General features: G+C 37.1%; 6 protein-coding genes across 6 annotated transcripts; all 6 read right to left on the bottom strand.

Annotated features, from left to right (window-relative positions):
* Positions 1 to 1,341: 1,341 nt before the first annotated feature.
* Positions 1,342 to 2,289, bottom strand: LOC133764269 (olfactory receptor 8H1-like). The gene has a single exon (XM_062197941.1). The coding sequence runs from the start codon at positions 2,287 to 2,289 to the stop codon at positions 1,342 to 1,344; it is 948 nt and encodes a 315-aa protein (XP_062053925.1).
* An 8,340-nt stretch (positions 2,290 to 10,629) lies between these two features.
* LOC133763646 (olfactory receptor 8H1-like) lies at positions 10,630 to 11,568 on the bottom strand. The gene has a single exon (XM_062197442.1). It carries the CDS (start codon positions 11,566 to 11,568, stop codon positions 10,630 to 10,632), a length of 939 nt encoding a protein of 312 aa, XP_062053426.1.
* A 20,789-nt stretch (positions 11,569 to 32,357) lies between these two features.
* Positions 32,358 to 33,305, bottom strand: LOC133764271 (olfactory receptor 8H1-like). Its single transcript, XM_062197942.1, has one exon. The coding sequence runs from the start codon at positions 33,303 to 33,305 to the stop codon at positions 32,358 to 32,360; it is 948 nt and encodes a 315-aa protein (XP_062053926.1).
* Positions 33,306 to 39,964: 6,659 nt separating this feature from the next.
* On the bottom strand, positions 39,965 to 41,690 carry LOC133763647 (olfactory receptor 8I2). The gene is made up of 2 exons (XM_062197443.1): positions 40,763 to 41,690; positions 39,965 to 40,005 (listed from the first exon to the last, which is right to left on the bottom strand). The coding sequence occupies exons 1-2, from the start codon at positions 41,688 to 41,690 to the stop codon at positions 39,965 to 39,967; spliced, it is 969 nt and encodes a 322-aa protein (XP_062053427.1).
* An 8,950-nt stretch (positions 41,691 to 50,640) lies between these two features.
* LOC133763648 (olfactory receptor 5J3-like) lies at positions 50,641 to 51,585 on the bottom strand. Its single transcript, XM_062197444.1, has one exon. It carries the CDS (start codon positions 51,583 to 51,585, stop codon positions 50,641 to 50,643), a length of 945 nt encoding a protein of 314 aa, XP_062053428.1.
* A 14,748-nt stretch (positions 51,586 to 66,333) lies between these two features.
* LOC133764272 (olfactory receptor 8H1-like) lies at positions 66,334 to 67,281 on the bottom strand. Its single transcript, XM_062197943.1, has one exon. The coding sequence runs from the start codon at positions 67,279 to 67,281 to the stop codon at positions 66,334 to 66,336; it is 948 nt and encodes a 315-aa protein (XP_062053927.1).
* Between the last annotated feature and the right edge of the window lie 4,808 nt (positions 67,282 to 72,089).

Raw genomic sequence — 72,089 nt, forward strand, 5'->3', positions numbered from 1 at the left:
TAAGGTTGCAACTTTAGAATACATAGAGGAGAAATTTTTAAAAGAACATATTTTAACATGCTATGTGACTAAAGCTTATGAAATGCCACAAAATCAGAATTTATTTTCGGTTATTTGCTAAACAAAATTTCTTAGTAATTAAAAACTATAAAACAAATACTTCAAATATTTTATTTCATAATACGCTTTTATAGATCATTACAAATTTACAGAAAAAGAGGAAAGCAATCATTTTTAAATTACAGAAAATTTCAACAGATATATAATTTATCGAAGTTATCAGAGAAAGGTAAGATTTTCAAATGTTTGGCTGCTGTACACAGAAGAGACATCATTGCAGGCAGATATTTAAGTTGCTAAATTTAGGTTTTAGGTTCAAAGTTCTACAAAAGAGAAGGCTGTGATTTTGCCTGTGTGAGCAGAACAATTTCATCTCAGAACTTTCAGTTAGAAAGAGCTTGACAAATTTTAAACATATGCCTATATACAGAAGGAAAAACATAAATTTTATTTTTATGACATAAATATAAACAATAGTTGACTTAAAGGAATGTGTCCACAGGTGTCAACATTTTTAGTTTTATATTTTATTTAACATTTTCAGTGGTTTCCAATTTTTTCCAACATTTTATTTTATAACTTCATCATATTATATGATTTTACTTTGTCCCAAATACACAATTGTTAAGTTGATATTTTCCCCTTTAGTTATTTGTCAATTAAGTTAACCAAAAATATTTTGGAAAACACAATGTTCTTCAGAAAGTCACCATTAATTAAAATTATTGCAGGAATATGCAAATTCTAAGACAATTGCTAACACTCATTGTTACTGACTAAATACTTTTCATCCACCTGCTAACCATAAGGACCAGGAACTAAAACTTATGTACTGGAGGAAATTGAGGGTTGATTTTTCAGAAACTTATCAAGGGTTATGTAGCTGACACTGCAGAAGAGCTAGAAGCTCAATCCTGGAACGTTTAATTACAAAACAAGTGCACCTAACACCTGTGATTTATCTCCTCCCCATATATTATCTGGGTGACTTCTGAAACTGTTTTACCATTGTGCCACAAATGTAGCTGTGTCTATCGAAATACTCTGAAATTCATCATGTGTTTTTATTTGCACATACACTACACATATTTAAGACATAGCTACCAATTTCTAAGTTATAATACAGATTTCTATGAAACTTATTCCTGGAAATATTCAAGAGCATGATTGATCAAGTAAAGGGCACTTCTAAAGAAATAGAAAATCAATGGTTTGGCTGTTTTTCAGAAAAATATTCAAAGAAAAGGAAGTAAAGGTGAAATTGAATGTTTAGCATCATTGCTATTTCAATGCCCTGGAGGTATCTCTCTTGTGCATGATCCTAAGAAGAGCATTCTTCACTTCTTTGTTCCTGAGACTATAAATGAGTGGATTGAGCATGGGGATCACAATAGTGTAAAAAACAGAAGCCATTTGATCTTTTCCCAAGGAGTAGGACTTACTTGGTTTTAAGTAAGTGAAAATCATGGTGCCATAAAATATGGTGACTCCAAGGAGATGGGAGGCACAAGTAGAAAAGGCTTTTTGCTTTCCTGAAGTGGAATTTATTTTCAGGATAGTAGAGAGAATGGACACATAGGACATAGCTATTGTAATAAGGGACAGCATTAAGGTAGAGCCAGCAAAAATGAATACTGTGACTTCAGTGTCAAATGTGTCAGTGCAGGACAGGGCTAGGATTGGGAATGTATCACAGAAAAAGTGGTGGATTACATTGGAGTCACAATAGTGCAATCTGCTTATGCAAAGCACAGAGAAAGAGGAATCTATGAAGCCAATCATATAGGACCCAGTGACGAGGGCACAGCAGAGTCTTGTGGACATAATAAGTGGATACTGTAGAGGATTGCAGATAGCTACATAGCGGTCATAGGCCATCGAGGACAGAAGAAAACACTCAGTAGCAGCCAAGAGGATAAAAAAGTACATTTGGGCAAAGCAGCCCATGAATGAAATATATGTGTTAGACGTCAGTAAATTCTCTAAGGTTTTAGGTGTGATAACATTTGAGTAACTGAGGTCCAGAAAGGACAGGTGAGTGAGGAAAAAATACATGGGGGTGTGGAGCTGGAGATCCAGGCGGATTATCAATATCATCCCCACATTCCCCAGCACAGTAACCAGGTAAATCAGCAGAAACAGCACAAAGAGGAGCAGCTGGATCTCTGCAGCGTCTGTCAGTCCCATCAGGATGAAGTCAGGCACATTCGTGTGATTCCTTCTACTCATTGTGTCCAACTGCTCTAAGATGTTAAGAAATCAACATTCACACTTGGGAGGAATGACTTCAAAAAGCATTTTGTTTATAAGAATGATTTTGTTTTGTATACTTATTTTGATTTTTCTGGAAGTTGATAATAAGCAGTGTTTTATATTCTGTACTGAAAAAAAGCTTAGTTTTATTGTGAAGCATAGAAAATAGGACCAAGTTGATATACCAAAAGGCACATATTGCATGATTAGAATCAACTGTTGCATTTATATTATTTACTATCCACAATAAAATATTATGTCATAGTAGCTATGTTTTCCTCATCTACATTTTTATATGAGAAGGACATAGAAAGCCTAAGCATCTCAAAGTAAGAGGAAGTGTTAACTGTGCAGTTCTACCAAGATAGTTGATTCAAGCATGTCTGTTAATAATACTAGATTTATATTAATGATTAACTTCAGCAAATCTGATAAAATGATGCATATATAATAAAAATAACAGAAAATTCTTTTGATCCATAATATCCATTTTGTTTCCAATAATATTTACACTTATGAAAATTAATTTCATAAGTAGGGGACTTAAGTCAGATGAATTAAAATTATAAACACGTGTTTAAACATATATCTGCCTAACATCTCATTTAAATCAAGTATCTTCCAAAAATAGCCATTGCTTTTAGGTTTTGATTCCATCATCTCTAATTTTTTCATCCCACAAATCTCGACATTATTTACACTAAGGATTAAATAATGTGTGTGTGCATATAGATCATTCTAATAAAGTCCTCATATTATTAAAGACCTAAAACAGATTTAAAACAATACTTACTGTGAGCCAATGTTGATGAAGAAAAAAAAAATCGTTAAATCTCCTTTGCAAAGAAATTTGTCAATTTCAATTTTTTTACAAAAATAAAACGTGAAAATCATTTAAGGCACTGTGGTTTTATGCTATATATTTTTGAGCTAAATAATTCTAACATTTTTGTGCATTTATTTTATTTCTTTGTGAGATAAATAAATCAAGCTGGAAATTTTGTATGTATCTCAATCTAATGGGAGATTTTCAGGAAGTTCAGTCTCAGAAAAATACCAGGGAGCTGTGAAAATATACAGAACAGAGGCTGCCTTGCCTCTCCCCTGGATAATTTCAGGAACCACGTGGACTGGAGATTCGTGATCAAACCACACTTGGCCATCCTCAGAGGCCAAACTGCAAGGAACATTGCTTGGGTTTTTTCCAAGTAGAAAAGTCAAGGATGAAATTAAGTCATGTTGAGTTTCAAACAAAAGTTTTGCCTTTTCCTGCCTATGCCACCAAACGAAGGACAACAGCGACTCTATCTTCTTTCATAATGCTGTTTGTTTTTTTAATGGACACATTAAATCAGTTTATGGGGATTCATGTGGTGTTAATGTACACTTATAGATGGTCTAATGGTCAAATTAGGAAATTTTCAACTGAAGTGGTAGTTGGGTACTCTGTAACTGACACCATCAAGAATTAAATGATAATATTTCATAATGAAACATTTTTAGACGTAAAATGTTGTACTATCCTAGGGATAACACTTGTTCATGTGGAAAAAAAGGAATACAACAAAATTTAACAGAGGAAATGAAACTAATTCCTAATACTGTTAACATTTTTTTAACCAAATTGAGATTCCTCCCAATTATTTCATTATGTGCACAGGATGCCTATTTACATATGTAATAATAGATTAGCATATTCAGTATCTCATCATCAGTTTGTGTCTAAAATTTTATAACTTGCCACAATGTATGTTATATAAACTTTTGTTATATTGACTTGTTACAAATACTACAATTTCATCTCTTAAATATTAGGTAGGTTCCTATAACTAACTAAAGGATCGCCAGCTGATACAGATTTTGAGGCACCAAAAGAAGTAATGCAGTTGCTGACACTGTAACATAGCAGGAAATGCAGTGTCGGCATGGCACCGTTTCAGGTCCTGGCTACTCCACTTCTGATCCAGCTCTCTGCTATGGCCTGGGAAAGCAGTGCAAGATGACACAAGTGCTTGGGACCCGGCACCCATGTGGGAGACCCGGAAGAAAATCCTGGCTCATGGCTTCTGACTGGCCCAGTTCTGTTTGTTGTGGCCATTTGGGGAGTGAAGCAGCGGATGGAAGATTCTCTTCTCTCTCTCTCTCTCTCTCTCTCTCTCTCTCTCTCTCTCTCTTTCTCAGCCTCTGCCTCTCTGTAACTCCGCTTTGCAAATAAACAAATAAATATTATTAAAAAAAGAAGTAATGCAGATTTTCTATTCAAGAATGGCAACATCACTTAGTTTATTGTTGTCATTTTTCTCATTTTAAATAGAAAGCTGAGTGCAGAGAAATAAAATCATCTCTCAGACTAGTAATCATTTTGCCAACAATTCAATGGTCATAAGCTCTCACCTCCTCTATACATCCTATTAAATATTTTCGTAGGTATGATTGAGAAGAAATTTACTAACAAAGCACATTAAAATATTTTGTTGAAAATTGTTTCTCTAGAATGAAGAAGAAAGAGAATAAAGGAGCAACTTGACTAGTATACAAATGGAATCAGGGTAAAAGATACTTTTCAATATTGAGTTAAGTCACAACATTGAAATGAATGTTCATTTTGATTTAAAAGTGACTTTTTCAGAAAGTATGCACATAATGCTGACTTCCAGGGGATAATTTCTTGGCATGAACAGAAGAGATACCCCTGTGTTGATTATGTATTTGATGAACTTTTGGAAGGGCAATTATACTCAGCTAAATTTCAGTGCTACTGAAAAACGCTAGCTTGGAGATTAAAAAGCAAGTATCAATTATTTCACAATAGGTTTAACCTTTGATTGTCGGACAAGGGAGAAGTGAAGAGTGACCTTTTGTGTTAATGTCACCACTATATGCATGGCAACTGCAAAATCTTCATCACCAAGTTTTTCCACACAGTATTTCCCTATTTCAAAACCCAGTTTTTCCAGGTTTAGAGAGGTTCGTGAAGATAAGAAAATTCTTAAGCATCTACTGGGACATAACATAAATCAAAATCTGATGAGAGATTTAAATTTTGTTTCATTCTTGTGATGATACTGCATAATTACATAGCTCATTGTATCCCCTCCTAGTGCTCTCTTCCTACGTTCTTTCCCTTTCTTATCTCTCTCGCACACCTGATTTATTCTTCCTATTTATTCATCCTTAAAAACTTTTTTAACAAATTCTATTCAATTTACATGAATAATTCATTTGCCCTGATTTACTAGGTTTCTTCTTTTGCAAGCACCTGTATTAAATGTTTATGTTATTCTCTATATATTTTAATTAACAATAGAATTTAATATACACATTATTCATTTGAATGTCATTTTATTTTATTCACATTCAATGTTTTGTATTATTTTTCTAGTATATTATATAGACAGTCTGAAACAGATTTTTATTTCTTATTTGACTTCTAATAATTTAAGATTGTTTTAATTTTTAAAATTTTGGGTTAAGAGTTATTTTGTTTATTGAACACATTTAGTCTATCATTAAAGATACAAGTTTAGATGTCTGCAATCAAATTGAAACAGCTGAGTTCAATCTCCAGTGCTTGCTTCTAATGCCAGGTCTCTCCTAATGCTGATCCCAGGAAGCTATGGCAGTGACTCAAATAATAAGGTTCTTGCACCAACTTGGGGGACCTGAATTGGGCTCTGAACTCCCAACTTGAGCTTAAACCTACCTTTGCCATTGTGGGCATTCAGAAAGAGAGCCAGTGAAAGGGATCTCAATATTGTTGTGTGTACCCCTCTGTGTGTGTGTGTGTATGTGTTTCTCAAATAAAAGTTTTAAACTTCTATACTTAAATATTAATTTTAAATTGTATTGATTATTGTTAGAAAATCCAATTCTTTAAGATTTATATATTTATCAGAGTTTATGAATTTTTTATAAATGACTCAGATTCTGAGGAGGAAAATGTTAATATACAAGTGTAGTCTTATTAATTATAGTATTCACATGCTATAAGTTCTCATCAGGGAGAAAGATAAAAATACAAATATTAGTGATACATCATGTTAGAGGGTAAAATAAATGTATTATTAAAATGTAAGAGTTAACAGAGCATAGTAGATGTGGAAGGGGTGGTTCAGGAGTAGGGACATAAAGAACCAATGAGAAATTGGAAAATCAAACTAGACTTCAATGCAAAGTTGACAGTTTTTCAAAAACTTGAGGAGGGAAGAGTTAGCCCTACAAATGCATGGGAAGAAAGTGTTGCATACAGGGACAACGTCTGTGAAAAGATATTGTGCAGAGGATAGGTTGTGCAGTTTGAGAAGTAACAAAGAGGATTATATATATGTCATTCTTTGGAGATAGTAGAGGGAGTTGATTGAAGAAAGAAAAAAAAGTTAAGAATCTGCATTGGGCCAATGCTGTTGGGTAATGAGCTAAGCCTCTGCCTGCAGTGCTAAAATCCATGTCGGCACTGATTCATGTCCTGGGTGCACCTACTTCAATTCACCTCTCTGCAATGGCCTGGGAAAGCAGCGGAAGATAGCTCAAGAGCTTAGGCCCCTGCACCCACTGCCTGAGACATAGTCCCTAAGATATGGAATAATTCACCTATTATTGGGGAGATGAAGAGTGCTGGGAGATGATTCTACATTTCACAGAGAAGAGCAAAAGAGAGAATGATGGAAGACATACCAGAGAAAAATATGAGGAGTGCAAGGGAAAAGGCATAATTGGACACTTAAGCATGATTTATGACAATTAAGTATATATCTACTACTTCTTAAGATGAATGAGGAAAGTTCATTTTATTTTGCTTCTAGAGACAAACTAACAAGAAAATATTGATATATATTTCATATAACTAAAAATAAAAGACACACATAGTTAATATCAAGATAAATACAATAAGGTGTGAAAGCTATGATGTTTCACACATTCATAAAAAGGGAACATTATATTTAGAATATGCAGAATGAAAATCATTTTAGTAAAACAAGAAGAGAGAAATTAATCAGTTTCAAAGTTTGCAATGATGATGAAAAACGATCAGATTAAACAATCTTATCAGATTCTGTGATTAAAAGAAAAAGAAAAATTATGTACACTTCATAATAGGAAATGAGAATGAGGTAGACTTTAATACTTCTCCCAAATGATGCCGTATCGTGTTTTGTAAGTTCTCCATTCCAAAACTTTATAATGTAAAGTATTACATTGTAAAATTGAGTTTGCAAGAGTCAGATCTCTGTAATATTATGAGGGAAGGAAATAAAACAGATATATGTATACATTCGCACACATAGATCCATTCACACACTCCCAATATTGAAGATAGATCCATTTTGAGAGGTTTCTTTGTGGTAGTTGAGATGCAGTCTTAACTAGATGACTCTATTTAAAATCATATACATAAAATATAACTTCCTATACATTTATTTCTACACCTAATCCCTTCAGAGAAAAGTCATTTGAGAATGAATTTATATGTAAATTACTATGTGACATTTAGTTTATAAATAAGAAATATTTTGAGAAAGAACTCTAGAAAGAGAATTTCTTCACTAAATAAAGTTCATTTTGAATGGCAATATGTACATGGCTGTTGAAACACTGAAGACATAAACAAATATGAGGAACACAGTAGTATTGACTGCAATGAAAATATTTGCTCAAATATTTTGTATTAAAGCATTTGTCAGCTGTTGCCAGCGGCTGGATCAGAGATGAAGCACCCAGGACTCAAACCAGCACTTCTATGGGATGCCCGTGTCAGACAGTGGCTTAATCTGCTATTCCAAACCTCTGGTCCTCATACATTTGTTTTTGATGGGATTCAATCTCTTCCGAAACATATAACTGTCCCTTGACTCCACCAGAAAAATTACATTCGAAGGTAGCAACTAATTTTTTTCCTTTTAAGAAATAATATGTATGTGAGCTAATACGTATATGTGAATTTGAGATTCAGAATAATATTTTTCATTACTTCAGTTTCTAATTTATTCTGACCAGTTATGAAAGACATCTCATGTTTCTTATAGAGACCATGATATATTAGCAGAAAGCTGGATTCGAAGTGGAGCATCTGTGACTCAACTGAACACTCAAATATGGGATGCTGTCAGGCAAGTTGCATCACAGTGCCAGCCCCTCTAAACTGTGTTTATGTTCTACTGAAATCAAAGTTTTAAAATTGGTAAAGAAAGCTTGGTCAAGGCTTCTTGTATTGTTGTTCCTTAACATTAAGAAAAGCAATCATTCTTAGAGACAAGAAGTGAGCATAGGAATAAGAGTGATTGCATTTACACCTAAAACTATGGTTAATAAAGCTTTCAACAAATTCATCTAGAATCATTACCCCAATAACCTACATGAAAATTCCACTAGGGGCAGATGTGTGGTCCAGCAATTAAGACGCCAACACACACTGATAAAATACTATTTGAATGAAAACAGTCCATCCAGCAACTGTTTCAAAAGCTTAAAAAAGAACAATTTGAAAATTAAATGATATAATTTAAAATAACCTTAAAATAAGACTAAAAACTATAGTTCCAATTCTAGAATACATAAAGACAATCTTTTTGTAAAGAAAATTTTCGCACTTTGTATGACTAAAGTTTATTGGATTCCACAACATTCAAATTCACTTTCAATTATTTGCTATATAATTTTTCTCTATTAAAATGATAAAACAAAAATGCCAACCTTTTCATTCTAGATTTAGTTTAAAATATTAAAAATCTATGGGAACACAAAAAAGGGAAATATTTCTAACCACACAAAATTTAATAATGTGACAATTTATTGATGCCTCTGACACATTACAGAAAGGTGGAATTTTAAAAGTGTCCCAACTGCACCCAAAGGAGGCATCACTGTGTACAGATATTTAACTCAAAAAATTTACATCTCAGGTCCAAAACTGTAAAACTAACATCCAGAATTTGCCCAAGTACTAAGAACACATTAATCTCCCAATTTTCAAACAGAGAATATCAAATTTTAAACATGTAAGTAGATAACGAAAGATGAAAAAGAGTATATAGAGAATGAAATATTTTTTGTGCAAAATATACACATTCAAAATGATAGATCTAGAAAAAGATGTACAAAGCAGTCAATAATATTAATTTTCTATTTCCTTTTAAATTTTAATATATTTTCCAATTTTTCCCTAACATTAGCATATGCCATTTTTCTATAAGTATTTCACTACTTGCTTTGTTCTAATTCTAAAATTAATTGTCAATTGTTTTTCTTTATACTTGTCCACCAATAAAATTAACCAAAATTAATCTGTAAAGTACATTTTTCTTCAGAAAAGGCATTTTGCATTACAATATTTCAAACATCAGACTTTTAAGGCAATCAGCATCTACTATTACTGTCTTGAATACTAGACAGTTACTCTTTAATCATATGGAACTGAAATTACAATTTATCTCATATAATTATGGAAATTGAGGCTTAAATTTCTTTGACTTACTAAAGGTTATAGAGCTAACATTGTAGAAGACCTTGAATCTAAATACTGGAACTCTTGACTACAAAACAAACATTCAAGGCCGTAGTAGGTTAATCCTCCACCTGCTGTGCCAGCATCCAATGTGGGCACCAGTTCTAGTCCCGGTGGCTCCACTTCCACCACAGTCCAGCTTTCTGCTATGGCCTGGGAAAGCAGTAGAAGATGGCCCAAGCCCTTGGGTCCCTGCACCCTCATGGGAGATCAGGAAGAAGTGCCTGGCTCCTGGCTTCGGACCACCAGATCGGTGCAGCGCCAGCCGTGGCAGCCATTTGGGGAATGAACCAAAGGAAGGAAGACCTTTCTATCTGTCTCTCCCTCTCACTGTCTGTAACTCTAACTCTCAAATAAAATAAATAAAATCTTAATGCAGACAACAAAAAAATGAAGCATTCCTAACCACTCTGATTTAATTCTTCTCCTTATATTAAAAGATGATTTCTGAAACTTTTATTGCACTGAAATTTTAAGAGTTTTATATAATGAAATTCTCCAAAATTGGCATATGCATGAGTATTTTTGTGGTATTATTTTAAAAGTGATAATCTTGATTTTATTTTTACACATCAGCTGCCCTTAACCACATATAAATTTATCCTTATAATATATATTTATATATATTATTTTAAGTTAAAATTTGGATTTCTTACAATGTTTCCTGATATTTGGTCAACAAAAGATAACTTCAAAAGAAGTACAAATTAAAAGGTTCAGGTTCAAATGTTTTCATCATGACCAAGGAAATACATGACAAAAATAAAAATCAAAGTATAGATGAGTTTGAATGTTTAGCCTCACAGCCGTCTTAATTACCTAAAGGTGTCTCCTCTCTGCATTATTCTAAGAAGAGCATTTTTCACTTCTTTGTTTCTAAGACTGTAAATGAGTGGATTGAGCATGGGGTTCACAATAGTATAAAAAACAGAAGCCACTTGGTCCTTTCCCAATGAGTAGGATTTTCTTGGTTTTAAATAAGTGAAAATCATAGTGCCAAAAAATAGGGTGACTCCCATGAGATGCGAGGCACAAGTAGAGAAGGCTTTTTGCTTTCCTGAAGTGGAATGAATTTTCAGAATAGAAGAGACAATGAAGACATAAGACATAGCTATTGTGATAAGGGACAGCATTAAAGTAGAGCCTGCAATAATGAATATCATGACTTCAGTGTCATATGTGTCAGTGCAGGACAGGGCTAGGATTGGGGATGTATCACAGAAAAAGTGATAGATTACATTGGAATCACAGAAGTGCAATTTACTCATGCCAAGCATATTGATAGAGGAATCCATAAATCCAATCATATAGCACCCTGTGATGAGGGCACGGCAGAGTCTTGTGGACATAATAAGTGGATACTGTAGAGGATTGCAGATAGCTACATAGCGGTCATAGGCCATCGAGGACAGAAGAAAACACTCAGCAGTACCCAGGAAGACAAAGAAGTACATCTGGGTGAAGCAGCCCTTGAATGAAATATACCTGATGGAGCTTAGTAAGTTCTCTAAGGTTTTGGGTGTGATGACATGTGAGTAACCGAGGTCGAGAAATGACAGGTGAGTGAGGAAAAAATACATGGGGGTGTGAAGATGGAGATCCAGGCGGATTATCAATATCATCCCCACATTCCCCAGCACAGTAACCAGGTAAATCAGCAGAAACAGCACAAAGAGGAGCAGCTGGATCTCTTCAGAGTCTGTCAATCCCATAAGGATGAAGTCAGGCACATTCGTGTTGTTCCTTCTATTCATAGTATCCATCTGCTTCAAGCTGTTGAGAAATCAAAATTGGCTTTATGTGTAAGAATGACTTTTTGCATCATTAGCTCAAGTTTTCTAGAAATTTTCAGTGAAGGGTTTTACAATACATACTGGAAAATATAAATTTTATTGTAAAATACAGATATAGGTACAACTTGATACTTGGATATTATAGATGATACATATTGCATAAATAAAATGAAATTTTCCCTGTTTGAAATGCTATCTATTATTAGCACATTTAATACACATGAAAATATTATATCATTGTTATTGCAAAACGCTTTACCTTCATTCTTGAGAAAAAGAGCACAGAAAGTAAAGCTTATTCAGTGTTAGAACTAATTGTCCACTCTAGTTCTACCATGATAGGCTGAGTCCAGAAAGCCTGTTAATAATACTAGATTACTAATTATTTACAGCAAATTTTCTAAAAATTCTAGATATATAATAAACAAGAACAGAAAACAGAAAAATTTTTGATGTATTATGTGTATCACATATTATCTTTTTTCTATCTATACTTATAAAATTCTTCATTTGTAGACTTCAGTTGGATTGATTAAAATTCTAGATAATATATTAGTATTGATTCCCAGAAGACATTATGTTTTTACAACCTTGGCTCATTCAAAATAAAATTTCTTCCAAATATTTTCAAAATATTGTTTGCTTGTGGACCTTGATTTCTTCAGCCCCATATTTCTGGTTCCGGAAATCCTCCTATTACCTACAGAAAGAGCTAAATTATATATATGTGCACGCATATTTTTCTGCTAAAGACCTAATTTTTGTTAACTTGAACAAAGAATACCAGTTTTCAGATACTTACTGTAAACCAAAGATGGTGAAAGACTTTCTTTTAATCTTATCTGCCTAGGAACTAGTAGATTTTATTTTATTTTTTGCAAATAAAATATGAAGACCATTTAATGAGTTGAAAATTTATTCTATATAATGTTTTCTCTTGAGATAATTTTTACATTTTTCTGCACTCATTTTGCTTAATTTTGAGATAAAATAAATCGGCTCTGAAGTTTTGTAAGTGTCCTGGGGAAATGGAAACTTTAAAAGGAAAATATTTCACAAGAAAAATACTGGGGAACAACTGTGACTATATACAGAGAAGAGGATCTCTTACCTCTTCCCAGGATAATTTCAGGAACCTCGTGTACCGGGTGTTGTTGATCATGCATTTGGTCATCCTCAGAGGCCCAATTCTAAGGCAGAGTGCTTGGCATTTTTCCAAGGACCAAAGGGAATGATTAAAGGAAACTATACTTGGTTTTGAGCAAATGTTTGTCCTTTCCTGTAATAACCCCCAAATGAAGAGCAACTGATGAATTGGTTTTCTTTTCTGATTTTTGTACCTGTTTTTTAATTGACACACAATAGTTAAATCAAGTTAGAGGTACATTTGGTGGTTGTACATGAATATTTTATGTAATTTTCAAATAAGGAAATTTTCAATTAGGGTGGTTGAAAAGTAAATTACACAGAAATAATTCTCTACCCTGACTATAGCCATCAAGAACTGTAATGACATCATTTCATAATGAAACATTTTTAGACTAAAAAATGTGATACTATCATAAGAATAATGCTTGTTCAATATGAAAAAAATACAATGAAACAAAGTATAAAATGATAAAAATTACAAATTGATACTAATGTTTCTTTAAAATTTTTAATTTCTACTAATCATTTCATTTTGTGTACACAATGCTAATTTGTATGTATAATTTATATATATTTAGTATCTTCATTTTAAGTCTAACATGCTGTATTTATATAATCTTATATATACCTCACACTTTTGTCTATTACATATTAGCTAGCATTCCATAGCTAAGTCAAATAAATATTCACCAGCTGATAGAAATTTTGAGGCATTAAAAGGAGTAATAGATTTTCTATTCCAGTATGGCAACGTCACCAAGTTCATATTCCTTTTTTTTTTTTTTTTTAAACAGGCAGAGTTAGACAGTGAGAGAGAGAGAGAGAGACAGAGAAAGGTCTTCCTTCCATTGGTTCACCACGCAAATGGCCACTACAGCTGGCACGCTGCACTGATCTGAAGCCAGGAGCCAGGTGCTTCCCCCTGGTCTCCCATGCGGGTCCAGGGCCCAAGGACTTGGGCCATCCTCCACTGCCCTGCAGGGCCAGAGCAGAGAACTGGACTGGAAGAGGAGCAACCAGGACAGAATTGTTGCCCAACCGGGACTAGAACCCTGAGTGCTGGTGCTGAAGGCAGAGGATTAGCCTAATGAGCTGCAGTGCCGGCCCAAGTTCATATTTTTTGTAGTATTTGTGCCATACATTTTCCTGTCTTGGTGGAGATTTTTTTTTTTTTGAAAAATTTAACTATGAAAATGACATTTAAATATTTTGACAATTTTTTTAAAACAAGGAAACTGGCAATGTGCATAAAAAGAATTAGAGTGAAATAGTCTTATAAATCTTGTTTCAGTCATGACATTAAAGTCAATTTCCATGTAGATTTAAAAGTGACTTTTTCAGAAAGTGGGCCATAATGCAAAGTTGCAGCAGATAATTGGTTGGCGTGAGCAAAAGAGATATTTTTGTATTTATTTATTTATTTATTTTTATTATTAAACTTTTATTTAATGAATATAAATTTCCAAAGTACAGCTTATGGGTTACAATGGCTTCCCCCCTCCCAAAACTTCCCTCCCACCCACAACCCTCCCCTTTCCCACTCCCTCTCCCCTTCCAATCACATCAAGATTCATTTTCAATTCTCTTTATATACAGAAGATCAGTTTAGTATATATTAGGTAAAGATTTCAACAGTTTGCCCCCATATAGCAACACAAAGTGAAAAAAAAATACTGTTGGAGTACTAGTTATAGCATTATTTAAGAGTGTACAGCACATTAAAGACAGAGATCCTACATAATATTTTTTTAAAAAATTAATTAATTTTCTATGTCATTTCCAATTTAACACCAGTTTTTTTTTTCATTTCCAATTATCTTTATATACAGAAGATCGATTCAGTATATAATTAGTAAAGATCTCATCAGTTTGTACCCACGCAGAAACACAAAGCGTAAAAATACTGTTTCAGTACTAGTTATAGCATCACTTCACATTAGACAACACATTAAGGACAGATCCCACATGGGATGTAAGTACACAGTGACTTCTGTTGCTGACTTAACAATTTGACACTCCTGTTCATGGCGTCAGTAATCTCCCTAGGCTCTAGTCATGAGTTGCCAGGGCTATGGAAGCCATTAGAGTTCGCTGACTTTGATCTTATTCCGATAGGGTCATAGTCAAAGTGGAAGTTCTCTCCTCCCTTCAGAGAAAGGTACCTCCTTCTTTGATGGCCCGTTCTTTCCACTGGGATCTCACTCGCAGAGATCTTTCATTTTGGGATACACAGTAGACTCATAGAATGGCAGATGTCCTAAACAACACTCTGGCCTCAGAATCAGCCCTTAAGGCATTTGGATCTGGCTGAAGAGCCTATGAGGGTATTGTAGGCATGGAAAGCCAAGATACCATGGAAAAGAAAAAAAAAAATGAAGAAGAAGAAGACCTAAATGAAAGATCTCTGTGAGTGAGATCCCAGTGGAAAGAATGGGGCCATCAAAGAAGGAGGTACCTTTCTCTGAAGGGAGGAGAGAACTTCCACTATTTTTGTATTTATTTTATCTTTGTTGAACATTTGGAATGGCAGTTCTACTCACCTAAATTTTAGTGGCACTGAGATAGGCTAATCAGGAGATTAAAAAGCATCAAAATATTTCACTGTAGGTTTAACCTTTGATTTTAATCCTCATAAGAGGATGAGGATGACTTTCTATCGCAAGGCCAGCTTATGTGCATGGCACTGCAAAATCACCATCAACAAGGTTTTTTTTTTTTTGTTTGTTTGTTTTTTAATTTTTTGCAGTACTTTCCCAATATTGACATCCAGTTTTGAAACCCAGTTTATCCAAGTTTAGAGCTATCCACTATGATGTGGCAATACTTATACATCTACTTATTCATTGCAGAAGCTGAAGTCTGACCAGAGATTTAAAAATTTGCATCCAAGTGATGACATTCTGTAATTACCTAATTCATTATATCCCCTCCTTGTGTGCTCCTCCTCACTTCCCTCCATCTCATACCTGATCATTCTTATTATGGTATTGTTTGGATCATTTAACAATATAATAACTCTACTCTTTTAATTACTAAAGTGTAGTTTTTAAGATGAATGTATTTATGTGGAAATCAGGGTTACACAGAGAGAGGGAGAGACAGAGAAAGGGGAAGAGAAAGCTTGCATCCACTGGTTTAGTCCCCACATGATTGCAACAGCCAGGTGAGTGCCAGGCTGAGGTCAGGAGCCAGGAACTCCATCCAGGTCTCCCACATGGGTGTCAGGGGTCCAAGCACTTGGGCAATTTTCCTTTGATTTTTTCCAGGTACATTAGCAGATACCTGGATCTGAAGTGGAGCAGCTGGGACTCTAACCTGTGCCCATTTGGGATGCTGGTGTCATAGGCCATTGGTTCACCCTCCAATGGCTGCTGTGGCCGGCGAACCGCGCTGATCCGAAGCCAGGAGCCAGTTGCTTCTCCTGGTCTTCCATGGGGTGCAGGGCTCAAGCACTTGGGCCATCCTCTACTGCACTCCCTGGCCACAGCAGAGAGCTGGCCTGGAAGAGGGGCAACCGGGACAGAATCCGGCGCCGGACCTGGACTAGAACCCGATGTGCCAGCGCCGCAGGTGGAAGATTAGCCTATTGAGCCACAGTGCTGGCTAATTAAGGATCTTTATAGATGGGAACAACTGCTGCAGGGAGAGAGAGACAGAGACAGAGAGAGAGAGCGCAAGAGCACTAAGTGGAAACGTTAGAACTTTCTCCCTTAAAGAATGTTAAGGGAAGTCCTTCGTGATAGGATCACATTGAAATAAAGAAGTAGAAAACACTTGAAACACCTGGAGTCAGTAGGGTTCAGACAAGTGGAAAAACCAACAACGATGTTCTAAAAGGTGGATTCCTTTATTCCTTTATTCTAATGTAGCTAACCAACTTATTGCTATAAAAACTGTGTAAACTGTCCCCGTCCACCTCTTGATTGCTCCTGGTCCTCTGCTCTGCGCCAGGCCAGCCAGGCTCTGCTGGGAAAGGAAGGGAGTGGGAAGAAAAGTGAGCAGTCCCCAAGCCTCAGGAGCGCCCCCTCCCTTCCGCCTGCCCCGTCCCCCTGTTGAGCCATGAGCATTGGCTGGGGACTGAGAGGAGTCGCAGCTGTTGGCATGAAACCTCCTTCTCCCGGACCTGGGAGGCGGGGACCAGCAGATAATCCTACCCTTTCCGAGCCGTCGCTGCGCCGAGGCTCAGCCAGCTCTGATTTTATAAAAAGGAATTAAAATCTCCAAAAAAAAAAAGCCCATCAGGTTGGTGTTGTGGCACCACATCACACTTCAGAGCTCCATTTCAAGTTCTGTCTACTCTGCTTCCGATCAAGCTAGTGTCCATGAGCCCATGAAAGCAGCAGAATGCTGCCCCAGTACTTGGCCCCTGCCGCCCATGTGAGAGAGCAGGATGGAATTTCTTGGCTTTTGGACTTGGTTTGTTCCAGCTCCAGCTGTTGAGGCTACTTAGGGAGTGAACTGCCAGATGGAAGACATTCTGCCATCGCTCCCTCCCTGTCTGTAACTCTGATTTTCAAATAAATAAATACATGAATTTTAATGGTCATGGAAAAATGGCATTAAATAGTACGTTTATTTGATACAAAATTTGAAGAATTAACGAATATTCACAATAAACATAATACATGAAATTTTTAAAACCTTCTCATACATGTCATTTCAAATTATTTTCATTCATTTATGAAATTCAGTTTGGAGTGGATTGTTGATCTTTAAATATGAGCTTGATATATACATACAAGTAAATAATATTAAATCAAAAGTCAATATCTTTAAATTTACATTTATTTCATTAACTAATGTGTTTATTCAAACACTCCTAAAATATTTTTTGGAATAAAACACATTATGCAAAGTAATCTTTAGAAATTTTCCTATAGAAAAGGTATAGTAAAAGGGATGTAAGCAATTATAAATTAAAAAAATACAAATGATTAACAGGAACATTATTAGGGCAGCACATACTCAACAGACTCAATGCAAACTCAGAACCTTCATGTTGAAGCCTGATGCATCAAAGCTAATTTAAATTACCATTTCACCTATATATAGTAAATTTTGAAATAATCACAGACCATTAAAATATGTAATATAATGTTAATTGTTTTGACAAACATAAAATTTTACAAAACTATATTTGCAGCAATACTGTCATTTTTCCATTCAATTATTGTTTATAGCCATTGTCTATATTCTCAAAAAACTAGGGTCTTTTTGCTTTTAACCGGTTACATTTCTTATTCTGTGAAGTATTAAGCCTTTTACTGTAATGTAAATTAAAAATATGTTATCTCAAGCCGGCGCCGTGGCTCACTAGGCTAATCCTCTGCCTGCAGCGCCGGCACCGCGGGTCTAGGCCTGGTTGGAGTGCTGGATTCTGTTCCAGTTGTTCTTCTTCCAGTCCAGCTCTCTACTGTGGCCCAGGAGGACAGTGGAGGATGGCCCAAGTGCTTGGGCCCTACACCCACATGGGAGACCAGGAGGAAGCACCTGGCTCCTGGCTTCGGATAGGTGCAGCGCACCAGCCGCAACATGCCAGCTGTAGTGGCCACTTGGGGGGTGAACCAACAGAAAAAGGAAGACTTTTCTCTCTGTCTCTCTCTCACTATCTAACTCTGCCTGTCCAAATATATATATATATATATATATATATATATATATATATATATATAATCTCAAAAGCTATAAAGAAAAGGAGAAGGAAGGGGATTGGGAGGAAGAAAGAGTGAAGGAGGGAATATCATTATGTTCTTAGAAATGCACCTTGGCTGGCGCCGCGGCTCAACAGGCTAATCCTCCGTTATGTGGCGCTGGCACACCAGATTCTAGTCCCGGTCGGGGCGCCGGATCCTGTCCTGGTTGACCCTCTTCCAGTTCAGCTCTCTGCTGTGGCCAGGGAGTGCAGTGGAGGACAGCCCAAGTTCTTGGGCCCTGCACCCCATGGGAGACCAGGATAAGCACCTGGCTCCTGCCATCGGATCGGCGCGGTGCGCCGGCCGCAGCGCGCCTACCGCGGCGGCCATTGAAGGGTGAACCAACGGCAAAAGGAAGACCTTTCTCTGTCTGTCTCTCTCTCTCACTGTCCACTCTGCCTGTTAAAAAAAAAAAAAAAAGAAAAGAAAAAAAAAAAGGAAATGCACCTAAAATACATTTAATCTATTAAAAACTAATTAAATTTTTTTAAAAAAATTTAAAGTTACTTTAAATAGAGTGTCTTTTCTCATCAAATGTGAAAAAATAAAATATTTGTAAGTTCTCACACATGATGTCACTACTGGAGACGTAGTACCAAAGACTGTTTACTAAGACATCTGCGATAGGAGAGACCTACAGCACATGGGGAGGGAGACAGAGAAGATGACCAAAGAAAAGGCAGGGCTCACTCTGAAAAGAGTACAGTATTCAGCGAGAAGGTGCAGAGAAGGACTAGAAGAGAGAATGACAGGAGGCATAGCAGATAAGCACAAGGAGTGCATTGGGAAAAGTATATATGGACACATAAGCATCATTTTAGGTAAAAAAATAAAAAAGAACACATACTCCCATTTATATGATGAATTAGAAAAAGTACAGTTTATTTTGTTTCTAGAGATAGGATAACAAGAAAGCACTGATCATTAAAAACAATTACATGCACGGTTTCATTAATGATATAGTAACAATTTTAATATTTGAAATTAAATATTAAATATTCAATACAATGAAAAATAAAAATGTAATTAGAATCAAAAAATATAATAACATACAAAAACAAGGTGTTACACACATTCATAAAATACATTAGTGAAAATCATTTATTCAAGATTTATATTTATTTGAAAGGAAGACTTACAAGGACAGGTAAAGACAGACAGAAAGAGATGTTCTAACCCTTGGTTCATTCCCCAAATAGCCACAAGGCTTAAAGATGGTCCAGGTTGAAGCCAGAAGCCAGGAACTCCATCTAGGTCTTCCACATAGTTGGGAAGGGTCCATGGACTTGGGCCATCTTCCGTTGGCTTCCCAGGCACATTAGCAGAGGGCCTGATCAGCAGCACCTGGGACTAGATCTGATGTCCCAGTATTGCATGTGGTATTGCAGGCAGTGCCTTAACCTGCTGATCCACATCACTGGCCCCAAAATGATTTTTGTAAAAAAGAAGAAAGGAAAATTAATCATTTCATAATTCTCAACATTGCTGATGGAAAAAATTCAGAGCCATCAATTTTAATCAGACACTGATATAAAAGGAAAAATGAAAACTTGATATAGGCTTAATAGAAGCAAGTGAGTGATGAGTTAGACCTGAATATCTCCCCCAAATGGTGCAATAGTAGATTTCACAAATTGTGTTTTTAACTGTTTAAAATGTAAAATATGATAATATAAAATTGGTAGAAAGTTTCAGATCTCTGAATATAGTCACAGAAGAAAATACTACAATATACATTTGCACACAAAGACCCAATCTCATTCTCACAGATTGAAAATAATTCTCAATGAGAGAGTATTCTTTGTATTGTATGAGATCAAACTAATAACTACTTGACTGTACTTAAAATACACAAAATACAACTTTCTGCATATTATTTCAATATCCTAATCATTCAGAAAAAGATCATTTGAGAAAGAATGCATATGTAAATTACTAGGACACACTTAATTTATAAATAAGATATTTTGAGTAAGAATTCTCAAAATAGATTTTTTTCACAAAGTTTATTTTGATTGATTATATGTACATGATGATCCATATATCAAGGGCATATACAAATATTAGTGAGACAGAGTTCTTAATCTTAATGAAAATATTCACTTACGTATTTCATAATGATTCTTTTTCTAGATATTTTGAGGAACATAAATACTGATAAGGAAAATCCTATGTCAGAAAGATTAAAATTTAAGTGGTCAGTGTTGGGACATATAATGTGTATAGGAGCCGCTGCTCTATTTCTAATACAGTTCCTTCCCAAGCCCCATAGGAAAGCAGTGGATAATGGGCCAAGTGCTTAGGCACCTTGTCACCCATGTGGGAGATGGAGTTCTTCTTTCTGCTACTCTTGGGATCACAGAACACTTTTTCTTGGCTGCCGTGGCTTATGATTACTATGTAGCCATGTAGCCATCTGTAGTCCACTTCTGCACTTAATAAGTATGTCACACAGGGTCTATGCTCCTCTGATCACTGCCTGATATGTTGGCTGCATTTGTGTACTACTGTACACAGTAGCCACATTTAGCCTGTTCTTCTGTGGATCCAATGAAATTAGGCTGCCTTCTGTGATATCCCTCCACTACTTGCCATTTCCTGTTCTGAACCCACATAAACTAGACTCCCTCTTTTCTTTTGTGGCCTTTATTGAGATAGTCGCTTTACTGATTGTCTTGATCTCCTGTGGTTATATGTGGGGTATTTTTTTTTTTTTTGACATGCAGAGTGGACAGTGAAAGAGAGAGAGAGAGAGAGAGTCTTCCTTTTGCCGTTGGTTCACCCTCCAATGGCTGCCACTGTGGCCGGCGCACTGCGCTGATTCAAAGGCAGGAGCCAGGTGCTTCTCCTGGTCTCCCATGTGGGTGCAGGGCCCAAGTACTTGGGCCATCCTCCACTGCCTTCCCTGGCCACAGCAGAGAGCTGGCCTGGAAGAGGGGCAACCAGGACAGAATCCAGTGCCCCGACCAGGACTAGAACCCGGTGTGCCGGAGCCGCAAGGCAGAGGATTAGCCTATTGATCCTCGGCGCCGGCATATGTGGGCTTTTCTAAGGGTGCATATTTCTAAAGGGAGATAAAGGTCTTCTCTGCATGTGTCTGTCACTTAATGGGAGAGTCCAGTTACCATAGGATGGATCATCTTCATGTATGTGAGACCAATTTCCAACTACGCCTTGGAGGATGATGATGAAAATGTTGATATTTTATACGATTGTAATTCCCATGCTGATTTCCAATCATCTACAGTTTGAAGAACAAAGATGTAAATATGTAATGAATAAAATGTTTGAAAGAAATTGGTTCATAAATGCAGTAATGTTTTAGAGTTGAGTAAAACTGAAAACAACGTTGGTGCTCATTCAATATGTGCATGGTGATAATATAGTAGAAAAGAAATATTTATTTTATTTCATATGAAGTTTATCCCAAAAATGTTACCAAATAAAATTTTAATCAGGTCTAAAATCTAGTCTTTTAAAAGTATCAATATTTTGTATTATTTATGTGGCTATTTCTATGTTATAACTGATATATATTAAAATTATTTGATATATATCTATTGTAATTTTTGGATTATTGGATTTTCAGTGGGTACATTAAAAAAATAAAAGAGCTCCTATGGATTCCATGGCTCAGTATTTCCTCAGAGTATTTATATTGTCTCTTTCACTCCTTACAGAGCAAATGTTCTGTTCTGAAATTCCTCTTTTGTCAAATGTTATCTCAATTACTCAAATGACTCACACACACAGAGCATTGCAATCATGTGCATCTGACTTTTTACCTTTTGTTTCAAAACCAAAGAACTTCTTGGAATGTGTAAAACTTTCCTTGCCTTTGCCTAATCACAGAAACTCATAAAGTCATTCTGATACTTCAATTAATAAATTGACATTAGTCATTATTCTATATTTATTTAGTAATCAACAAACAAAAAATGAAAATGTAAAATAACATACAAGTGGCTATAACCACTTCACGATTTTAAAAGCTAGATTATTTAAGGCCAAGATTCTTGCTCCTATGATACTAGAGCCTTGTCTGTGGCTAGTGCTGTCTTTGCTATCTGTGCAAAGAGGTCTTTCACTTATCATTTGAAAGAGTTTACATGCTATAAACAAGGCCCAAAAAACAGAAATAATAACACTTCACTTAAACTTATGTTTCTTTCTGCTTTATTTTACTTTTCTAATTACTTTTCCTCCAGTATTTGTTTCCACAAATAGTTATGAAAAGAAGACGCTTAACTCTTTTTGACGGAACTTTGTCTCTTCCCCAAAATGTGACTGCCCTGTGACTGTAGCAGAAAAAAGTATATTCAAATAGGAGCAACAAAAATATTTCTTTTTTAAAAAGATTTTATTTATTTATGAGAGGTGTAGTTACAGAAAGAAAAAAGGAGAGACAGAGAGAAATATATTCTATTCATTGTCTCACTATCCAAATCTCTGCAACAACTGGAGATGGTCCAATACAAAGCCAGGAGCCAGAAGTGTCTTCCAGGTCTTTCACATAGGTGCAGGGGCCCAAGCATTTATACCATCCACCACTGCCCACCTGGGCCATAAGCAGAGAGCTGGATCAGAAGAGGAGCACCTGAGACATGAACCAATGCCCATATGCGATGCTGGTATCACAGGCAGAGGCTTAGCCTGCTATGCCACAGTGCTGGCTCCAACACATTTATTTCTAAGAGGTAATATGTGTGTAAGCTAATATGGACGTAGACCACTAAGATTCATAATCCAGTTTTTCAGTGCTTCAGCTTCTAATTGTTCTGATCATTGTGGAGAGCTTGTGCTTCTCTGTTGGAACAAGTATATATTTGACATCATTACTGGTATAAAAGGGCCCCTAAAAAAGTAAGGCAGTCAAAATTTAGAGACACAACACTGACTAATTTAAATATAGATCTTTATCTTATAAAAATCAAGTTAACTTGGATTGGATTGAGATGGCGGAGTAGGGAGGGAGCTTACAGCTCTGGTCTAGAAAATAGCTTTAAAAAAAGTGGAGAGAGTGCAGTCTCAGGGCAGTGTTAGGAGATAACAGCAGAAAAGACTCCATGCAAATTAGAGGGGCACAGAGGATCTATGTGGAGGGTGTGGACACTCACAATCAGTACCCCAGCAGTTGAAATCCTCTGCACCAGCTTTGGAGAAAATTGGGGCCGGACTGCAGCATCCCAAGTCACTGGTGATAAAGCTGCAGAAAAAGTCAAGAGGGAATTTCGTTCCAATCCAAATTATCAGGGATAGTGTACTTGTCAAACTAGAGGAGCAAAAAAAAAAAAAAAAAAAAAAAAAAGGTAGGGGGGCACGTTTCTCTCTCCCAATCACCCTGCAACAGTGTCCTGTAACAAGGCCATACAAGCAGGCAGCATTTTGGACAAATGTAACAGCTGCTCCAGCTCGTGTCCCTGTCCAACCCAACAACATGTCAACTCCTGAGTCTGGCAGGAAGAACTGATGGGGGTCTGGGTGCTCGTGACTGTGGGAGGCTTGTGTGTAAGGATGGTGAAAATGCTGAGGCTGAGAGGCTTTGAAACCACTGAGGCTGTGTGGGAAGGCACAGGGTATGGCTGAGACTTGGGGCAGTCACTGTGGGAGGCTCCATCAGCTCAGGGATCCCTGGTTCCCTGGAGAGGGACACTGCTGGGGAATCTGCATACACTGAGGACTGCACAGATCCTTTGTGTGGTCCTATGGAAGTGTGGATGAACATTATGCCCACTGAGGCTAGCACCCAGGCACTGGTCTCTTTTGAGGAGAAGAAATGAGCTGAGTCCACACCAACAAAAGAAAACCCCCCCCTCTGAAAAAAAGGAAAACAAAAAGAGATTTACCGTGTTCAACCTGGGTGTCACCTTAACAATCTTTTTACCCTGAAGCAATGTACAGACCTCCCTCACCACACCCACTACATGCCTCTAGCAATTCCCTGAAAGCAGACAGTCCACTAATCCACACAGTCCAAAGATAAAAGCAACCACAGCAAGAAAACAAAGAAACCAATGACTATCTCCACAAATAACAGATAATAACCAATTTAAGAAACAAGAATAAGGAACACAACATCATGCCTCCAAAAAAATACAACACTTCAATTCTAGTCTGTGAAGATGAAGAGTTTAAAGAAATTCCAGAAATGGAATTCAAAAAATTGATCATAAGATTACATAGAAGTTGGAGCGGACAGTGCTGTAGCGCAGAAGTTAAAGCCCTGGCCTGAAACGCTGGCATCCCATATGGCTGCTGGTTCTAGTCCTGGCTACTCCTCTTTCAAGCCACCTCTCTGCTGTGGCCTGGGATAGCGGTATAGGATGCCGCAAGTCCTTGGGCCCTGCATCCCGGTGGGAGACCCGGAAGAAGCTCCTGGCTCCTGCCTTCGAATGAGTGCAGCTCCAGCCATTGTAGCCACTTGGGGAGTGAACCAGCAGATGGAAGACCTCTCTCTCTGTCTCTACCTCTCTCTGTAACTCTTTCAAATAAATAAAATAAATCTTAAAAAAATTACATAGAAGTTATCAGATGCAAATGCACAAACTAATGAAAATTGTACTTGACATGAAAGAAAATTTCTCGACCAAATTGAGCTCTTAAAGAAAAATCAAAATGAAATCTTGCAAATGAAGAATTCAATAGAACAAATAATTTTTTTTCATAAAATGCCAACTTTTTGCTGAATTTCAGGATGACTTTTAAAGATGTATCTATTTATTTATTCATCCATTCATTAATTTACTTGAAAGGCAATATGACAGAGCTAGTAGGAAACACTGACAGGGAGAGAGAATCTTCCATCTTCAGGTTCATCCCCAAAATGACTGAAACAGTTAGGATGAGTCAGACTGAAGCCAGGAAGCTGGAACTTCATTTGGATCTCCCACATGGGTGGCAGATGCCTATGTTCTTCAACCAACCTCTGCTGCTTGTCAAGGTGCACACTGGCACAGCTGGATCAGGACAGCTGCTACTCAAACAAGTACTCCACTAAGGGATGGATCCTCACCAGTTGTAACTTAACCTGCTGTGCCAGAATATTGCCCACCCCCAGAATGACTTTTAAGTCTGTATTATTCAATCAAAATTTCAAAATCGATAAAGAAAGCTTAGTTTTATTTCTCCTTCACATTAAGAAAAATAATCATCACTTGGGATAAGAAGAGCTGAGCACAGGAGTAAGAATGATCCCATTTAAACCTAAAAATATAGATTAATAATGCACTTGACACATTCATCAGGAATCAGTGTCACAACCAGTATTGTGGTGCAGTAGATAAAGCCAAGGACTGCAATGCCAACACCCCACATGTGGGCCTGTTCAAATCTCAGCTGTACAACTTCCAATCCAGGTCCCTGTCGATGCACCTGGGAAACCCTTGGAGAATGGCCCAAGCGCTTTGGCCCCTGCACTAAAGAGGAGACCCAGAAAAAGCGCCTGACTTAGGCTTGGCCCAGATCTGGGATATTGTGGCCATTTGGGGAGTGAATCGGCAGATGGAAGATCTCTTTTTTCTCTCTCCTTCTCTCTCTGAATCTCTGTTTTCAAATACATAAATCTTAAAAAAAAAAAAAAAAAGGAATCAATTTCAGGGCCAGTGTTGTGGCATAGCAGATAATGCTACTGCCTGCAGCAGCGGCATCATGTGTGGGCACTGGTTCATGTCCCAGGGGCTCTACTTTAGAAATAGCTACCTTTTAAGGGCCTGGGAAAAGCAGTGGAATATGGCCCAAGGTTTTGGGCACCTGACATATATGAGGGAGACCCGGATGGAGTTCTAGGCTCCTGGCTTCAGCCTAACCCAGCACTGGCCATTGTTGCCATCTAGGGAGTGATCTAGAAGATGGAATATCTCTCTATCTCTCCCTCTCTCTCTGCCTGTAACTTTGACTTTCAAATAAAAAAACAAATTATACATTAAAAAAAATCAATGTCTGGATAACACACATGAAAACTCCATTAGGGCCATTTGTGCAGTACAGCAATTAAAATGCTGTTTAGAATACCCATATCCTGTGTCAGAGTTATTATCTCAAATTTACATGCAGTTTCCAATACCGCTTCCTTCGAATGCATACCCCAGAAAGCAGCAGATGATGACTCTAATACATGAGTCTCTATTATCCAATTTATGCAGACCCAAATTGAATTTCAAGTTCTGGGCTTTCACTTGTCCCAGAACATTCTGGTGGACATTTGGCAAACAAACCTATGGATGGACAATTTCTGTCAGTCTCTCTGTCTCTGTCTCTCTGTGTTTCAAATAAAATGAAAATAAATAGTTTTTAAAAAAGAAAATTTCAGAGTACTCACTGTTTGTACCAATATCATACAAACCAAATTGTTGGAATAAAGCCTCCCATGATCTACTATTTTCAGGACAATAGAGAAGAATCACATTTTTTTTTTTTTTTTTTGACAGGCAGAGTTAGACAGTGAGAGAGAGACAGAGAGAAAAGTCTTCCTTCACCCCTCAAATGGCCACTACAGCTGGCACTGGGCCGATCCGAAGCCAGGTGCTTCCTCCTGGTCTTCCATGCGGGTACAGGGGCCCAAGCACCTGGGCCACCCTCCACTGCCTTCCTGGGCCACAGCGAGAGCTGGACTGGAAGAAGAGCAACCGGGACTAGAACCCGGCACCCATATGGGATGCCGGTGCCACAGGTGGAGGATTAACCAAGTGAGCCACGGCGCTGGCCCCAGTCAAACCCAACAAAACAACTCTCTTGGCTTCAAGTTGAAGCTCTTGTTTCAAATGAAACCTAGCCATAGAGATAATAATATTCTACTATTTAATTTACTAAAAGCACATCTTTAACTAAAGTAGAAAATTCTTTGTATATATCTTGGCTCACTTACATTTTTTCAGAAAGAATTCTGACTCCTCCTGCCCAGATGTGTTCCTTATCACTTTTTCCCCCTTTTTGCTAAAATGTATCTATTCACTTGAAAGGCAGAGTTAGAGAGAGAGAAAAAGAAATCTTTCATTCACTGGTTCACTTCCCAGAGGATTTCAACAGCCAGGGTGGCAGGGCTGGGCCAGGGCAAAGCTAGAAGCCTAGAACTCCATCTGGATCTGCCACCCAGTAACTCCACCCAGGTCAGCCTCATGGCTGGCAGGGTCCAAGAAGTTGGGTTATCTTCTGCTGTTTTCCTAGGCACGTTAGCAGGGTTCTGGATTGGAAGGAGAGCATCTGGAACTTGCACTTATGCTCATGTAGGAGGCCAGCATCACAGGCAGCAGCATAACCCACCAAGCCACAGCACTGTCCCCACGTCCTCTATGTTACCACTTCACAGTTTGTCTTTTATAGACTATTTTATATGCTTTATAACTTCTCTATTATAATTTATTAATACATGTCAATACTTATGCATCATAATGTAGCATGAAATCCTTTGTTACATGGAACTACAGCAAAATGTCAGATAATATAAATGTGATAAAAATAAGAATTTAATTCACCATGGTAAAATATGAACAGCTATTTTCCCTTCCAGACAATTCATATCCTAATATAAATAGGAATAATATGTCTTCCTGAGCACTTACTATGTGTCAATTTTAAAAGGGCTTCATATTATAATTGAAATAGTTTGTTATTACACACTAACTCTTAGTATGTACTAGCGATAACTATAGTTTAATATCGTGTGATGAAATTTCATCTCTTATTTGTCCAAGAAGAGCTTTCACAATTACACTCGATTACACTTGTACCCATTCTGTCTGCATATTAAAATGGTTCTGAACACAGAAAAATGTCTGGAATCTATTTTTTTTTTTTGACAGGCAGAGTGGATAGTGAGAGAGAGAGACAGAGAGAAAGGTCTTCCTTTTTGCCATTGGTTCACCCTCCAATGGCCGCTGTGGCCGGCGCATCTCGCTGATCCGAAGCCAGGAGCCAGGTGCTTCTCCTGGTCTCCCATAGGGTGCAGGGCCCAAGGACTTGGGCCATCCTCCACTGCCTTCCCGGACCATAGCAGAGAGCTGTCCTGGAAGAGGGGCAACCGGGATAGAATCTGGCGCCCCAACTGGGACTAGAACCCCGTGTGCCGGCGCCACAAGGCGGAGGATTAGCCTGTTAAGCCAGGGCTCCGGCCCTGGAGTCTATTTCATCACATGCCTTATTACCATCCTTCCCAAGGAACTATACTTCAGTTTTTCAAATCATGCTCCAGCCTCCTAGAGTGTACCCAAGTTATCCTCCTTCCATGTGAGTTTGAACTCAGTGTAGGAGCCAGAGTGACACCGCTAAACAGGAGGTCGGATCATACCACTTTCCTTCAAAATCCCACCAGATTTTCATCACAATAAGAGTAAATATCATTATTGATGTTTACTGCTCTAAAGAGATGTTGTCCTCAGCCTCACATCTGTGAACTTATTTCTTATTACACCACACACATGAGAGAGAGAGAGAGAGAGAGAGAGAGAGAGAGGGAGAGAGAGAGAGAGAGAGAGAATGAGGGAAGGAAAGAGAGAGAGAGAGAGAGAGAGAGAGAGAGAGGTATCTTACGTCCACTGGTTCACTCCCTTAAATGGCCTTACATCTTCTGGTTCACTCCCTTAAAACAGTTGGGCCATCTTCGGCTGCTTTTCCCAGGCCATTATCAGGGAGCTAGATCAGAAGTAAAGTAGCTGGGACTCGAACCCTCAAATTGGCCCCCATATGGGATGCTGGTATTGTAGGAAGTAGTTATACCTGCTATGTTACAATGCTGAGCCCTGAAAGAGGAATCTTAATTAAAATTCAAACACTGCCTCAATGCAAGTGTTGTCTAAAAAGATATAACTTTCCACTGGCTATATTTGCCAAAACAAACTGATAAGGCATATTTTCTAATCATGTATATAAACATAAAAATGCAAGAAAAACATAGCTTACAAAAATGACCAGAAATTGACAAGAGTCCATAAACTTATGATATGACTTAATGCATTTACAAGATGTGAAATGTGCCCAAATAGTATAATATTAAACATCAAATTTTTATATTTAAAATATTTCTAATAACAAATGCAAACAAATAATCTCTACAAATACAGAATCTATAAAATATGTCAAATAAAAATAAATCATACTAGCTTTAAAATAAGAAAGAAGAGGCAAACAACATATTTAAAAAACATAAACAAAATAAATTTTGAAATTGAATGAGTTGAAAAATTTTAAATTAGTGTAAATTGTTGAATTATTACTTCCTATAATAGAGTGGCAACACATTTTACCCACACAAAAGTCATTTAGGAGAAATAATCAAATATAATTTTACAATGAAATCTTAACTTAAATTTCACAAAGCAAAAACTTAAAATCAATTTGTTTGGATGAAAACAATATATCCAGTAACTCTTATTAAAACTTTAACAAATGAACTAAAAGTCTAAATACATGAAAAATGAATTTTTTTAACTTAAGGAAATTTTAGTACTCTGTGTGACTAAACTTTATGGAATGTCACAAAATATGACTTTAAATTGTATGCTCAGTAAAATTTCTTATAATTAAAACTATAAAAATATGTCAAGTGTTTCATTTAGGAATTTATTTTTAAAGAACATTACAAATCTATAGAAACAAAGAGAAAGGCAATGATTTTTAAAAATCACAAAAATTTCAACAAAGATGTAATTTATAGAAGTTTATGTAGGAGCACATCAAACAAAAATTGCATTTTAAGTGTTTACATGGTGCACACAAAGACATCACTGCACAGATATTTAACATGATAAATGTGTTTTTAGTACCAAAGCATTGTAAAAGAGAAAGCTTTGATGATGCAAACACATCAAGGGCACATTCATCTCAGAGCTTTCAGTGAGAAAGACATTGGCTAGTTATTTTTTTAAAAACATTTATTTAATGAATATAAATTTCCAAAGTACAGCTTATGGATTACAATGGCACCCCCCCCCCCCATAACTTCCCTCCCACCCGCAACCCTCCCTTTCCCATTCCCTCTCCCCTTCCATTCACATCAAGATTCATTTTCAATTCTCTTTATATACAGAAGATCAGTTCAGTACATATTAAGTAAAGATTTCAACAGTTTGCCCTCACATAGCAACACAAAGTGAAAAATACTGTTGGAGTACTAGTTATAGCATTAAATCACAGTGTACAACACATTAAGGACAGAGATCCTACATGATATTTTTTTAAGAATTGATTAATTTTCTATGCAATTTCCAATTTAGCACCAAGGTTTTTTTTTTTTCATTTTCAATTATCTTTATATACAGAAGATCAATTTAGTATATACTAAGTAAAGATTTCCTCAGTTTGCACCCATACAGAAACACAAGGTGTAAAAATACTGTTTCAGTACTAGTTATAGCATTACTTCACATTGGACAACACATTAAGGACAGATCCCACATGAGAAGTACGTACACAGTGACTCCTGTTGTTGATTTAACAATTTGACACTCTTGTTTATGGAGTCAGTAATCTCCCTAGGCTCTAGTCATGAGTTGCCAAGGCTATGGAAGCCTTTAGGGTTCACCGACTCTGATCTTATTCCGACAGGGTCATAGTCAAAGTGGAAGTTCTCTCCTCCCTTCAGAGAAAGGAACCTTCTTCTTTGATGGCCCCGTTCTTTCCACTGGGATCTCACTCACAGAGATCTTTCATTTAGGTTTTCTTCTTCTTCTTTTTTTTTTTTTTTTTTTTCCAGAGTGTCTTGGCTTTCCATGCCTAAAATGCTCTCCTGGGCTCTTCAGCCAAATCCGAATGTCTTAAGGGCTGATTCTGAGGCCAAAATGTTATTTAGGACATCTGCCATTCTATGAGTCGGCTGTGTCTCCCACTTCCCATGTTGGATCGTATTCTCCCTTTTTGGTGGGAGACCAGGATAAGCACCTGGCTCCTGCCTTCGGATCAGCGTGGTGCACCGGCCGCTGCGAGCCGGCCACAGCGGGCATTGGAGGGTGAACCAACGACATTGGCTATTTTTAAGCTTGTAAATAGAGACAGAAAGATGAGAAAGAGTACATAAAGAATCACAAAATTTTATTTATCAATAATATACCATTATACAATTCCAAAATGGTAGAACTAGAGGAACTTACCCAAAAGCAGACAGTAACATAGTTCTCTATTTTATTTAACATTTATCAATATCCAGACCTTCCAACATTTTTCTGTAACTGAAATCTATTGCACTATTTTATTTTGATGAGGATGCAAACTTGTTAACTGTTTATATTTTTCATTTTAGCTATTGTCAATTAAATTAAAGTAATTTGGAAAACATATTACTTATAAACAGCAATTTTGCATTAAAATATTGCAAGAATATAAGACTTTTAGGACTATTGAAAACACTCATTATTATTTTCTTAAATACATTACATCCACCTTCTAAACAAATGGACCTGGAATTAATTTTAAAAGTTGAGGCTTAAAATTTCAGGGACTTACTAAGTGTAAGACAACTATCAATGTAGAAGAGTTAAAATCTAAATCCTCGAATGACTGGTTACCAATCCCATGTTTCTAAGGTCTCTAATTAATTTCTTCAATATATTACATAGATGATTTCTGAAACTGTTATCAATATAGTTCTAATTTATAAAGAAAAAACCTGAAATTCGATTCTGTGGTGCAGTTTCAAATGTAGCAACCAGATACTGTTGATTATGTACATCAATTACTCTTAAATAAATATATATAAAATCAAGACCACAGATATAATAACTTTCTGACGTTCCAGTTATATTATGGATTTCTAAAAGCTTCTCCCTGGAAATTTCCAAGATAATGATTTGTTATTAAAAAACATATCAAAAGAAATAGAAATTAAAGGATTTGGCTGTTTTCAGATAGTCACTAAAAAAACCACACAACAGAAAAAAAAAAAAAAGAAAGAAAGATGACTTTGGATGCTTAGCATATCAGTTACTTTATTTTCTGGGCGGTATCTCTTCTGTGTATGATCCTAAGAAGAGCATTCTTCACTTCTTTGTTCCTAAGACTATAAATGAGTGGATTGAGCATGGGGATCACAATAGTGTAAAAAACAGAAGCCACTTGATCCTTTCCCAAGGAGTAGGACTTACTTGGTTTTAAGTAAGTGAAAATCATGGTGCCGTAAAATATGGTGACTCCCAGGAGATGGGAGGCACAAGTAGAGAAGGCTTTTTGTTTTCCTGAAGTGGAATTAATTTTCAGGATAGTAGAGAGAATGGACACATAGGACACAGCTACTGTGATAAGGGACACCGTTAAAGTAAAACCAGCAACAATGAATATCATGATTTCAGTGTCAAATGTGTCAGTGCAGGACAGGGCTAGGATTGGGGATGTATCACAGAAAAAGTGGTGGATTACATTGGAATCACAATAGTGCAGCCTGCTCATGCAAAGCACATTGATAGAGGAATCCATAAAACCAATCATATAGGACCCAGTGACAAGGGCACGGCAGAGTCTTGTGGACATAATAAGTGGATACTGTAGAGGATTGCAGATAGCTACATAGCGGTCATAGGCCATCGAGGACAGCAGGAAACACTCAGCAGCAGCCAGGAAGACAAAGAAATACATCTGGGTGAAGCAGCCCTTGAATGAAATATACCTGATGGAGCTTAGTAAGTTCTCTAAGGTTTTGGGTGTGATGACAGTTGAGTAATTGAGGTCAAGAAATGACAGGTGAGTGAGGAAAAAATACATGGGGGTGTGGAGCTGGAGATCCAGGCGGATTATCAATATCATCCCCACATTCCCCAGCACAGTAACCAGGTAAATCAGCAGAAACAGCACAAAGAGGAGCAGCTGGATCTCTTCAGCATCTGTCAATCCCATAAGGATGAAGTCAGGCACATTTGTGTGATTCCTTCTACTCATTGTGTCCAACTGCTCTAAGATGTTAAGAAATCAAAATCTAAAGAAGAAATGATTTGAATAAGAAAAGGTCTTTTGTGTAAGACATAATCCATTTTGCATAATTAGCTTTGCTTTCCTAAAATTGATAGTAGAGTAGGTTTATATTGTAAATCTGCATTTTTATGAAAATAACTGCACAGAACATAAATAACTTATTTAAAATAACAGATACTAATTGTCCACTCTACAATTATACCGTGATTGGTAGATTCCCAAAGCCTGTTACTAATATTCGTTTCTGTTAATAACTAATTTTATAAATCTGATCAAAATACTGAATATACAATAAGCACTTGAAGAAAGTTTTTGATGAACCATTTATCATATTCTCCTTTCAGAAAATATTTGTACTTAATAAAAATGAATTTAACAATCAGAGGACTTTGATGCATAAAGTTATAAACCATTTCTAAGTAATAATTTCTAGAATTCATGGTGTTTTTCTCATATAACTTATTCAAAAACAAATATTCTCCAAAAATTTTATTTTCAAATATGAACATTACATGCAGACATTAATTCAATCAAATTTTTGTGTTTGCTGCTATAAATCCTGACATTCCTTAAAGAAGGACTAAATGACCAATGTGAAGTAGTGCTATAACTAGTAATGAAACAGTATTTTTACACTTTGTGTTTTTGTGTGGGTGCAAACTGATGAAATCCTTACTTAGTATATACTGAATCGATCTTCCGTATATAAAGATAATTGAAAATGAAAAAATAAGCTTGGTTTTAAATTGGAAATTGCATAGAAAATTAATCAATTCTTAAAAAAAATCATGTAGGATCTCTGTCCTTAATGTGCTGTACATTGTGATTTAATACTATAACTAGTACTCCAACAGTATTTTTCACTTTGTGTTGCTATGTGAGGGGCAAACTGTTGAAATCTTTACTTAATATGTACTGAACTGATCTTCTGTATATAAAGAGAATTGAAAATGAATCTTGATGTGAATGGAAGGGGAGAGGGAATGGGAAAGGGGAGGGTTGCGGGTGGGAGGGAAGTTATGGGGGGGGGGGAAGCCATTGTAATCCATAAGCTGTACTTTGGAAATTTATATTCATTAAATAAAAGTTTTTTTAAAAAAAGGACTAAATGAGAATTTCTCCTAAAGACCTCATTTTATTCCATCTGATCAAAGCATGGTCATTTTGTGAATAATACTTACTGTGAGCCAAAGCTAGTGAAAATGGAAATTCTTCCAATATTATCTGTATAGAATTTTTCAGTATCAATATTTCATACAAATAAAATACAAACACCATTTACATAACAGCACATTTCTGCTATGTGATAATGTTTTCTTTGAGAAGAGTAAATTTCACACCTTTGTGCATTCATTTGGTTAATTCTGAAGTCAAATTTACAACCTAGAAAGTTTGTGTGACTCCTGGTCAAATTGACAGTTTAGCAGGAAGCTCTGTCACAAAGACAGAAAAATACCAAGCAGATCCTGTGACTATAAACAGAGCATCTGATGCCTTGCCTCTCATCTGGATAATATCTGGAGCCTCCTTATGCAGGAGACTGATGATCTTGCAACACCTGGTCATCCTCAGAGACCAATTTCTAGAGAAGATTGCTTGGTGTGTTCCCAATGGCAAAAGTTCAAGGATGAAATGAAGCCAAGTTGGGTGTTGAACATTTAGACGTCCCCATGTGAAGCACAACACATTACTTCATCTTCTGTGATGATTTAAATTGCAGTTTTTATTTATTCATTTATAATTGACACCTAAGAGTTATACCTACTTATGGAGGAACAATGTGATGTGTTGTACATGCACACACGTGTAGTGATCAAATCAGTCAATTTTCAAGTAGGATGAGAGAGAAATTATTTACAAAGAAGTCTCTATTCTATGACTGACAGCATCAAGAACGGAATTACATCGCTTAGTAATTAAACATTTTTACAGTTAAAAGTTTCATTGTATCATAGAAATCACGTAGGTTCACACAGAAAAAATGAGAATACAGCAAAATATAAAGACTATGAAAGAAATTCTAAATTGCTGCTAATATGTTATGAACAAAATTATAATTTCTCCCAATTGTTTCATTTTGTACACATAATGATTACTTGTGGGTATAATAAGATTTTCAAAGCTATCATTATAGTGTACATTCAGTAGGTCATTTTCACTTTATTTCTAAATGGTTTTAAAGGTTTATTTATTTGAAAGGTAGATTTGCAGGAAGAAAGGGAGAGACAGAGACAGAGAGAGTGAGAGCACAAGCAAGGGCAAGAGGGCAGAGAGAGCGAGAGAGCTCTTCCATCCGTTGTTGCACTTCCTGAATGCCTGCAGCAGCCAGAGCTGTGTCAGGTTGAAGCCAGGAGCCAGCAGCTTCATCTGGGTCTCACATGTGGATGCGGGGGCCCAAGCACTTTGGCTGTCTTCTGCTGCTCTCCCAGGCACATTAACAGCTGGATCAGAAGTGGAGCATGCCAGTATAGCAGGCAGCCGCTTCACCTGCTGTGCCATATTGTTGGCCCCAATGTATAAAATTTCATAACATACCATAATAGATGCTATATTAACCTTTTATAAATCCCACAATTTTAGGAATTACATATGAGGTGGTGTGTTCTATTTCAGTGAGCTAGGTGTTCACCAGCTGATAAATAGAGATGTTGAGACACTGAAATAGTGTAGACTCTCCATTTGGGTTTGGCAATGTGACATCTATGTTTGGCATGCACTATTTGTGCAGCATGTATTACAATTTAATGTAGTTTTTCATTTCAAGAAAGAAAAATGAGAGCATAAGAAGAAATCTGTCATGAGAGTAGTAAACATTTTGTCATCAAAATAGCGAGGTCAAGGTAGACATCAATGAAAATTTCATGATGTAGCCAAAACTGGAAGGACAGAAGAAGGGTTTGTCAAGAAAGAACAGAGGGAGACAAGTTCCAGAAAGGAGCCATCAGTAGGAGCAGTGAAGAAGGGACCATGTGTATACAAAAGGATGACATTTTTTGATGTTACTTGAGGCGGTTGATGGTACAAAGAATATGAAGAATTTGTATTGATGATGATAAGCACTGTGTGAAAAAAAAGAACAAAAGAAAGAAAAGGCAGACATGGGAATTTAGGAGCTTTCTCATTTTAAAAAGAATGTTTAGGGAAGTCTTTAGTGATCAAGTCACACTTACAGAAAAGAAGTAGAGAACCTTTGAAGTTCTTGGAGTGAGGATCCTGAAAACCAATATCAATGATCTACAAAGCTAGCTCCTTTATCATGATGCATCTTATCACTTTATTTTAGTAAAAATTGCATAAATTGTATCATTGAGGTCACTTCAAAGAGCTCATAGGAATATTGTATTAAGATAATTTTTTCCAAACAAAAATGTTATAACTTATGAAATTCTTCATAATGTGCATATTCTAAGAAATTTGGATGGCCTTCTCATTCATACTGTTTCAAAATATTTTCATTCCTGCATAGAATTTTTAAAAAGACCCTTAGCCTTTATAAACAAGGGAAACAAGAAGATATCAAAACTCAATGCAATTAAATTTGTTTTAGTTTCATTGACTAATTTGTTTCTTCAGGCATTCAAGAAATATTTTTTTAAATAAAGCAGATTATGAAAAATGATTTTAAAAAAGGTCTTAGGGTGCCGGTGGTGTGGGGCGCTTAGGTCAATCCTCTGACTGCTACACCAGCATCCTGTATGGGCACCAGTTCTAGTCCAGGCTGCTCCTCTTTAATCCAGCTCCTTGCTATGCCCTAAGAAAAAAAAGAAGATGGCCCTAGTGCTTAGGCCCCTATAGCTGTGTGAGAGACCCAGAAGAAGCTCATGGCTCCTGCCTTCGGATCGGCCCAGCTCCAGCCATTGCAGCCATTTAGGAAGTGAACCAGTAGATGGAAAACTTTTCTGCCTCTCCCTCTCCCTCTCTGTAACTCCACCTCCCAAATAAATAAAATAATAAGTAAATAAATAAAATCTTTTTTAAAAAAGTTCTGAATTAAATTATATTGCAAATGTGGTGAAATTGAATTCAAATTGAAAATATATGATATTATTGCAGATGTAATTATTGCATCTCATTTAAGAAATTGAACACAAACATGTGACAGTCTTAACATAAACTGAGAATTTTGAAACTGGATGCCTCTAAGCTTCTTTAAACTGAGTGTTTAAATAAGATTTCCGGAAAATCTTGTGTAGGATGTTACTGCAGGTTACATAGTCCCAAGGTCTAGGGAGTAAGCTACTGGATTGGGAGAGACCAAGAGTGCTGTTAAAGGGAGACAGAGAAAATGACTGAAGAAACAGTGAAGCTCACTGTGAAAAATTACAGGATTTTACAGATGATGCGGAAAGATACCTGCAGAGAGTGATGGGAGGCACAACAGGGGCCAATATGAGGAATGCGTGGGAAACAGCATATCTATGGACAATAGGGATAACTTGGAGCAAATAAATTGTGTTACAATTTCTTACAGTGAATGAGAAAGAATGTTTATTTTGCCACTACTGAAAGACTAACAAGTCAGAATGGGTAATGTAAAAACAATTACTTTAATTAATGTTATGTAAATAATTATTACTAAACTAAAAACTCAGTACAATTGGAAATAAAAATACACAGAATTAGGATGAAGATAATAAGGTGTGATAGCTTTGATGTTACACACGTTCATAAAAAGTGAAGATTATATTAAGAATGCATGAATGAAAGTATTTTTAGTAAAAAAGGAAGAAATGAAAATTAATTAGTTTCATGCTTCTCAATGGTGATGGCAAAAATCCTCACAGTAATTAATCTCAACTAATACTGTCATTAATAGAACAATCTAAAACCTTACGTGGGCTTAATAAAGAGAAGTGAGTAATGAGGTAGACCATAATACTCTGTTAATATAGTGGTATATTTCATAAATTAATTAGTAAATTATCATTTCCTTAGTTTCAAATCTAAGAAGTTACATTGTAAAATTAAGTTTGTAGGAGTCAGACCTTGGTTACATGATCAGAGAAGAAAATAAACAAATATACACATATGTGCATATAAACAGATCCTTTTACACATTCCAAGAGAGCAGATGAGTTCTCTCTATGAGAGGTGTCTTTGTAATAGATGAGATACAACTAAGTTCTTGAACTTTCTATATATATTTAGTTAGTATTCCATATTGATGCATTTGTTAGATGTTACAAGAACAAACAATAATAAACTAATTCCTCTCACAGAGGTTAAAGTCTTATTTCAAATAGTATTATAGACTTTTTCAATAAAAATCCTTTTTAGAAGATTGCTTTTAAAATCTGTTTATTTCTTTTTTCTTTATATGACAGGTAGAGTTATAGACACAGAGAGAGAGACAGAGACAAAGGTCTTCGTTCCGTTGGTTCACCCCCAAGTGGCCGCTACGGCCAGCGCTGCACCGATCTGAAGCCAGGAGCCAGTGCCTCTTCCTGGTCTCCCATGCGGGTGCAACGGCCCAAGCACCTGGGCCATCCTCCACTGCTTTTCTGGGCCACAGCAGAGAGCTGGAAGAGGAGCAACTGGCGCCCATATGGGATGCCAGCGCCACAAGCGGAGGATTAACCAAGTGAGCCATGGCGCCTGCCAAAATCGGTTTATTTCTTTACCTTTTGTTAATTTGAAGAAAAGGGAACAGAGCCTGAGAGACCTTTCAACCACTAGCTCTTTCCTATGAAAGCCACAACAGTTAGGGCTGACCTGAGCCAATACCAGGAGTCTGGAACTCCATCCAAGTCTGCCCTGTGTGTGGTAGAGACCCAGATACTTCACCCACACCGGCTGCCTCCCAGGGTGCACATTAGAAGGGAACTGGACCAAAGCAGAGCAGGGACTAGAAACTAGGCACTCTGATATGGACTGAGGATATCCCAAGCAGTGTTTTAACTTCTGTGCCAAATGCCATCCCCAAATTAACCTTTAGTTTCTTTCAAAACATTTTTTTAAACATGATACACTAACTCAATAATTCATACACAATAAGGATGGTATGACACAATGCATCTTTTCCAATAGTCAATTTGTAACAATCCCTGAGTGTTCATTAAACCAAGTTTATGTTAAAGTCTTTTTGAAGGCAAAAGTTCTCACACACATACACACAGTTTCTCTCTATAACAATATAAGCCTAAAAGTAATTTTGTGTGTCTTAGGGATGTGAGAATACACATTCACACATACACACACACACAAACACAAATAAATATGTATATTCATGTTCTTCGAGGTATAATACCAGCATTAGTGATCCATGTATCCATATACACAAATAAATATAGATACACATATACATACACACATCATACCTAAAAATGTATCAAGTCTTTGAACTAAGAGATACACTATAGTCATTCAGAATTTAAATTTCGTTGTTGGGATAGGCAGCCTACCCCACTTAATGAGCAGCTCACCTTTTTTGTGACAGATACTCACAGACTAACAATGGGGTTCTGTTCCAATAAACTTATCAAAAGTTTGAAAATATTCTGATTTAAAAGATTATTTCATACACCTAATCTCGCTAACATCATAGCTTAGCTTAGTCTACCACACACATGCTCAGAACACTTACGGTAGCCTACAGCTGTGAAAAATCATCTAACAAAAAGACTATTTTATAATAAACTGTCAATGTGTCCTTTGACTTGCTGAATGCCTGATTTTGAAAATATATGCAATACAGTTCTGTGTAGCATATGGGTGGTTTACTTTGTGATCACACTGCTGAATGGAAGATGATGTCATACCACATATCATAGCATAGAAAAAGATCAGGTTCAAAATTTGAATGACAATTTCTGAATGTACATTGCTTTTGCAACATTGTATAGTAGAAAGATGGAAATTGCAACCATCACAAATCTAAGATATTCTGCATTCAATATGTCTGAAATATTAATGATAAAAAATTGTTGTGACAAGGTGACTCCCTGTTACCAAGAGATCTCTGCTTATGCTATGTGATGTCAGTTGACCCCATTAGTGTCTGCATGGAAATGACTTCAGTCTTTTATTATTCTCACTTGTAGCTAATGTTTGATCATTTTTGTTTATTTTGTGCTCTTTGCTCTCAGTTAATTCGTTGTCATCTCTAGGTGTTAGTAAAGCTCTAGGTTATGACTTCTCACTATTCTAATTTTCTATTCTCGATTTGCCAACAGCTGAGAAAACGAATGCACATGTCTAGGACTGAATAGTTTATGGGCTGAAAAGACTTCCTAGTGCAGTGATTCAGGGCTCCACTAAAGAAATAAAATAATAATTCACTCCATCCCCAATTTTCAGCGCTCTTAGTTCTCATTCTTTGACTGTCATGTCTTTGAAGTGTACTATTAATGTTTTTAATTGTTGGAATGCTCAATCCCCAGATGTTTCTTTTTAATTATAACCTGCCTTGATTTGTCATGGAAAACATTTTCTTTTGAAGACTCTCAAAAGAGCATTTTTCACATCTTTGTTCCTCAGGCTGTAGATCAGTGGATTTAGCATTGGAATGACAATGGTGTAGAATACTGATGCCACTTGTGCCTGATTCAGGGATGATGTGTTATCCGGCTGCAGATATGTGAAGATCAAGGACCCATAGAAGATAGTCACACCCATGAGGTGGGAGGCACAGGTGGAGAAGGCTTTCTGCCTGCCTGCCGCAGACTGGATCTTCAGGATGGCTATGATGATGGCAATGTATGTAATTGTGATGATCAAGAGAGAACTAAGAAGGGTGAACCCGGCTAAAACAAAGATCACCATTTCTGTGTCGAATTCCTCTACACAGGACAGAGCCAAAAGAGCTGTAGTGTCACAGAAAAAATGATTGATGCTGGAGTCACAGAATGCCAAGTGGCTGATCACACAGATGGAAATTAGTGAATTCGTGAAACCTACTATATAGGGCAGTACGCCCAGCCAGTTGCACACTTTGGGAGACATAACTACAGAATATAATAAGGGATTACAGATTGCTACATAGCGATCATAGGCCATTGATCCCAGAAGAAAACATTCACTGCACACCAGACCGACAAAGAAGTACATCTGAACAAAGCAGCCTACAAAGGAGATGGATTTTTGGTTGGATTGGAGGTTGACTAGTGCCTCGGGTGTTACAGTCGAGGAATAACATATGTCAATGAATGCTAAATTGCTAAGGAAAAAGTACATAGGTGTGTGAAGCTGAGAGTCAGCTCTGATTAACAGAATTAGTCCCAGGTTCCCCAATATAGTGAACAGATAGATGAAGAGAAATGTCAGGAAAAGACTGACTTGTAATTCAGGGTGATCTGCAAATCCAGAGAGGATGAAGGCAGTCAACTCGGTGAGATTTTTCCCAGTCAGATACATCAACTGCAAACTTTGAATTTCCTGCTAAATAAGCAATGACAAAAGTCAGAGAAAGATTCAAGTTCAAAGAGCAAATAACCAATCAACTTAGATTCTAATAATTAATAATGACAGATGGAAATAAATCTATAAAATCTTCAAGTTAGCTGCAAATGTATACGATCTATTTATAAAACTGACAACACTAATAAAAATTCCCAAGTTTCCAAGTTGATAACTGTATAGAATTGGTAGCACTCTAAAAAAATTCTTTTGCAATGATTTTCTGAGACCTCCTGAGATTTTTAGTCCTCTGTCTCAGTCTATTATGAGACCCAAAATTATCCACCTAGTAACATATAATTTGGAGAAATGAAATTTAATGATACCTTTATGTTACAATCTTTTTTTCTTAACATTTCACAGCTAGTTTTCAGTGCTATTTGAGGTCCTTAATAAAATCTAGATGAACACAACTAATATTTCCTTAGATTCAAAATAGCTTTGCTAGATTGTGATGAAAAGAAAGGAAAAATGAAATCTGAAGCACCCTGCTTATATTACATATCAATGCTAAAATTCCATATGATGTGTCTCCTGTGACATACCCTTTCTGTCTATCACTGAACTAGGACCACTTGAGGATCTTAATCTATATTACAATTCAATTCTTACCATGCTTATGTTTATAAAATATGATGTTTCCAACGAAAAGCACATAGGGCATCAGGTGATCAACAGTTCATTATTGAGCTAATTTTTTAAGTCGATGACAAAAAGAGTAAGCTAAACGTTTAAAACAGGAATGAAATTCTAAGATGATCTCACTGACATGGGAGGATTCTTTTCCTAATCCAATTGACAAAAAAAGAAAAAAGAAAAGTGAAACTGGTTTTCAGAAATCTAACAGAGTAACTGAACAGAATTTCATGTTATATCAACAATACTTATTAATTGAATTTGATATATGCTCACACATATTCTTTCTTTTTCATTTAATAAACATGTGTTCATTGAAAACATATGGCCTTGCATATTACTAAAGAAACTTCTCTAAGGCCTAATGGAAGTTGCAAGATATTAAAAGAAACAATTATTCAATGCGAGAAGCACACACACACACAAGAGTGATGAAAGAAGAGGTTTCTGTGATAGACTTACCTGGGATTCAGTCCTGCAAAATAATCCCCCTTGCCTTTCTGCTATAATATAATAGCTTCTTTTACAACCAACTGATTATTAAGTTATTATTTTTGCCTGACCTAATTCTGAATCCCATGAATTATCAAAATAATGGCTTCGATTTTTATTTTTTTTTGCTTCTGCTGCTTCTATTGTATTTGTTATTTAGCATAGAGCATCCTTTGCTATATAATGTAGGCTTATAAATAATATGAAGTTAATAAAATTATCGTGGTTTTGATGATAGCCCTGGGTGTTGTATGCATTATTTTCCATTTACAGGATACCAACAAGGATAAAACATGCAAAGATAATTTTATGCCAATAAGGCATATAAATGCCTTATTGAGAATTAAAAGTCTATACTATTAGTGTATCTCTTAGGGAGTCCAATGAAAAAGGGTTTTCTTCTGAAATCCGGTGTATTAAACAGTCCACTTATGCAAGCATCCTATCCTCAAACCTTTAAATTTACCTCATATAGGAATTGCTCAATTAGCATCTTTGATCTCTTGAGAGTTGTATTTTAATTGTACCCCAAGGTCCATTCCCAATTTGTCTGGGATACATCTCCAAAGGAAGTAAACAGAAATGCATACTCCTCACTATTGTGAGTTTTTGAAACATTTGTATGTTACCAGTAGACTTGTCCATGAAACTTTTTCTAAAATATCACAGTATCATAACAAAGTGAAACACATGATCTAGACAATCTGAGATAAACTCTGCCTTGTACTTTCAGATTGATCACCCAGCAAGGAGATGTGAGCTTTCCTACTCACTGTCTTCATGCTGTTACTATGTGTGAAATTATGTTAACAAATTATGCATCATATTTAAAACAAGAATTCTGTGGTCTTTTGAAAAATATTTACTTATTTATTTGAAAGGCAGAGTTACAGAGCCAGAGGCAAAGACAGAGAGAGAGAGAGAGAGAGAGGACTTCCACCCACTGCTTCACTCCCCAAATGGCCACAACACTGGAGCTGCACCACTCCAAAGCCAGGAGCCAAGAGCTTCTTCCATGTCTCCCACATGGATGCAGGGGCCTAAGGACTTGGGCCATCTTCTACTGCTTTCCCAGGCCATAGCAGAGAGCAGGGGCAGAAATTGAGCAGCTGGGACTGAATGCCAACACTACATGCCAGCTCCCTGTGATTTTTTTTTTAATTGACTATGCCCAATGGTGTATTCACTAAATTATTGAGTGAGAATAAAAAAAGCCTTCTAAAAAAAGAACAAAACCTTTGAACCAAAAGTCAAACTGCATGGCTGAATTTGCATTATAATTATTTAAAAAATCTATTTAGTTGTTTGAAACATCTTCCTGGGATTCACCTATATAGAGATTCCCACTTATCAAAAGTCTGTTGTTAGCCACCAACAGATTGCCTCGTTGTTGGAATTACGTGCAGAAAGTACTGTAAAATTTTCTATCTCATACTAAAATCCTCAGTCACAAAAAGGCATCACTAATCATTGTCCATCTGACTTGAATCTCCTGAGCAGTTTTTGTCTCCTGTGACATCTCATTAGATCAGTACATTGAGTCTAAATGTGTTTGCATGTACCTTTGAGTAGTTATTACATTGTCAAACCATATTTGGTTGATTGTCAATTGCATTTGTTTAAAATTTTGCACTGCATTGAACCCTACAAAAATATGATCCCTTCATTAATACAGCATTCTAAGTTGTTTTCAATTCAATATTTTTCTGTGAGATATGTTTTTTCTTATTTTTGTAGTTTTCACCTAAAAAATAACTTAAGTTGGAGCATTTTGAACACGGAACACTCATTACTGTATATGTGTGTGTGTATGTAAATATATGTGTGTGTAATCACAAATCTTAACCTTATAATATGAACATTCTCAAACACACACATTCATATATTTTCAGCATTCCACTACTAACAGACTTTGGTTTGAAACAAAAACAAACACATATCTTCAGATTGCATGTGGATCTATAAAAAACAAGAAATCACATTTACTTATGTATTGTAAAGCTAGATCTAACTAATTTGGTTCCCAGAAAAGATAAAATATCTAGTCAATAACTAGCTTATCTCAAATTTCAGAAACGTCTGAAGCAAACTTCACAAAAATATTATTGACCATACTTGTTGATTCTAGAAAAACTATCGTTGGGACATAAAATCTTGTAGATCTGAGAAGTTAGTTTTTGTTGCCCGTTTATAATTTAATTTAAAACTGTTGGGAATATTCACCCTAACAGTTTACAAGTTAAATAAGAATTATTTGAAGACAATTTTATACTCAGCCATTTTGATTATGTTTCTAAACAGCAAAAGCCCATGTGCTATCATTTCATACTTTATATGTGAGTTCATATGATTTTTTCCATGATTTTGGCCCAATAAACGTATTTTCAAATCAATTGATTAATTAAATCAAAATAGAAACCCAGTTCCTCGAATTGTCTCTCATGAGATCATTTAATAATTTCTAGAAAGAGGAGCATGATCACAGATTCTATCTTCATTATTTTCACATTTTTTATTTTGACTCATTCCCTCATCCTTATTATTCTATATATTCATTACTCCAGTATATTAGAATATAACAGACTTAATAGCAAAAACAAATAACAAAATTAATTCAACAATTGCATTGATGAATCTAGTTCTATACACATGTTTTGTAAAGTATTTTGTAAGAATGTGTTTTATATACATGATGGATACTACTCAACCATAAAAAAGAATGAAACTTTGTATTTTGCTACAAAATGAATGCAAATAAAAACCATTATGTATAGTGAAATAAACCAGTTCCAAGAAGACAAATATATGTTTTCCCTGCTCTGTGGTAACTAGTAGAATTAAAAAATTGTAATGTATATGAGCAAAATTGGCATTTTGAAATTTACTTAATTTTTTGGCCCTTGTCACTACTGTTGAGGAACTGTGGATTTATTTCCTTTTAATGTATGCTCAATTCTATACTTAGTAGAAGGTCAATTTATTAGTATAAAATAAACTGAAAGTATGTTATTCCAAAAATTATGAAAATAAAAAATGAAGGAGGAGGGAAGGTGAGAGTATGGGTGGAAGGGTGGGGCAGGAAGTATCATTCTGCTCCTAAATGTGTAAATTAAATACATGAAATTTTCTCACCTTATAAAATTAAAATTTAGGGGCCAGCACTGTGGCGCAGTGGGTTAACAACCTGGCCTGAAGTGCCAGCATCACATATGGGCGCCAGTTCTAGTCCCAGCTGCTCCTCTTCTGATCCAGCTCTCTGCTTTGGCCTGGGAAAGCAGTAGATGATGGCTCATGCTTGGGCCCCTGCACCCGCATGGGAGACTTGGATTAAGCTCATGGATCCTTGCTTCAGATCGGTGCATCTCCAGTGTTGCGGCCAATTGGGGAGTGAACCATCAATGAAATCTCTCTCTCTCTCTCTCTCTCTCTCTCTCTCTGTTTCTCTCTCTTCTCTCTCTCTCTGCCTCACCTCTCTCTGTAATTCTGACTTTCAAATAAATTAATCTTTAAAAAATTAAAAATTTATTAATGAGAGTGGGAATAGGAGAGGGAGAAGATGTATAATTTGGGACATGCTCAATCAGACTTGCCTCAAATGGTGGAGTTGGAAAAGTGACAGGGGATTCCAATACAATCCTTTCAAGGTTGCATGTACCAATGCCATCTCACTAGTCCAAGTGATCAATTTCAATTCACAATTGATCACACTGATAGATCTAAGAGTCAAAGGGATCACACAAACAAGACTAATGTCTGCTAATACTAACTGATAGAATCAAAAAGGGAGAGAACGATCCATCATGGGAAGCTGGATACACAGCAGACTCATAGAATGGCAGATGTCCTAAACAGTACTCTGGCCTCAGAATCAGCCCTTAAGGCATTCGGATCTGGCTGAAGAGCCCATGAGAGTATTTCAGGCATGGAAAGCCAAGATACTCTGGGAAAAAAAAAAAAAAAAAAAAACCTAAATGAAAGATCTCTGCGAGTGAGATCCCAGTGGAAAGAACGGGGCCATCAAAGAAGGAGGTACCTTTCTCTGAAGGGAGGAGAGAACTTCCACTTTGACTATGACCCTGTCGGAATAAGATCAGAGTCGGTGAACCCTAAAGGCTTCCATAGCCTTGGCAACTCATGACTAGAGCCTAGGGAGATTACTGACGCCATAAACAAGAGTGTCAAATTGTTAAGTCAACAGGAGTCATTGTGTACTTACTTCTCATGTGGGATCTGTCCTTAAAGTGTTGTCCAATGTGAAGTAATGCTATAACTAGTACTGAAACAGTATTTTACACTTTGTGTTTCTGTGTGGGTGCAAACTGATGAAATCTTTACTTAGTATATACAGAATCGATCTTCTGTATATAAAGATAATTGAAAATGAATCTTGATGTGAATGGAATGGGAGAGGGAGCAGGAGATGGGAGGGGTGCGAGTGGGAGGAAAATTATGGTGGGGGGGCATTGTGATCCATAAACTGTACTTTGGAAATTTATATTTACTAAATAAAAAAATCAAAAAAAATTATTAATGAATTTTCAGTGAAATAACATAAAATAAAGTGATCTCCCAAGAGAAAAGATGAGCAACAGAAGAGGAATAAATGAAAACAACATAAAAAATAAATGTTTATATAGTTTTCCCAAATAATTTTATTATTAGGAATCTTTGAGATGACATCAATTTAGAAATGGAGATATTTTATACACAGTAACCTCCTTATTCACAGCAGAATCATTCCAAGACCCCTAGTGGATGCCAAAAATCAGGCACTGCTGAACACTATGTATACAATATTTTCCCCTATGCATATGACAAAATTTAATTGATAAATTGTATACAGTAAGAGATTAATACATAGAATAAAATAGAATAATATAGTATGATATAAGGTAAGTGAATGATATCTCTTAGCTTCTGGGATTCTAACCATGGGAAGTAAGTGAAGCCATGCATAGGACTCTGATATATAAACTTTGTCAATTTGCTGTAAAGTACTTTGTCACAGGTAAATCTCCAAAGTATCTAATGTTAGGAGATGGATAATTTGGTAGACTCAATGAATATTAAAATTTTAGTGTGTGGTGGGGAGATATAATTTAGAAAGTTTTTGGACATATCCTGGGTGGTTGGGTCCAAGTTCTCATTTTCAATGCTATAAAATAGTATGAAGAAGACAAGGCCAGCATAGGAGGAAGATTTTTTTACAAGCAAAGTGAAAGCACACTCAGGATGAAGCATAGGGAGAGGTTCGGTCCATGCGTTGTGGATACATCCCTTTATATGAACTGGAGGCACTGAGGTCTGGGTTGCAGTTTAATTGAATATACAAAAAGGGAAGAGTTTGAGGTGGGGTTTGGGTACCACCCATTTCTTTGCCCATTTTTGGACATCTCAGAAGTGTCATAGCATCATGTTCATGGAGTGGATGTCTCTATTCTGATCATCTTAGTCTAATGGCTTTGTAATGAGTTCAAGGTCGTTTCAGGGACATGGATTGTTGTCACGCTGGTTCCTTTCAGAGCTGCTGGTTTCCACTGCATGGAGGGTGTGTCTGATGCACTAATGAGACTACAGGGAGGGACCAGTGTCCTCAGTTCCTCCTAGCTGGCCACCTGCCTGCTTACTTCAATCATGTCCTAAAGTCTCCCTTCTTAAACAATGATTGTGCTTTTGAAAGCTTGGTTATAACAGAAACAGTCCTGATTTACGTTTTTGCAAACTCATGCATTATGGTGTTGATATGTGGTCAAAATATTGGGTGATGAGATTATTCTAGAAAAAATCTAAACTGTACAGAAACAATGAAATGCACTTTTGATAATATTGTTACAGATTTGTTTAATAAATTCAATTGTCAAGCAATAAGAAAAAAAAAAGACTGTAGACTTGAAGTTGTGATTTATAGCTATGAATTCACAATTATTTTATTTGTTAAATATATCATCATCTTCACAAACTCAAAAGCATTGTTCACTACATATTGCAAATTTGTCATTTAGCAAAGCTGTGTATTCTAATTCTGGGATAGCAGTTGTTCTGAATTGAGTTTGTAATGCCCTTCTATGTGAACAGAAATCAACACTACTTGTATCGACGGGTGAACATAAGCAATATGAAGGCCTAAGAACCATTTTTCTAAAAAATAGTGGTTTTACATTTTCAAACTTCTTTACTATTTTATGAACATTTACTGAAGGATGGCTTTTTAAGGAATCCCCATATGCTCTAATGGGAAACAATGTCTTTCCACTGCTATTTTGGTATTTCTGTCAACTGGCAGAAGTGAAGTTGACTGCGGAATTACTTTTTAATCAAATATTTAAATGTTCCCTGTTCCTGGCAATGATGGAATACATATACATGCAGGAAATTCTATTTGTTGATGTGAAATGACAAGGATGACAATGTACAAGCGTATGAGTCACAGTGTATTTGAATCAAGCTCTTAAATTTTAGCGTTGTCTCATCTTTGTTTTAAAAAGTGCTCTTTATGCACTTGGTGGAGAGAGAGATAGATAGAGAGAGGCAGTGGGAGAGAGAGAGAGAGCGAGCCGAGGAAGAAACAGAGAGAGAGAGAGAGAGAGAGAAAGAGAGAGAGAGATACAGTGGTTCACCCCCCCAAGTGCCTGCAATGGGTGGGACTGGGCCAGGCTAGCCAGGTAAATGTTTAAATATTGAACTGAGCCAGGAATACCATTGTGGTCTCCTACATGGGTGACAGAAACCCAATTATTTGAATTCTGACCAACTTCCTCTCAGATGCTCTTAGAAGAAGCTGGATCAAAACCTAGAGAAGCCAGAAATGGATCCAGACACTGCAGTATGAGATACAGGTGTTCTAAACAATGGTTCAGTTGTTGCGCCAGAACACCTGCCCTTATCTCTACTGATACTTAGTCTCCTCCTCTATAAAGTGGTTCATACTTGGAGAGCTATAAGGAGAAGAACATTAAGTTCACTCTGTAACCAATTCTCCTCCAAAGGTGTTTATTGTGAGTGTTGTAGCTTTGTTTTATTGTGTACCTGCTAGTTCAAAGCAAAAATTGCATTTTTATTATTAACTCACAGAAAATTATGTCAAATTATGACATGGGAAGTTTGATTTTGCAAACTCGTAATTTGGGACCTGAAGGGATCAGAATCATAGCAAATGGAATAAAAATTATGTTTTATTGAAGATTTTTGAGATTCAGCAGATGCAGATGCTCTATCAGGTCTTCCTTTATATGGCTAAAGAAAGAAACCCCTGAGAATTAAACTGCTGTCATCCCCCACTTGAGAATGTTTCCTATCAGGAGGAACAAAGAGATCTCTAACACCTCACAAAACAAACAAGATTAGAAGTCCCGGTTTCCTTTATAAACTCATTTGTTCTTCCTATAAAAGCCTTTTGCCCAACTCCCTTTCCTGCTTCAATGTGGATAGATAAGCCTCTATACCTAAATGTTCAGCTAGCCATTTCTTCTGTGTGTTCTTGTCCACAGGAATAAACTGAAGTCTTTTGTCCTGTTAATCATTCTTTTGTAGTTCTCAGGCTCCTCCCAGCCAGACCTAAAAGTTTTCTCTGTGTAAACATGAGCAAATATTTCTGGACATACATGCATGCACCTGAACTCACACAGATGAGTCTCTAAAACCCAATGATGAATACATTCTTGCATGTAAGCTGCTCTTAAAATACCTCTCCCCACCACTCTCTCATAGGAGTACGTTGTGTTCAACAACATACCTGGTTGCGACAACAGCAAATGTCCTTTAAAAGTTCCTGCTTAAAAATTCATGTTCCCTGAGCAAGTATTTTTCTCTTAATAATTCTTATCATAGCTTCTTTGGCTTCTCTGTTTCTCATGCTGTATATCAGAAGATTCAGTATTGGCAGCAAAAGGGTATAAAACATGGAGAGGATTTTGGCTGTATCCTGTGGGTAGCTAGAGCTGGTTCCCAGATAAGTGAATATCACTGTTCCATAGAAGAGGGTCACTACTGTGAGGTGGGATGCACATGTGGATAAGGCTTTACATCTGCCTCTAGCAGAATGCATCTTCAGGACCGCGAGAAGGATTCCCAAGTAGGAACTAATCACTATCGAGAAGGTAGACACTGATGTTGCTCCAGAGAGGACAATAAATAGAAGCTGACTGTGTTGAGTGTCAGAACAGGAGAGTTGAAAGAGCAATGGAATATCACAAAAATAATGGTTAATGATGTTGGGCCCACAGAAAGACAGATGGAGCAAGCTGCTTAGGTGGGTGACTGAACTGGCACAGCCTAGCAGGTAGGAGGCAGTCACCAAGCAAATGCTGATCTTGGGGGTCATGAGGCCTTTGTAGAGAAGTGGATGACAGATGGCAAGGTACCGATCATACGCCATGGCAGACAGAAGAAAGCACTCAGTGGTCAGGAACATGTTGACAAAGGAATACTGAAGGAGGCAACCGTGGTAGGAGATGACATTCTCTCCTGTGATGTCATTCATCAACATTTTAGGAATAAAGACCGATGAATAGCAGAAATCCAAGAAAGCCAAGTGGCTAAGGAAAAAGTACTGGGGCAAATGCAGCTGGGCACTAGCTAGGATTATTGAGATAACCCAAACATTGCCCACCACAGTAAGGAGATAGATTAGAAGAAAAAGCACAAAAAGTACCATATTAAGCTTGGGATTATCAGTCAGCCCAAGGAGAATGAATTCAGTTACCATACTGTCATTTCTGTGATCCATTTATGTGGAATCTGCAAAGAACAAGTAGAAAATTAGTATAGAGTACGGTTTTAAATTTGTGATTTACATATTTAACATCTTTAGAAAATTGTGTGGTTTTAGTGATCAGAGACAAGAATGTATGGTAAACGCAAATCATGAAAATATGATAAGTTTGCCCAATATACAAATTCAGCTGGGTCTCTCATCCTGTGATATCAATTGAAATTAGCACAAAAGAACTAGGGGAGGAATTAGAATCCTCTTGCAGAGTTATAATAGCAATGTTTGTTCAAAACACAGAGAATTCAGGAAGTTAGTCAGTGATGAAAGTATATCCATATACCAAAGATAAGTAGGGATCTCATCTTTTGAGAAAGAACAGCTTTTAGCAAAGAACAAAGTCAATATAAAAATGTTCTCAATTTTTAACAGGCAATTTTTGAGACCTTGAGCAAAATTTTTCTGATATTTAGATAATTAATACTTATGATGCATACACTAAATGATAAAATAAATAAAGGTGTGTGTATTTATGCTATATGGTCATGTCTATGTGTAAACATATTGAGTATTTTATGATGTCACCTAACAAAACATAGGTTATGTAAAAAATGAGAATCAGGGGTGTCTGGGATATTAAATGAAAACAAGTCAAATATTTTTTATCACAATAAAACTATTCTATAAAACTTGCTTATTATAGGAAGTTCTTTTCAGATCCAAATTGTATTTTTCATGTCATCCTCAGATTTGTTATATTTCTTATTAAAGATTTTGACTTCATTTGCATCAGTTGTTTTCATAATGTTGAATTTTCTCATTGTCATTTAATAAGGAAAACTTCAGTATGTGTTAACCACTGCAGTCAAAATCTCAAATCCAATATGAGGAACAATGAGTATGCTTCCTGTACATCCGTTGCATGTTTATCTGGGTTTTTATCCAGAAAACATTAAATCATTCCATTATCTTTTTATTTTCAACTTTATCATATAAGCTCAAAGACATGGAAGTAGAGGTAAAATCTAATATATTTTGGAAATATTTGAAAAAATGCATTATGGGTAAATTCATTTAATGTAAGACTTTCAAGAGTAGATAGTTTGCTACTATTTGAGAACTTACAAAAAGGAAATTCTTTTTCACATTAATCTCACAACTATGTTTCCATGGCACATTAATGAATATGATATTTCACAATTAATAATCTGAATAAAGAGTGTTAGAGACTTGAGCTGGACTATCCCTCACTACTGGTGTGATGTGAAGTCAGATGCTTAATAGAATTCCAATACGGTAAAGAGTGCTATGCAATGGCTTGACTATGTTCTTTTTGCCTCAACTGCAAGAAGTTTAGAAAGAATGACTAGTGATTTTTTTTATCAGAATAAGAGGTGAATTCATAATAAAGTATTAGTTTCACCTATGAACCTTTTACAAGAGAATAAGTAAGAAAATAGGTGAACACATTCTGGAATATCATAGGTAGAACTCTTAATATTTGTTACCTATTCAAAGAAAAAAGGAATAAAGAGAGTCTGAAAAGGTAGTTTGTTCACATACTTCTCATTCTTTGCTTTTTGAACAAACTGACTTAAGATTTTATTTTTCTTTTGGTCTTTTCATATTGTTTAGTAACTTTGTCTTGATTAACGTTTTATGAAACAAACCAAATTTGTCACATGGACTCAAGATTCTTTCCTTGTTTCATATTTTATCCTTCAATTTTTGTTTAATAAAGAATAATTTTCATCTGGAACATCATTCAAGTGGTGTTTCTCTTTAGCTGTAAGATTAGTTTTAATAACTTAATGTTTGAGTCTAAAATTTCTGTTTGCTAAAGGACCAATGAAATTGCTGCTTTTTCCTCAGACTTAACAGAATTCGGTAGTTTATAATAATTAATTTTATATTCCAAAAGAATTTTTGAAATACATTTTCTCTTGGAAGTTATCTAAGTCAAAGATATGAAGCTTAAAGAGAATACAGATTATTTCAGGAAAACCAGAGACTCTGCCCATGCGCTAATTCTTTCTGAGTTATGTCAATACTTAGAGTGGATCTGAAGCAGACGATTTTTCTCCTCACTGTATTCACGTAGAGTACTGAGAGGTTGTCTGAATCCAGGCACTTATACGTCCTTTCTCAGGAGACATACACAGCCACCTACCGGGTGATGAGAGGAAGCCTTCGGTCTTCTGTGTTAATTTCCTGATTACTGGGTTTATATTTGGCTGTAGGGCCTTTGGAGGATGGAATCCCCTAGGTTTCATTAGAACAGCAAAGAGAGACCTGAGGCAACTGAAGCCCCAGCCGTCTTTCCCAAGTATGGCATTTCAATTATTTGGCAAATTCTCAGTTTTGGAAAGAAATTGTCACAGATGCTCTTGTTTCACCTACATGAGGGCCTAAAAGGAAAAAAAAAAACTACCTGTTAAAAATTAACTCCACTGGAGTTCCTAGCATGGGTCTGCATTAGCCTGACTTTGGAATCAGAAATGGATCAGGGACTGTAATCTAGGTACTCCGTTATGGCACATGAGTTTCTAAACAGACATGTTAAATAGTATGCCAAATACGTGTAAGGAAAAGGGATGAGATTGGTTTCTCCTCACACAGGGCACTGAATGTAAGGAAAAAAGTGCAGATAGAGAGGAGACAGCATAAAAACTCACACACAGACAGACTGAATGTAATCAGAGAAAATAAACTCTCAGAGGTTGACCAACTGCCAGTGTGCATAGAGACTAAACATAAGCAGAGGGCCCAGAGCCCAGTAGCTGGGCCATTTTATATCTTAAGTGGGCTAGGAGTGGGGAGGCGGGGGGTGCGGTAGGGAAAGATGAGCTTCTCATACAGGTTCTTCAAGTTTAGCCCCAACAGTTTACAAGACAGGAGGTGGGATGGGAACAATAGGGTGTGAGACTGAACTGGTCTCTTGAAAGAAGGCAGGGGTAACAAGAACTGGAAATGGCCGAGGTTTATGCCCTTGTTCCATCAATCCTGACTCTGAGTATAGATAAGGAGATGGAGTGCTGGTTTCTTTCTGGCTACTTCCTGTCGATAAAGAGCATTGATGCAGGTGAGGTATCTGTATTCTGGAAAGGATAGATTGAACGAGAGCAAGCAGTCTTCAGTCTTTTTTTTTTTTTTTTTAAGATTTATTTATTATTTTGAAAGTCAGAGTTACACAGAGAGAGGAGAGGCAGAGAGAGAGAGAGAGAGAGAGAGAGAAGTCCCCCATCTGCTGGTTCACTCTCCAACTGGCCACAATGCCTGGAGCTGTGCCAATCCAAAGCCAGGAGCCAGGAGCTTCCTCTGGGTCTCCTATGTGGGTGCAGGGGCCCAAAGACTTGGGCCATCTTCTATTGCTTTCACAGGCCGTAGCAGAGAGCTGAGTTGGAAGTGGAGCACTGCACTGCAGGCAGCGGCTTTACCCCCTATGCTACTGTGCCAGCGCCAAGCAAACAGTCTTATACTGCTCGCATGATGGCTTGAGATGTAGCAGTCATTTGTTCCTACCAGAACCTTTGGAATAAGTCAATTATAAATGGTAGAAATATGGGTATTATGATTATGAGGATGAAAGGGAAAGTTAGAGACGTAGCCTGTGGCAGAAAAGATGGCCCAAATGAGGACAGAGGAGGAAACAGGAGAGCAAGAGTGCAAGTTCCTGTCAGTCAGTAGGAAAACAGGTGCATGCCTGGTTGTCACAGAGAAAGAACACTCCTGTTGTGCTTGGTGTGTACCTGCTGGCAAGGAGCTGTGAGATGGAGTTAGAATGGCCTGATTCTAGTCCTGGGCTCCCACCTTCCCTCCCTCTGCTTCTGGAAAACCAGGAGCTGTCAGGGGTTAGGGTGCAGTGTGAAGCTGGGTAGGGCTGAGGTAGGGACTTGTGGTCAAGACAGGGCTCCAGCAGAAGGCAGCCTCTTGAAGGGGCTGCCATGTCAGCTCACAGAAACTGTCTCCATTCCAGTTTTCATGTGCAAGGCCATCTAGAATTTTTTGTTTTAAATCTTGAAGAACTGAATCTAACAAGAAGATTAGATATACAAGGTCCAAACTAAGGACAGAGTCCTTATTAGAGATCTAAGGTACCATCCAAAGCATGAGGAAAATTGTTTCATTGAGAGGCAAAGAGAAACTGACAGGAGGGGCTGGATAATAATCAGGTGGGCATTAAGGCCTGGGCAGGTATATGTGAGGTCCAGACCTGTCTCTCTTCACATGGGGCACTGGAAGAGACATCATAAGGGAAGTGTGAACCTCCTTAGGGGAGACGCCCTGTTGACTCTCATTACCTAGCTGGCTTGGGAAGAGGGCTGGCCCGAATAGGTGGTCAATATAAAATAGGGAGATCTCTAAAGGCAAATTTCCACCTCTGTGTGCAATGTTACTGACTCCAGGCTGTCCTCTGATGGCGGTGGTTACCTTTATATATATATATATATATATATATATATATAATTTATTTCACAGATATAGTAGACAGAGAAAGAGAGAGACAGAGAGAGACAGAGAGAGACAGAGAGAAAGGTCTTCCCTCTGTTGGTTCATCCCCCAAATGGCCGCTACGGCTGGAACCAGGTGCTTCCTCCTGGTCTCCCACGCGGGTGCAGGGGCCCAAGCACTTGGGCCATCCTCCACTGCCTTCTCAGGCCACAGCAGAGAGCTGGTAGAAGAGGAGCAACCGGAACTAGAACCCGGTGCCCATATGGGATGCCAGTGCTGCAGGCGGATGAATCATGATGAGCCATGGCACTGGCACAAGTGGTTACTATGGAACTAGACAACATGAAGGGCTTTTTAGTGCGGGGCCAACAGGGTCTGAGATTCTGACCAGTTCTATATAGAGAGAGGTATAAATTGATGTCTAGATATCATAAAATAAATGTCAAATCTTACATAATTCGAATGAACTGGTTTTACTGTTTGAAATTATTTCTATTATCATCACAATTACTTTACCGAAAAATATTTTAACGTAGTAGTTCTTACATTATCATTATCTCATGTTTATATGGGAACTGGAGCACAGAACATGTAACAGTCTATTTAATGCTACATCTATCCAACTGTTGCCCTACAAGTCCAAAATAGGTTGCTTCCAGAGATCCTATTAATATTATATAGCCACACTTCTAATTTCAACAAATGTGATAAAAATTTGCGTATGTACTAAACAACATAAAACAGTTTAGATGCATCCATTGAAACACTTTTGCTTCAATTAATGTTTATACCTATTAACATACTTTTAAAAACAAAGGGAGTTTGGTGAGATTAAATAAGTTTTTGGATGACATATAAGTATTGATTTCTCGAGGATATTATGTTTTCCTAATGTGCCTTTCAAAATCAGATATTTTCCATGGATTACATTTTTTTTTTTAATTTTTTTTGACAGGCAGAGTGGACAGTGAGAGAGAGAGACAGACAGAGAGGTCTTCCTTTGCCATTGGTTCACCCTCCAATGGCCGCCACAGCTGGCGCACCGCGCTGATCTGAAGGCAGGAGCCAGGTGCTTATCTTGGTCTCCCATGGGATGCAGGGCCCAAGGACTTGGGCCATCCTCCACTGCACTCCCAGGCCACAGCAGAGAGCTGGCCTGGAAGAGGGGCAACTGGGACAGAATCCAGCACCCCGACCGGGACTAGAACCCAGTGTGCCGGCGCCGCAGGCGGAGGATTAGCCTATTGAGCCGCAGCGCTGGCTCCATGGATTACATTTTAATATGTGAAAACTGCTTGTACACTGTGATTCCATCAGCTGTATATTTTTGGGTCAAAAATCCTGAAATTACTTATTAAAGGACTAAATGATACATATATTATTCTGGCTAAGTCTTCCATTTATTTACTGTAAATCAAAGCTCACTAATTTATTAATAATACTTACTGTGGGCCACAGTGAGCAAAATAGTTCTTCTAATTTTCTCCACCTAGAAATTTGTCAACATCAAATGTTTAATACAGAGTAAACATGAAAAGCAGGTAAGGACTTGAAAATTCATGCCATATGATAGTTCTTTCATTGGGATAGCTAATTTTTTATATTTTCAAGAATTAATGTTATTTTATTCTGAGGTAAAACAAATAAACCCATAATTTTTATGAGTTGTGTTAAATTGGAAAATTTAGCATCAACTTACGTCTCAAGAAAAAAATAGCTAGGGAGCTATTCTGTATATAAACAGCACAGAGGAAGCCTTGACTCTCCTGTTAGTAATTCAGGGACCTCCTGTACTGGGGACTCATGATCATGCAACACTTGCTGATCCTTAGAACAAATTTCCAAGGAAGACAGCTTGGCACAATTCCAAGGACAAAATACAAGGATTAAATGAAGCCATGTTAGCTTCTGAGCAAATGCTTTGTTGTTCCTTTGGAAGCCACCGCATGAAGAGCAATGGATGACTTCATCTTCTTATGGGATGTGTTTATGCTTTTAAAATATTTTATTTATCCATTTTCAATTGATACATATAACACAATACACTTCTTCCAAGATGCTAGTGGTATCCTACTGTAGAAAAACATGTGACATCAAAGAGTGGTGACGAAAGGGCTCTGGAGCCTGCCTTCTCTGTGGCACCTTGTTCTTTCATAAGTGGAGTGGTTGCGAACAAGTTATTCAATCTCTTTATGGTCAAATTTTATTTTCTGTAAAGTTAAACTTTCAATCTATCTATTGAGACAGTGTCCTAGGTGCCTGGAAAAATCCTGCAGTCATTGAGATTGCTAGATCATGGGGAGATACAGACAAGAAATAACAGCCTGATCAACATATGCACAATGTGAAACGGGAACAGCTGGTAGGAAAAAAAAGGAAGCACAAAAGAAATTGTGGACAGGTGAAATTTCAGGTCAGGTAGGTGAGGGATGGTCATTGTTAAGAAAATAACTATGCAGATACCTGCAGGATGGAAGTTTCAGGAATATGAGAAAATGGAAAATTTTAGGCAAGATCAGGGCTAATGTTTATAAGGAAGCATTAGGGTTTAGTTGGTTTCTTATAGTACAAACTGAGTGTGACAGATATAATAATAATAAGATATAATAATAAGTTCATAGCTGTAAGGAATGAGGATAGCATCATTTTTGATCTGTGAGCAGCTCTTGTATTGTTAGTGAAAAAAAGTGCTACAACAGAATTTCCTGTTTAACAGTGTAACTCTGGATCCTACATTAAGATTAAGCTGATGGGTTATGAAGAAAAGTTAGGTACAATATAGGAGTCCTTAGCAGTAATTCTAAAACTGCATTGATAGTTCTTTGGACCAGGATGGTAACAGGGAATGTGTTAAAGTACATAACAAATACATCTGTATTTAGAATCAGTAATATGCTGATAGAATGATTGTGATGTGTATTAGGTTTAAAATTTCCAGTATGAAATCTAAATATTTGATTGAACAAGGATGGATTTCCATCACATATTAAAATATACATTTTTAAAAATTTTTATTTATTAAATATAAATTTTGAAAGTACAACTTTTGGTTTACAGCGGTTTTCCCCCACACAACCACCCTCCCACCTGAAAACCATCCCATCTCCTACTCCCTCTCCAGTCCCATTCTTCAGTAAGATTCATTTTAAATTATATTTGTATACAGAATATCATCTTAGTTTTTACTAAGTTGTATATACTAAATAAAGATGACATCAGTAACTACCCGAGGCTCTTGTCATCAGTTGCCAAGGTTATGGAAGCCTCTTGAGTTCACAAACTCCAACCTTATTTGGACAAGGCCATAATCAAAGTGGAAGTTCTCTCCTCCCTTCAGAGAAAGGTATCTCTTTCTTTGATGGCCGGTTCTTTCTGCTGCAATCTCACTCACAGAGATTTTTCATTTAGGTCATTTTTTGCCGCAGTGTCTTGGCTTTCTATGCCTGAGAAAAATCTCATGGGCTTTTTAGCCAGATTTGAATGCCCTAAGGGCTGATTCCGAGGCCAGAGTGCTGTTTAGGGCACTTGTCATTCTAAGAGTCTGCTGGGTATTCCACATCCCATATTGGGTCATTCTCTCTTTTTTAATTCTATCAGTTAGTATTAGCAGACACTGGTCTTGTTTGTGTGATGCTTTTGACACTTGATCATATCTTTATGATCACTTTAACTAGATCACTTTAACTAGAATTTGGCATTGGTACATGCCAACTCAACGGATTTGGAATCCCATGGCATGTTTCTAGCTCTACCATTAGGGGTAAGTCCGAGTGAGTGTTTGCCGAACTGTCCATCTTGTCCCTCTCTTATTCCACTCATTTTTAACAGGGATCATTTTTCAGCTAATTAAAGGTTTCAACCGATGGTGTTAAGTAGAACAAGAAAATACTAAAAAGAATAAATAGTACGCTGTTCCTTGACATCAGGACAAGGGCTGATCAAGTCATTGTTTCTCATAGTGTCAGTTTCACTTCTACAGGTTTCCTTTTAGGTGCTCAGTTAGTTGTCAGAGATCAGGGAGAACATATAATATTTGTCCATTTGTAACAGGCTTATTTCACTCAGCATGCTGCTTCCAGATTCCTCCATTTTGTTGCAAATGACCGGATTTCATTTTTTTTTTTTACTGCTGTATAGTATTCTATGGAGTACATATCCCATAACTTCTTTTTGCAGTCTTCTGTTGATGGGCATTTAGGTTGATTCCATGTACTGACTCAGTTATGGGTCTGTTTAGGTTTTCTATGTCTTCATGGTTCAATTTTGATAGGTTGTATGTGTCCAGGAATCTATCCATTTCTGATAGATTCCCCAGTTTGTTGGCATACAGCTCTTTGTAGTAATTTCTGATGGATCTTTTTATTTCTGTGGTGACTGTTGTTACATTCCCTTTTTCATCTCTGACTTTATTGATTTGAGTCTTCCCTCTCCTCTTTTTGGTTAGTTTGGCCAATGGTGTGTCAATTTTGTTTATTTTTTCAAAAAAACAGCTCTTTGTTTTGCTGATCTTTTGTAATTTTTTTGGATTCAATTCTATGATTTCTTCTCTAATTTTAATTTTTTCCCTACTAGTTTTCGGTTTGGTTTGCTGTAGTTTTTCTGGATCCTTGAGATGCATTGATAGCTCATTTATTTGGTGCCTTTCCAATTTCTTAATGTAGGCACCTTTTGCTATAAACTTTACTGTTAACACTGCTTTTGCTGTATCCCATTAGTTTTGATATTGTGTTGTTATTTTCATTTGCTTCCAGAAAGTTTTTAACTTCTCTTTTGATTTCTTCTTTGACCCATTATTCATTCAGGAGCATGTTGTTTAGTCTCCATGTGTTTGCATATGCTCTAGGGATTCCTGTGTTGCTAATTTCCAGCTTCATTCCCTTGTGGTCTTAGAAGATGTATGGTATGATTTCAATTCTTTTTAATTTGCTGAGACTTGCTTTATGGCCTAATAAATGGTCAATCCTAGAGAAGGTTCCATGTGCTGATGAGAAGAATGTGTATTCTGCAACTGTGGAATGAAACGTTCTATAGATAGCTGTTAGATCCATTTGATCTATATTTTCAATTAAAACTGCTCTTTCCTTGTTGATTTTTGTTTGGTTTATCTGTCCATTGCAGAAAGTGGAATATTGAAGTCCCCCAATACTATAGTATTGGAGTCTAAGTCTCCCTTTAAGTTCATTAACATATCATTTAAGTAGACCAGTGCCCTGTAATTAGGTGCATATCTGTTTGTAATAGTTACATCTTCCTGTTGAATTGATCCCTTAATCATTATATAGTGCCTCTCTTTGTCTCTTTTAATAGTTTTTTGTGTTAACGTCTAGTTTGTCTGATATTAAGATGGCTACACCAGCTCTTTTTTGGATTCTTTTGGCATGGAAAATCTTTGTCCAACCTTTCACTTTCAGTCTGTATGCACTTTTATTGGAAAGATGTGTTTCTTGTAAGCAGCAAATAGATGAGTTTTGTTTTTTAATCCATTCAGCCAGTCTGTGTCTTTTAACTGGAGAATTGAGGTCATTTACATTCAATGTGACTATTGATAAGTGACTATTGATAAGCCCTGTCACTTTCTAAAGACATGTCTAATATATAGTTTGAACTTCCTGTGATCTTTTACTGAGAGATTTTCTTCCTTTACCTTCTTTCATATTGATAACCATGTTTCTGTGTTTCTGTGCATAAAACATTGTTGCTGTGGATTCGTTTTGAGAGGAGGAACGTGGTGGGGAAAGAGGCATGGAGTCACCACACAGACCCCGGGAGTCGGGTGAAAATGGGCCAGAGGCGAGCAGCCTGCAGACTCATTTATTTCAGTTGGTACAGCAGCTTATATAGCCAAGGCAGCCAATCCAGTCAAGGGGTGGTTTATGCCCTAACCAATCGCAGCCTGTTGCCAAGCAGTATCCGAAGCTATCCAGTAACAGCCTGTTGCCAGGCAGACTCCCTTTGTCATGTGGTTTCCAAAGCCATCCAATCACAGCCTGTTGCCAGGTAGGCTCTGTTGTCAGGTGGGTTTCAAAGCCATTCCTGAGTAACTGATGCCCACTTGCCAGCAGCCATCTTGACATGGCCTTCACATTCCACCACAAATATGCATTCAAATAATTTGGAAGCAAAAATCACTCTTCATATTTTGCATGATGCATTGCAGTCTTATTTTATATTGTGTTTGTCTTACATAGCATTTTGTTGTGGTACCATGACTCATAACATTAATTCATACAACATATTATGTAAATTATGATAAGCATTATTTTAAGTTTAGTAGGGAAATCACATAGGAAATAAAAGTAATAAAAGTAATATATCATGCTGTCTATATTATTTTATTTATCTAATAAAATTCTTGGATATTTTTCATTCTATATCATAAATAGTTTAGTGTAGTCTTAATTTCTTTAGGATTTAAGAGTTTCTCAATGCAAGTATTGTGTACAAATTATAGATTCTGTTCACCAACTTTTCTAACACAAAGTGATGATACATTTTCTTTTTTTTTTAAAGGTTGTATTTATTTACTTGAGAGGTGGAGTTATAGATAGAAAGATAGAGCGAAAGGTCTTCCATGTGCTGGTTCACTACCAAGTTGATCACAGCAACCAGAGCTGAGTTGATCTGAAGCCAGGAGCCAGGAGCTTCTTCTGGGTATCCCCTGCAGGAGCAAGCACTTGGGCCATCTTCCACTGATTTGCCAAGCCATAAGCAAAGAACTTGATTAGAAGAGGAGCAGCCGGGACATGAACTGGTGCCCATACGGGATTCCAGGGCTGCAGGAGGAGGCTTAACATATGCCACAGTACTGGCCCAAGATACATTTTCTAAATCACAGAAATAGACATATCCAAAAGCAAGGTAAACAATAGTTTATCAAAATGTCTAGAAAATTGAAAAGTCTATAAACTTATGAAATGATATAATGTATTTACAAGAGGAGCAATGAGCCAAGATAATATCTTTTTAAACAGCAAATATTTATTACTTATTTCTAATTATAAACACAAACACATAAGAATCTCTACAATTATTGATTTGGGACAATATGCAGTCAAAGTGAAAATAAACCATAAATATTTGTAGTGTATTATATACAATTTTAAAGTAAGTAGAAAACTATACACATAAAATACTTGAACAAATTAGAGAAAATTGTTGAACTAACTTATAATAGAGATTGCACTTAATTTAACCCAATCAAATTCTTTTAGGAGAAGCAGTCAAGTATAATTTTACAAAGAAAACTTAGTATAAACTTTTTTTTTTCTTTTTGTCTTTTTTTTTTTTTTTTTTTGGACAGGCAGAGTTAGACAGTGAAAGAGAGCAAGACAGAGAGAAAGGTCTTCCTTTTCCGTTGTTTCACCCCCTGAAATGGCTGCTATGGCCTGTGCACTGGGGCCCCGCGACCTGCACCAATCCGAAGCCAGGAGGCAGGTGCTCACTCCTGGTCTCCCATGCAGGTGCAGGGCCCAAGCACTTGGGCCATCTTCCACTGCCTTCCCAGGCCACAGCAGAGAGCTGGACTGGAAGAGCAGCAACCGGGACAGAATCCGGAGCCCTAGCAGGGACTAGAATCTGGTGTGCCGGCGCCGCAGGCAGAGGATTAGCCAAGTGTGGCGTGGCGACGGCCAGCATAAACTTTTAAAAAGTATGCAATCATATTTCTCAAATGAAGACAGTCCATCTAGTAATGTTCCAAAAATTTAAACAGAAGTCCAAATATTGGGAAATGAAACAATACCCTGTATAATTACCTTTAAATGACTAACAAAATAAAATTTCAATTCCTGAATACATAGGGGAGAAATCTAAAATACATTCTACCTCATTAATATTTATGGATGTGGGTGTCATAAAATCTGGATTCATTGACTTTTTTTTTAACTTTAAAAAGTTTATTAATATCACGAGTTCATATCTAAGAAGATAACTGTATTTCCCTCCCTGCTTTATCCCTCCCTCAAACATTTGCTTTACTACTATTGCTTATTAAAAAATTAGGAAACATATGTCAAATAATTCATTTAAGAATCTAATTGTAAAGACTATTATAAATCTGTAATGCCATCAACTACAGCAATGTGTTGAAATGTCTATTCTATATTTTTTTCCAGCAACTTCACAATCTCAGGTCAGAAATTGACATCTATGATCCATCCTGAGTTGATTTTTGTATTTGATGGAGACAGGATAAAATTCCATTCTATTACGTGTATGTATCCAGTTTTGCCAGCACCATTTATTGAAGATATTATCCTATATCTGGTGCGTGGTCTTGGCTCTTATGTCAAAAATCAGTTGCTGTGTGTATTGGATTAATTTCTGTGCTCTCTATCCAGTTCCCCTGTACTGAGTGTCAGGTTTATGACTGCACCATGCTGTCTTCATCACGATTCCTTTGTAGTGTGCTTGAAAGTCAGGTATTGGGATGCCTACATCTTTATTTCTTTTGCTCTGTACCTCTTTGGCTATTCTGGTTCCTTTGTGATTCCATATTAATTTTAGGGTTGTATTTTTTTTTCTCTAAGGAATGCCACTGGTATTTTGATAGGGATTGAGTTGAATCTGTTGACTGCATTAGGTTGTATAAAATTTTAATTATATAAATTCTTTCAGTCCCTGAGCAAGAATATCTTTCCATTTGTTGTGTGTCCCTTTTGGTTCCTTTATCAATATTTTATTTTTCACTGCAAAGATTATTCACTTATTTTGCTGAATTTATTTCTAAATATTTGATTTTTGTGGCTAATTTAAGTGGGATTTTTTTTTTCTGGTTTCTTTTAGAAAGTTCATCATTAGTGTACTTAAGATATTGTATTTATTCTGTAAAATGGAGCTGTACTGAATTGATTTATCAGATCTAATAACGTTTTGGTGGAGCGCTTAGGATTTCCCACGTACAGTATCATCTCATCTGCAAACGTGGATATTTTACTTCTTCTCTTTCAATTTTAATGTCCTTTACTCCTTTCTCTTCCCTAATGCTTTTGGTAATACTTTCTCTCTTTTTAAAGCTTTATTTATTTATTTGAAAGAGAGTTATACGGAGAGAGGAGAAGTAGAGAAAGAGAGGTCTTTCATCCGATAGTTTACTCCCCAATTGGACTCAACGGCCAGAGATGTGCCGATCAAAGGCAGGAGCCAGGAGCTTCTTCCGGGTATCCCGTGCAGGTGCAGGGGCCCAAGGACTTGGGCCATATTCTACTGCTTTTCTAGGCCATAGCGGAGAGCTGAATTTGAAGTGGAGCAGCCAGACTAGAACAAGTGCCTATATGGGATGCTGGCACTTCAGGCCAGGGCATTAACCCTCTGTGCCACAGTGCCAGCCTCAAGGCAATGCTTTCAATATAATATTGAACAAGAGTGGAGAAAGTGTGCATTCTTACCTTGTTCCAGATCAGAAGGAAATGCATTCAGATTTTCCCATTCAATATGATATTGATTATTCATGTATAGCCTTAATAAATCTGAATTAGTTCATTATTATCAAATTTGTTGGTGGTGACCTCTTGAACAATATCCCAAAACACATGCACAAAATAAATAAATAAATAAATAAGTAAATAAAAACAGGGTCTTGTGCTGTGGTGCAGCAGGTTAACACCCTGGCTTGACAGGCCAGCATCCCATATGGGTGCCGGGTTCTAGTCCTGGCTGGTCCTCTTCCAATGCAGCTCTCAGCTGTGGCCTGGGAAAGCAGTGGAAGATGGCCCAAGTCCTTGGGTCCCTGTACCCGCTTGGGAGACATGGAAGAAGTCCTGGATCCTGGCTTCGGATCGGCACAGCTCCGGCCATTGAGTCCAACTGGGGAGTGAACCATTGGATAGAAGACCTCTCTCTCTCTCTCCCTGCCTCTCTCTCTGTGTAACTCTGAACTTCAAGTAAAATAAATAAACCTTTAAAAAATAAAAAAAAAACAAAACCAGACAAATGGGATCACAGCAAATTCAGAAGTTTCTACACTTTTTAAAATGAAACAATAAACAGAGTGAAGAGACATTAGACACAGTAGGAACAAAATATTTGCAAGCTGTCTATCTGATGAAGAGTAAATATCCAGAATGAATCAGCAATTCAAAACATCACAACAGAAAGCAACCAATCTGGTGAACACAATTAACCGTACATCTCCTAATTTCCAGATATAATAAGGAATTTTATAAATTTACTACTAGAAATGTCCAAGATCATGAATGGCCAAGTAAAGTGCCCTTCTACAGAATTAAAAAATAAAAGGTTTGACAGTTATCAGAGCAAGACCTGAAAAATATGCACCTGGAAAGAAAGCATGAGTTTCAATGATTAGCATTATCTCTATTTTAATTGCCTGGAGGTGTCTCCCTTCTTCATGATTCTAAATAAAGCATTTTTCACTTCTTTGTTCCTGAGACTGTAAATGAGTGGATTGAGCATGGGGATCACAATAGTGTAAAAAACAGAAGCCACTTGATCCTTTCCCAAGGAGTAGGACTTACTTGGTTTTAAGTAAGTGAAAATCATGGTGCCGTAAAATATGGTGACTCCCAGGAGATGGGAGGCACAAGTAGAGAAGGCTTTTTGTTTTCCTGAAGTGGAATTAATTTTCAGGATAGTAGAGAGAATGGACACATAGGACACAGCTATTGTGATAAGGGACACCATTAAGGTAGAGCCAGCAACAATGAATATCATGATTTCAGTGTCAAATGTGTCAGTGCAGGACAGGGCTAGGATTGGGAGTGTATCGCAGAAAAAGTGGTGGATTACATTGGAGTCACAATAGTGCAGCCTGCTCATGCAAAGCACATTGATAGAGGAAACCATGAAGCCAATCATATAGGACCCAGTGACGAGGGCACAGCAGAGTCTTGTGGACATAATAAGTGGATACTGTAGAGGATTGCAGATAGCTACATAGCGGTCATAGGCCATCGAGGACAGCAGAAAACACTCAGCAGCAGCCAGGAAGACAAAGAAGTATAATTGGGTAAAGCAGCCCATGAATGAAATATATGTTTTGGAAGTCAGTAAATTCTCTAAGGTTTTGGGTGTGATGACAGTTGAGTAATTGAGGTCCAGAAAGGACAGGTGAGTGAGGAAAAAATACATGGGGGTGTGGAGCTGGAGATCCAGGCGGATTATCAATATCATCCCCACATTCCCCAGCACAGTAACCAGGTAAATCAGCAGAAACAGCACAAAGAGGAGCAGCTGGATCTCTGCAGCGTCTGTCAATCCCATAAGGATGAAGTCAGGCACATTCGTGTGATTCCTTCTACTCATTGTGTCCAACTGTTCTAAGCTGTTAAGAAATCAAAATCTAAAGAAGAAATGATTTGAAGAGGAAAAGGTCTTATGTGTAAGACATAATCCATTTTGCATAATTAGCTTAGCTTTCCTCAAATTGAGAGTAGAGTAGGTTTATATTGTAAATCTGCATTTTTAGAAAATAACTGCGCAGAACATAAATAACTTATTTAAAGTAACAGATACTAATTGTCCACTCTGCAATTATACCATGATTGCTTGATTTCTAAAGCCTGTTACTAATATTCAATTTCTGTTAATAACTAATTTTATCAAATCTGATAAAAATAATGAATATATAATAGGCACTTAAAGAAAGTTTTTGATGCACCATTTATCATATTCTTTGTGAAAACATACTTATTAAAATAAATTTCACAATTAGAGGACTTTGATGCATGAAAGTTTTAAACCATTTCTGAGTATTAATTTCTAGAATACATGATGTTTTTCTCACATAACTCATTAAAAAAAACTCCTCCAAAAATTGTATTTTCAAATATGAACATTACATGCAGCCATTAATTCAATCAAATCTTTTTTGTGTTTGTTTCTATAAATCCTGCAATCCTTACAGAAGGATTAAACGAGATATTCTCTTCAAGATCTCATTTTATTTCATCTGATCAAAGCATGGCCATTTTTTGAATAATACTTACTGTGAGCCAAAGCTAGTGAAAATGGAAATTCTTCCAATATTATCTGTATAGAAATTTTTCAGCAACAAAAGTTCATACAAATAAAATATGAAATCCATTTACATAACAGAACATTTTGCTATGTGATAATGTTTTCTTTGAGAAGAGTAAATTTCACACCTTTGTGCATTCATTTGGTTAATTCTGAAGTCAAATTTACAATCTAGAAAGTTTGTGTGACTCCTGGTCAAATCGACAATTTAACAGGAAGCTCTGTCACAAAGACAGAAAAATACCAAGCAGATCCTGTGACTATAAACAGGGCATCTGATGCCTTGCCTCTCATCTGGATAATATCTGGAGCCTCCTTATGCATGAGATTGATGATCTTGCAACACTTGGTCATCCTCAGAGACCAATTTCTAGAGAAGATTGCTTGGTGTGTTCCCAATGGCAAAAGTTCAAGGATGAAATGAGGCCAAGTTGGGTGTTGAACATTTAGACGTCCCCATGTGAAGAACAACACATTACTTCATCTTCTGTGATGATTTAAATTGCAGTTTTTATTTATTTATTTATAATTGACACCTAAGAGTTATACCTACTTATGGAGGTACAATGTGATGTGTTGTACATGCACACATATGTACTGTTAAAATCAGTCAATTTTCAAGTAGGATGAGAGAGAAATTATTTACAAAGAAATCTCTATTCTATGACTGACAGCATCAAGAACGGAATTACATCGCTTAGTAATTAAACATTTTTACACTTAAGAGTTTCATTGTGCCATAGAAATCACATAGGTTCACACAGAAAAAAATGAGAAAACAGCAAAATATAAAGACTATGAAAGAAATTCTAAATTGCTGCTAATATGTTATGAACAAAATTATAATTTCTCCCAATTGTTTCATTTTGTGCACATAATGATTACTTGTGGGTGTAATAAGATTTTCAAAGTTATCATTATAGTGGACATTCAGTAGGTCATTTTCACTTTATTTCTACATGGTTTTAAAGGTTTATTTATTTGAAAGGTAGATTTGCACAAAGAAAGGGAGAGACAGAGACAGAGAGAGTGAGAGCACAAGCAAGGGCCCGAGGGCAGAGAGAGCGAGAGAGCTCTTCCATCCATTGTTGCACTTCCTGAATGCCTGCAGCAGCCAGAGCTGTGTCAGGTTGAAGCCAGGAGCCAGCAGCTTCATCTGGGTCTCACATGTGGATGCGGGGGCCCAAGCACTTTGGCTGTCTTCTGCTGCTCTCCCAGGCACATTAACAGCTGGATCAGAAGTGGAGCATGCCAGTATAGCAGGGAGCCGCTTCACCTGCTGTGCCATATTGTTGGCCCCAATGTATAAAATTTCATAACATACCATAATAGATGCTATATTAACCTTTTATAAATCCCACAATTTTAGGAATTACATATGAGGTGGTGTCTCCTATTTAAGTGAGCTAGGTGTTCACCAGCTGATAAATAGAGATGTTGAGACACTGAAATAGTGTAGACTCTCCATTTGGGTTTGGCAATGTGACATTTATGTTTGGCATGCACTATTTGTGCAGATGCATTACAATTTAATGTAGTTTTTCATTTTAGAAAAGAAAAATGAGAGCATAAGAAAAAATCTGTCATGAGAGTAGTAAACATTTTGTCATCAAAATAGTGAGGTCAAGGTAGATGTCAACGAAAATTTCATGATGTAGCCAAAACTGGAAGGACAGAAGAAGGGTTTGTCAAGAAAGGACAGAGGGAGACAAGCTCCAGAGAGTAACCATCAGCAGGAGCATTTGAAAAAGGGACCACGTGTATACAAAAGGATGCCATTCTTTGATGTTACTGGAGGTTGCTGATGTCACAAAGAATTATAAAGAATCTGTATTGGTTTTGATAAGCACTGTGCGGAAAAAAAAAATGAAAGGAGAGAAGGCAGACATGGGAATTGGGGAGCTTTCTCATTTTTTTAAAGATTTTTATTTACGTATTTATTTATTTGACAGTTACAGAAAGTGAGACAAAGAGACAGAAAGGTCTTCCTTCTGTTGGTTCAATCCCCAAATGGCCACCACGGCTGGAGCTGCGCCATTCCGAAACCAGGAACAAGGTGCTTCTTCCTGGTCTCCCATGTGGGTGCAGGGACCCAAGCACTTGGGCCATCCTCCACTGCCTTCCCAGGCCACAGCAGAGAGCTAGACTGGAAGAGCAGCGGGTGGGACTAGAACCTAGTACCCTTATTGGATACTGGCACGGCAGGCGGAGGATTAACCTAGTGCGCCACCGTGCTGCCTCAGGAGTCTTCTCATTTTAAAAAGAATGTTTCAGAATTCTTTAGTGATCAGGTCACACTTACAGAAAGGAAGTAGACAACCTTTGATTCTTGGAGTGAGGGTCTTGAAAACAAACATCAATGATCTACAGAACTAGCTCCTTTATCATATGCATCTTATCATTTTATTTTAGTAAAAATTGCATAAATTGCATCTTTGAGGTCACTTCGAAGAGCTCGTAGAAAAAACTGTATTAAGATAATTTTTTCCATACAAAATGCTATAACTTATGAAATTTTTCATAATATGTATATTCTAAGAAATTTCATTGGCCTTCCCATTCATACTATTTCAGAATATTTTCATTCCTTCATGGAATTTTTGAAAAGCCCCTTAACCTTAATAGACAAGGGAAACAAGAAGATATCAAAATTCAATGGAATTAAATTTGTTTTAGTTTCATTGACTAGTTTGTTTCTTCAGGCATTCTTGAAATTTTTTTTTAAATAAAGCACATTACGAAAAGTGATTTTTTTTTTTTGACAGGCAGAATTAGACAATGAGAGAGAGAAACAGAGAGAAAAGTCTTCGTTTTTACATTGGTTCACCCCCCAAATGGCCGCCAGGAGCCAGGTGCTTCTTCCTGGTCTCCCATGTGGGTGCAGGGCCCAAGGACTTGGGCCATCCTCCACTGCTTTCCCAGGCCACAGCAGAGAGCTGAACTGGAAGAGGCGCAATGGGGACAGAATCCGGCGCCCCAAGCGGTACTAGAATCTGGGGTGCTGGCGTTGCAGGTGGAGGATTAGCCAAGTGAGCTGTGGCGCCAGCCATGATTTTTCAAAATGTTCTTAGTGTACCAGTGCTGTGGGGCTCTTAGGTCAATTCTATGTCTGCTACAGCAGCATCCTGTATGGGCGCCAGTTCTAGTCCAGGCTGCTCTTCTTTGATCCAGCTCCCTGCTGTGGCCTAGGAAAGAAATGGAAGATGGCCCAAGTGCTTAGGCCCCTATAGCTGTGTGAGAGACCCAAGAGAAACTCCTTGCTCCTGCCTTCAGATTGGCCCAGCTCCAGCCATCGCAGCCATTTAGGAAGTGAACCAGTGGATGGAAAACCTTTCTGCCTCTCCCTCTCACACTCAGTAACTCCACCTATGAAATAAATAATAAATAAACAATTTTTTTAAAACAAGTTCTGAAATCAAGAATATTCTAAATGTGGTGAAATTGAATACAAAATGAAAATATATAATTATTATTGCAGATGTAATTATTGAATCTCATTTAAAATTGAACACAAACATTTAACATTCTTTTACTCTTTTTTTTTTTTTTTTTTTGGACAGGCAGAGTGGACAATGAGAGAGAGAGAGAGAGAGAGAAAGGTCTTTTATTCTTTTTTTTTGGACAGGCAGAGTGGACAATGAGAGAGAGAGAGAGAGAGAAAGGTCTTCCTTTTCCATTGGTTCACCCCCCAATGGCTACTGCGGCCAGCGCGCTGCTGCTGGCGCACCGCTCTGATCTGAAGCCAGGAGCCAGGTGCTTCTCCTGGTCTCCCATGAGGGTGCAGGGCCCAAATACTTGAGCCATCCTCCACTGCACTCCCGTTGCCACAGCAGAGAGCTGGACTGGAAGAGGAACAACCGGGACCGAATCCGGTGCCCGACCAGGATAGAACTAGGTGTGCCGGCGCCACAGGCGGAGGATTAGCCTATTGAGCAACGGCGCCGGCCAACATGTAACAGTCTTAACATAAACTGAGAATTTTGAAACTGGATGCCTCTAAGCTTCTTTAAACTGAGTGTTTTTTTCCTCATCAGAAAGGAAAAAATAAGATTTCCGGAAAATCTTTTGTAGGATGTTACTGCAGGAGACATAGT

This window comes from Lepus europaeus, chromosome 7 (genome assembly GCF_033115175.1).
Source record: "Lepus europaeus isolate LE1 chromosome 7, mLepTim1.pri, whole genome shotgun sequence".
In the NCBI taxonomy this organism is placed as follows: Eukaryota; Metazoa; Chordata; class Mammalia; order Lagomorpha; family Leporidae; genus Lepus; species Lepus europaeus.

Coding starts and splice junctions, on each gene's coding strand:
- LOC133764269 (XM_062197941.1), bottom strand. CDS start 2,289: ATGAGTAGAAGGAATCACACGAATGTGCCTGACTTCATCCTGATGGGA.
- LOC133763646 (XM_062197442.1), bottom strand. CDS start 11,568: ATGAATAGAAGGAACAACACGAATGTGCCTGACTTCATCCTTATGGGA.
- LOC133764271 (XM_062197942.1), bottom strand. CDS start 33,305: ATGAGTAGAAGGAATCACACAAATGTGCCTGACTTCATCCTTATGGGA.
- LOC133763647 (XM_062197443.1), bottom strand. CDS start 41,690: ATGTATCTGACTGGGAAAAATCTCACCGAGTTGACTGCCTTCATCCTC. Junction 40,006..40,762: donor GAGAGTCTTCAAAAGAAAAT/GTTTTCCATGAC, acceptor TTTCAAAATCAG/GCATTCAGCAAGTCAAAGGA.
- LOC133763648 (XM_062197444.1), bottom strand. CDS start 51,585: ATGGATCACAGAAATGACAGTATGGTAACTGAATTCATTCTCCTTGGG.
- LOC133764272 (XM_062197943.1), bottom strand. CDS start 67,281: ATGAGTAGAAGGAATCACACGAATGTGCCTGACTTCATCCTTATGGGA.